This window comes from Acomys minous, assembly GCF_964271855.1.
Source record: "Acomys minous genome assembly, chromosome: 14".
Taxonomy (NCBI): Eukaryota; Metazoa; Chordata; class Mammalia; order Rodentia; family Muridae; genus Acomys; species Acomys minous.
In genome coordinates this window covers 105,858,327-105,919,274 of record NC_140496.1, presented here as the reverse complement: position 1 = coordinate 105,919,274, position 60,948 = coordinate 105,858,327, and the positions used below count along the sequence as shown (strand labels likewise).

The 60,948-nt window shown below is 46.1% G+C and overlaps 1 protein-coding gene across 2 annotated transcripts; it reads left to right on the top strand.

Annotated features, from left to right (window-relative positions):
* Window positions 1-1,211: 1,211 nt before the first annotated feature.
* Window positions 1,212-58,380, top strand: GIPC2 (GIPC PDZ domain containing family member 2). 2 transcript variants are annotated; one of them, XM_084755783.1, is made up of 6 exons: window positions 1,212-1,789; window positions 25,816-26,001; window positions 32,824-33,004; window positions 43,856-43,962; window positions 52,125-52,206; window positions 57,928-58,380. In XM_084755783.1, the coding sequence occupies exons 1-6, from the start codon at window positions 1,550-1,552 to the stop codon at window positions 58,074-58,076; spliced, it is 945 nt and encodes a 314-aa protein (XP_084611909.1). In that variant the 5' UTR covers window positions 1,212-1,549; the 3' UTR covers window positions 58,077-58,380. The 2 variants fall into 2 exon arrangements, with proteins under 2 accessions (XP_084611909.1, XP_084611910.1); XM_084755784.1 differs by lacking the exon at window positions 1,212-1,789 and adding an exon at window positions 23,563-23,604.
* The last annotated feature ends 2,568 nt before the right edge of the window (window positions 58,381-60,948 follow it).

Below are 60,948 nucleotides of genomic sequence, written 5' to 3'. Positions count from 1 at the left end.
GGTAGACTGAAAGGATGAGTTACATTAGCAGATGACACGTGGCTGACTGTGTGGGGAGCACAGGCCACTCACAGGCTGACAGCAAATGCTTCTGTGGAAAAGTGCAGCAGCTCGAGACTTGGGAATGACATGGTACTGACCATCTGTGGCCTGGGAGGCTGAGGAAGAAATCAGTAGGTAACTTAAAAGTTACTGGGGAGATGGCTCCATGAGCAAAGCACGTTGCACAAGTGATAGGGCTGAGCTGGGATTTCCCAGAACTGTTATAGAGCCTGATACAGTAGCATGCATGTCCGAAGTCACAGCACGTTTACCATGAGATGGGACGTGGAGAAAGGATACACACACAAACATACACAGACATACAGACACACAATTTTCTTTTGAAAGAGTGCCTTGTGTGGATAAATCAGATGGGGTCAGGCAGAAGAGCTTCAGATCTCAGAGAAGCGAGGTGGTGCCGGGCACTGAGGGCAGTGCTTCTCGGTGAATGGCTTCAGTCTTCTGCAGAGTAGGAGTGAGTTCCTCTGAGAAACGGACTTGGAAGTGTTGGAGACCTAGGGTAGAAGGTTACAGAGAGGCGCCACGCCCTCAGGCTTGTGTGAAGTCCTTTACAGAGAAGGCAAGGAAGGACGCCTATATCCCTATAGGTAAAGTCACAGGCTGAGGTTACCCGAATGTGGCTGAATGCCACATTTATTTATTTATTTATTTATTTATTTATTTATAGGTTACCATACAAAGTTATGAGTTTCCTTATGGCATTTTCATGCGTATAGGTCAAACTGTTCTGTTTCTATTTGTTCTCTTTCCTCCTCTGCTTTCTCCGCCCCCACCCCACCCCCAAGTTTCCCTGTCTACTTTCGTGTCATATGTTTTCCATAACCCTGTCCCTTTATTACAGTTCCCTGTCTACTTGCATGCTGTCCTGCCACATGTACATTCTACACTTGAGAGAGGAAAAATACGTAGCATTTGTCATTTTGAATCTGGCTTACTCCACTTTAATATAACAATGTCCTCTTTCCATCTTTTCATCTTCCTGCAAATATAATTTTTTTGGGGGGGGATGCTTTTCATTGTGGGTGTGTGTTTAACACAGAATCTCACTCTGTAGGGTTAGGGTTAGGGTTAGGCTAGCCTCGAACTCACAGCAATCATCCTGCCCCAGCCTTAACAGTTCTGGAATCGCTAGCCCAAACCACCACGCCCAGCTGAGCGTCCAGATTATGAAAGGCGAGGCGAGGCGAGCCCTTCGCGGAAATCAATAATTTTTCACTCAGAGGAGGCCTGGGCCTAGAAGGGAGTTGTGCACAGATTTCCTCCTGCCAGAGCCACACCGAGAGCCGGTGGCTGCTTGGCTCAGGTGCCCTGACCTCTACAGGGAGGCAGCCTGAAGCTCGTGCGGCCAGGCGGAAGCGCTGCTGCCATTGGCCCGGCAGCCGCTGTCACCTGCGCGGGAGCCCGGGCCCCCGAGTGCAAAGTCCGCTGTCCGAGCCCTGGGAACTGGCGCGCCAGCGCAGGTGGTCCACACCATCGGACCTGCAAGATGCCGCTTGGGCTGCGAGGGAAGAAGAGGGCGGCCAAGTCCAAGGAGACCGCGCGGCTGGTGGAGGGCGAGAGGTCGGGCGGCGGCGAGGGTGTCCCCGGACCCCCAGCTCCCGCACGCAGGCTGGTGTTCCACGCACAGCTGGCACACGGCAGCGCCACTGGCCGAGTGGAGGACTTCTCCAGCATCAGTGAGCTCTACGCCAAGATCGCTGGTGTGTTTGAGATCGCGCCTTCCGAGGTAAGCGCAGGGAGCGCAGCCTGTCCGCCGCCCAAGCTGATGGCGCAGCAGTTCCTGAGCCTCAAGCAGCCCGCAGGGTGGGGTCGGTCACCTGGGGGCCTCCAGGGAAGAGTGCGGTGGTGGAAAGGGCAGTCCTAGCACCGGATGGAACTATCCGCTCAGATCAGGCTTGTGGGTCCCTGGGGGTCAAGCCAAGTAGGCTTTCCTTTGTTAGGAGTTGGCTGTAGGTGTGTCCAGGTCTAGTCGTGCAGCATAGGATGTGCGCCAGCACCTTCCGGGACTCAGATCTGCCCGGAAAAATTAATGCCCTCCACCGGAACTGAACTTTACTCTTAGGCTTTCTGTCTGAGAGTTACTGGGAGACTCTAACCAGAGTTAAAGAAAAGCAGAGCGGGGTCAGGGAGTGCCTTCCTGGACACACCCAGAGTACAGGGAAAAGACGACCTGGTGGGTCCAAAGCGGAGCTCACGTTGTCCACTACTGTTATTCCTAACAGCCCAGAAAGAACCGTTTTGATGGTAATATATAAGAGATTTAAACCCTGGCTTGTTATTCTAAGGGAGGTAACTCAGAAAATCACAGCAAACTGTCCGAGGATCGAACACAGTTTTCATGGACGAGATCAGCTTCATTTTCCCAAGATATTAAAAAAAAAAGAGAGAGAGACCTAAAAATGTAAGTAGATTATAGGGTGCTATAGGTCCTGTCTTGCATACATTAGTTTATGGAGATTTTATGGGCCCTTTGTGCTTACCCAAGAGAGCTACCTGCAAATACAGGTGTGAGGTAAATGTTTTGGAGCTTTGGCAAAAGCAGGGCACTCTTGAGTTCACATTCCTGAGCTCTTCGGAAAAAAGCACCCATTGGTAACCCCAGTGCCTAGGGAGGCTCAAAAACAAAAACAAGCAAACCAACCAACAATGCTCATGGCTGTCCTCAGGCCTCTACATGGAGCTGCACACATGAAGGCATTTTACACACATACACACACACACACACACACACACACACACACACACACACCAGTCTCTTTCCAAGCCCAGACTTTTTTTCTTTTCTTTTTTTTCCTGTGGGCTTTCAGAAGTATAGAATAGAGAGCAACTTCTGGTTGTCATGGTAATCACATCTGTAATTAGTTGTGTGGAGTTTTGTTTTTCCTTTCTTTTTAAGTTAGCTGTTTATCAGGTCTGTTTAAATGAAATTGAGGTCAAGGAAAATTTTCAAAAAGAAAAGAGTTCTTCGTAGTTTGTTTTGCTTCGAGATTTAAAACAATTGTTTTGCTTGGGAGGCAGAGGCAGGCAGATTTTTATGAGTTCAAGGCCAGCCTGGTCTACAAAGTGAGTCCAAGACAGCCAGGGCTGTTACACAGAGAAACCCTGTCTCAAAACACCAAAACCAAACCAAACCAAACCAAAAACCCAACCAAACAACAAAACAAACTTTCCAAACAAACAACAAGCAAGCAACAAAACCAATTATTTTGCATGTGGTGTGGGTGTTTTGTTTGCACATCTGATCCCCTGAAACTGGAGTTCCAGAGGGTTGTGTGGTGCTGTGTACGTGCTAGGAACCGAACCAGGGCTGCCTGGAGGAGCAGTCAGTGCTCCTAACCACGGAGCCATCTCTCCAGCCCCAAGAAAAGCATTTTAAAAGTACAAGTCTTTGTTTTTTCAGGGCTTCTAGGCTCTAAGGACAAATCACAAAGTGCTTTTGTTGATTATTTATATTAGCATAGGATTGTCATCATTTTATTTTATTTTATTGTTTTTAAGATGGGGTCTCTCTGTGTAGTCTTGGCTGTCCTGGACTCATTTTGTAGACTAGTCTGGTCTCGAATTCACAGGGATCCACCTCCCGAGTACTGGGATTAAAGACGTGCGCTACCATGCCCGGCTAGGATCGCCATCATAACGCAGTGTTTGCATAGGACTGTTCCATTGGAAAAGTACTTTTTTTCTCTATGTAGCCTTGGCCATCCTGGACTCACTTTGTAGACCAGGCTGGCCTTGAACTCACAGCGATCCGCCTGCCTCTGCCTCCCGAGTGCTGGGATTAAAGGCGCGCGCCACCACGCCCGGCAGGAAAAGTACTTTCAAAGTAACACTTTGCTTTCACCTACTCTGGGTAAGGTAGGTGGCAGCTTAACCAGATACGGTTGACTGTGGAGCCAAGTTCTACCATGCTGCAGTAGCTGGGTCGCCTTGGCCAAGGTTGACTTCTATTAGTATCAAGCGTAAATAAGAATATCTACCAATGAGGCTGGCATACGATTGGAGGAGTGGGTGTGTTAGCCTAACAGATTACACTGGATATGGGCAGTCCTCTAAGAACTGTAATTAATACCACTGATACAGGCCAGTTAAACAAGTGGCTGACGTGCAAGAGGTTGGGCTTTGACCAAGGTCCTGTAGCTTGGGAGAAAGAAAACTGGGCTGCTATTTAAGCTTGTGTCCTCTGGTTTCCAAGCTGCTGAGCTTGTTAGCATAATACTGGGCAGGGGTGGGGTGGGGGGTGGGGAGGGCAAGGGTGGTGGTGGTTACTGTCTCTCCTGAGACCGGGCACTCCAGACCTAGGTTTTTCACAAGCAGCTTTCCTTATCACACATATATTCATTGCTAAAGAGACAGGATTTTACTCAATCTATGGAATTCCCCAGGAAGTGTTACTGTGTTCACGCTTCACAGAAAGGAAGCCAGGCAGGGCTCTGGGGTTCAGATTCAAAAATCATGCGTGGCACGTGCCAGAACCCGCATGTAAGCCCGTCTTTTCCCCTGACCCCAAACTCTACAGAGCTCCATTGCTAACCGGTTTTCCCAATCCTTTAGTAGTCGTTGATAGCTACGTTCAGTGTTTTCACTGACTTGCAAGATAAAATTCCAAGATAACAATGAGCAGAAGATATTTTGATGTGCAAAGTCCATAAACAGATTTTTATAGCAACAATATGTACATACCGCTGTGTTTATGTGTATAATCAACACGAGTTTTCCAGCTGGATTGTAAAAAGTTAATAGAGGGTGAGATGGCTCAGTGGATAAAGGCCTTTGCTGCCAAAGGCCGACCACCCTGAGTCCTACCCTCAGAACCTACCTGGCGGAAGGAAAACAGTCCTGGAAGCTGTTCTCTGACTCTACGCTTGTGGTGTGGCACACTCCCACCCCCACCCCCCAAAAAGGTGAAAAGAAAAAAAAACCTTAATGAGTATGAGTATATGCAAGACAGAGAGTATTGACCACCTATTGCTGCTCCCTGGAAGTTATTGGCTGCTGACAGAGAGGAAGGGGGGAGGAGGAGGGGGGAGAGCGGGAGGGGGAGGGAGAGGGAGAGGGGGAGGGAGGGAGGGAGAGAGAGGGAGAGAGAGGGAGAGGGAGAGAGAGAGAGAGAAACAAAAATACTAACAAACAAAAAACTCCTCCCTTAAGAGACTAGCATAGACAGTGAACTCAGGAGTCTCCTGACTCTGAAGAAGTGGCTGCAGGGACAAAAGTAGCAGGGTACCAACACCTACATACACTCTGTCCTGGGCGGAGGAGGGAGTCTGAGGCAGGTGAGGCAGATGCAGGCAAACTTCCAGAGGCTCCCCTGTCCCCAGCTGTGCTAGGCCTCAGTGGAGTGGGTGGCCTGGTGGCCGCTCTGTCCCCACTGGGCTATGTAGTTGGACCAAGGGTGCCTCCGAGGAGTTAAGCTGCTTCCCCAGAACCCGTAGGATCATAGGAGCCAAGGCTTAGTTTTCACTTCCTGGTTTTATCTGGTTACACAGAAGCCGAAAGGCTCTTCTTTCTTGCACTCAAATTCTAAGTACAAATCCAGAAAAACTGTTTTTGAGGCAGGCTTTCGTTATGTAGCCTTGGCTGGTCTGGAACTCACTATGTAGACTAGGCTGGCCTTGAACTCACAGACATCTCCCTGCTTCTGCCTCCTGAGTGCTGGGGCCACATGTGTGTGCCACCACTCCCTGCCAGGAAAACTTTTAAAAATGTTTATTTATTAAATGTTTATGTGTATGCATATGAGTCTAGATGTATGCATATGCATTATGTGCGTGCAGTGCCCTCGGAGGTCAGAAGAAACATCAGGTCTCCTGACACCGTACACATACATACACAACACACACTCTTCTTTTTTCTTTCTTTCTTTTTCTTTTCTTTCTTTCTTTTTTTTTTTTTTTTTTTTTTTGGTTTTTCAAGATAAGGTTTCTCTGTATAACAGCTCTGGCTGTCCTAGAATTCCCTCTGTAGTCCAGGATGGCCTCGATCTCATGGAGATCCACCTGCCTCTGCCTCCCAAGTGCTGGGATTAAAGGCGTGCGCCACCACGCCCGGCCCTCACACTCTTCTTTACATTTTTCTTTGCATTCTTCTTTATAATTGAGTGTGTGTGTGTGTGTGTGTGTGTGTGTGTGTGTGTGTGTGTGTGTATGCATATGTATGTGTTTTTGCACACATACTGATACACACACACACACATATATATATACTACATATATACACACATTCAATATGTGTATATATACATACACACACATATATACACACACATTGCATAGAGCTTTATTCAACTGTAAAGAATGCAATTATAATGTTTGAAGAAAAATGGATACAACCTATCTATGGTTGTATGATTATCTATATCACATTAAGTGAAAGAAGCCAGACTCAGACAGACACTGCACATTTTTCTCATATGTATCATATATTCTCATAAATATATCATATGTATATCCTAGACTGTATGTGATGTGCGGGGGCATATATGGTGACATAAGTATATGTCAGGAAAGTAAAAACGAGACTGGGAAAAGAAAGGGACCTTAGGGACCTTACAGGACAGGGACTGTATGAGGAGTTAACATATGTGATGTAACTGAAATATCTCTACAAAACCCAGCAGGATGCACAGCAACCAGGAAGATGCTGCTGTGAAATGACTGTTGTGGCTTCAGCTGTTTGCTGGTCCCTGGAGGGGGAAGTGAATGGAACGGGAACAAATGTTTCAGATTTGTTACTGATGTTGGCTGGGTGCAGACTATTGTGATCATTACGTGGAAACAGATGGCCAATTATGCAAAAAGCTTCTATCTGCTGCTTTTTTTCCTCAAATAACTAAATGAGCAATCCAGGAGAGAGAGAGAGAGAGAGAGAGAGAGAGAGAGAGAGAGAGAGAGAGAGAGAGAGAGAGAGACAGACAGAGAGAGAGACAGAGAGAGAGAGACAGAGAGAGAGAGACAGAGAGAGAGAGACAGAGAGACAGAGAGAGAGAGAGAGAGGGAGGGAGGGAGGGGGAGAGAGAGAGAGAGAGAGACAGAGAGAGAGAGACACAGAGAGAGAGAGTGACAGAGAGAGAGAGACAGAGAGACAAAGACAGACAGAGACAGAGACACAGAGAGAGAGAGAGAGAGAGAGAGAGAGAGAGAGAGAGAGAGAGAGACAGAGACAGACAGAGACAGACACCAAGACCGAGACAGACAGAGACAGAGACACACATACACACACACACACAGAGAGAGAGAGAGAGAGAGAGAGAGAGAGAGAGAGAGAGAGAGAGAGAATATCACTGAATCTAAAAGGCTGGTTAACTCATCACATAAATGAAGGACATTAGTTCAGAAAAGCAAACACCAATATTTCATCTTTTATTTGATGTGTGTATGCGGAAGGGGTGGGGGATGTGTCCACATGTGCACGTGTGAGTGTGTGTATATGTGGGTGGTATTTTTGTGGGGGTGATGCATGTGTGTATGTGTGTGCAGTGCATGTAAGTGTTTACAGTGTACAGGTTTGGTTCATACACATGAGTGTGTGTGTACTTGCAATGATATTTGAATACAGAGCAGACTGTGGGGTACCTGCCTCTGTTCTCGGCCTTATTTCCTTGAGACAAAGTCGTTCACTGAATCGGACCCTCCTCATTGCAGCTAGGCTGACTGGGTGAGTCTTGGCCTGTCTTTGACCCACAACATTGGGCTCACAGACATACTCAACCGTACTCAGCTTTTTACATGTGTATTGATTTGAACTCATGTCTTCACATGTGTATGGGCTCCCTTAACCACTCAGCTATTTCCCCAACCCCTAAAGCATTTTTTAAAATATTCAGGTTACATAAAGGAGTTGAGTCACTGAGGCTGTAGCTCAGAAGCTCTTGAGCATGGTTCTACATTTTGCTGAGGAGGCGTTTTGAATATTTAGTACTGTAACTGTTCAGCAAGGAGTGGGTGGCATGCTATGTTTTCTTAAGTACTCCCTGTGAGGAGCGACTGTGGAGCAGGCGGTGCGTTTGAATGAGGTTAGAAGCTTGTACACCCAGAACCCAGAGACTCGGGCTCAGCCTCTTTATGGGGTTCAGGAGCTATTCCCACGGTCTTGACTCTGCCGGTCCACTGTCTCCCTCACTGGAAGTGCTTGTGACCAGGGTGTTGCAGACTTTTAAAAATACTTTGGAATATTTGCATATGCATAATGAAATCTTTGGGGTATGGAACCTAATCCTAAACAGTAAACTAACTTCTGTTTCATATACACTTTCAAAATATTTCATTATTTACTTTGAAGTAAAAACAATCACTGTTCTTTTCACGGCATTCGTTCCCATCTCCAGAGCCTCTCCGGCTCGTTACGCTGTCTCAGTCCCATCTCACTGTAAGCCTAACCCCGAGTGCCAGGGTTACAGATAAACACCCTTGCGCCTGACTTTTGATAAAGTGGCTTCCAGAGACGGGACTCGGGCCATCAGGTTTGGGTGGCTTTTACCCACTGAGCTACGTCCCCATGCCTTGTTCCTGCCACTCCGCTTCTCCTTTATAGGCAGACTCTTTCAGAGCTGCTGTCCCTAATGGGATGCAGTTAGTGTCCCATTCGATGCTCAGAACCCTCCACGGCTTCTAGTCACTTAGAAGAAGAGCCGGAGCGCCGTGATGGACTCCAGACCCTGAGATCTCCGTGTCATTGTTCCTCCTGCCCCTGCCAGTCTGGCTGTGTAGCTCTTCCTTGACAGCCGGAGGCCCCTGAGGGCTTTTTCACTGACTGTTGGCTTTGGCAGGCTTCTTCCTGCAGCAGGCTCTTCCCCTCGGCAGATATCCTCTTGGCAAGGCTGACCCTGACCTTCGCCTCTTAGTGCACAGCACCCCCTAATCACTGCGTGCTCAATTTTCCTCCGCTGCATCCTCCCGTCCTACCTACACTGCCTTTCTTTCTGTCCTGTGCCCCTAACAGAACAAAAGCTCTGCAGGGCCTACAGCTTCTGTTGTCTTTGTTTACTGGCACAACTCCAAGGACCTAGAACTGCACCTGACCTGGAACATCCTTGGAAACTGTTTTGTCTCATGTAGTTTTTGAGTCAGGTGCTATGCTTGAGTCAGTTTGCTATCCTCAAACTCCCAGAAATCCTTTTCCCTCAGCCTCATGAGGGCTGGGTTACAGATGTGCCCCACCATGCCTACTTTATGTGGTGTTGGGGACTGAATCTAGGGTTTTGTGCCTGCTGGGCAAACACTCTACCAAGTGAACTATATCCCCAGCCTCGTGGTCTTATATTTATTGTTAAATGTTTGTTGAATAAAAGAGTCTTCACAAATTTAATATTTCTAATTCTGTATCATTGGCATTAAATCTTTATTTAATGCTTAAATGTACTGATGCTTAATGTAGACATAATTTTTTGTAATGAATGAAATAGGAGTGACTGCCCTCAGTGAGGAAAATGAGGACCATCATGTCATTAACATTTTATTCATTTTCAATTTAATTCAAGTGTGTGTGTGTGTGTGTGTGTGTGTGTGTGTGTGTGTGTGTGTGTGTGACAAGCAATGAGCACGTGGGTGCACACATAGCTTTCTGTGTACATACTGAGGCAGAGGGAGATGTTGGGTATTTTCTTTTATTGATTTCTGTCTCTTGCCTTGAGTCATGGTGTCTCACTGAACTGGAAGCTTACCTTTTTGGCTAAGCCAACTGGCCACCCAACTTCCAGGATCTGCCTATCTCTGCTTTCCAGTGCTAGTCTTACAAGCGTGCATAGCCAAGTCCAAATTAAGATTCAAAGCAAATTTGCATGCTTGCATATCTTCCTTTAACATAAAACATTTCATATGTGTTTAAGGTGTAAAACACAGACAGTATGTACACACATGCACATAAACAGTGTGATTACTGCCGTGAAGATAATTAACAAACCCATCTTATAACTGGTGACATTTGCAGCTGTTTGCAACAAAGTCAGTTCCTCCATGAGTTTCCGCATATGGGGAACTGCCTTATGAGGCTTCTCAAAAGCATCTTCCCTTTCTGACTCTTTGGCACCAGCACCGAGCTCCTGTGGAAATCAATACCGTGTGTGTCTGTGGCAACTCTGGAGAACACAAGATGGCCTTCAGTCTTTACCATATCCCAGTGACACAGATAACTGGTAGGTTGAACTGCTATTGACCAGAGTCACACATGTGAACTCTGGGAAGACTGAGGGAGCTGGGATTCACAGCCGTGTAGGGAGCTCCCACACCCCAAGAACAGAAACCAGAATGCTATAAGAATGCAGGGGACGGGTGCTGGGGATTTGGAATTAAAGTTACTATTGATTTTTGAGGACAACGCAGTAATGACAGCAGAGTGTGAGGGAGAAAGCCAGTCGGCACCCAGGAGGTTAGGCTGGCGCTTGAGGTAGCCTTGGCAGCCCGCTGTTGTGCAGAACAGGCATCCAGAGTGTGGATGTTGGGTAAAATCCCCACAAGACTGTACAGCGCTCCTCAATAAACAGCTCTTCTAAGGTGCATGGTGGTACCTTTGGCCCCATTTCCGGAGCATGCACAGGGCAGACCCAGATCACTACACAGGAAACCTAAACCCTTTCTTCCTTCATTTCTTCCATTCTTTCTTTCTTTTTTCCTCTTTCATTTCCATTTGCTTCTGATTTAAATTTTTATTTATTCTTTGACAACTTTATATGTATATATTGTGTATTTTGGTCAGATCCCCCATTACCCTGTCTTTGAACCCCTCCTTTCCTGCAAGCCCCTCCTCCTTGATATCCTTTTTCATTTTGACCCAGTGAGGTCAGTTAGGGTTGCTTGCATGGAGCGTGAGTGTGGAGTTATTACAGGAGCGTCGGAGACTTACCAGCAGCTACACTATTGAAAAATGACTCTCCTCCTCTGGCATCCGTTAATTCCCAATATCTCTTTGCTTAGCCAAATTCTGCTGTGTGTGTGTATGTGTGTGTGTGTGTGTGTGTGTGTGTGTAAGAGGGGCTGGGAATTGAACTCAGAATCTTGTACAAACTAAGCATGTTCTCTACTTATGAAATAGAGCCTCCACAGCCCCCCTTTCTTTTGAAAAAAATTTTTGTGTGCCGACACCTATGTGTGCATATATGTATGTATGACGAGAGGTCAGCCTCAGGTGATGGTCCTCAGGGACTGCCCACTTTGTTTTTTGAGATAGGCTCTGTTACTAACCTGGAGCCAGGTAGCCTGGACAGTGACTGAGCCCCAGGACCTACCTGTCTCCACTGCCCTGGAATGGTTCTCAATTTTATTTGCATTTATTTATGTGTGTCAGTGTGTTGCCTGTCTGTCTGTCTGTACACTGTGTGCGTGCAGACGCCTGTAGAGGCCAGCAGATGGTGTTAGGACCTGTAAAACTGGGCTTACAGGTGGTTCTCAGCTGCTCAAGGTGGCTGCCAGGAACCAGAGTCCTCTGCAAGAGCAGCAAGTGCCCTAACCACTGAACTGTCTCTCCAGTGCACACGGCTCCCAGAGCCCAATGGGATAGCAATCCGCTCTTCATGCTTACATGGCAAGTGCTTTCCTGTCTCTCCAGAGCCCCAAGCCCATCTTCCTGGCACCTTATCAGGACCCCAAAGCTCCTCTTGGATGCAGTCTCCAGGCAGTGTTCTCCCTTGTGGTTTCTTGGCTAGCATGTCTGAGTGTCAGGGTACAGTGTGGGTAGGCCAGGGCCCTCTCATGCCTGTGGCTCCTGGATTCAGCTCTACCCCACCTGCAGCGTCCTGTGCTGTAGGCAGGTAAAGACTGAAGTCCTTCAGAAGAGGAGCTGGCCAAGGTGAGCATTCTGAGACGTCTTGAATTAAGGGAAGATAAGGGTTAGGTCACCAGGAGCATGGTGTGTGCTGTTCTCTGGTCCCTGCATGCATTGTCATCTCCTTTATCTGGAAGGTTTCCCTCTGCTGTTTCCTATTAGCCTGTGCCTTCGCTGGAGGATGCAGACCACCCCAAGCATTCCCTCCGTCTACCTCAGGACTGAATTGCATGCCTCTGCCCAAGCGTCCATAACGATTGTCAGCCTGTTGACTGGTGATCTCTCCTCCATGACTCAAAGAGCTACTCTGGGCGGAGACCAACATTGGGATACAGTTAAAGGTTTATAATGTTAAGGTTTTTATTATGGAACCTTTCCTTTACATGCAGAACCGAGAGGGCAATATAATTTATTCCGGTGCCTAGCGCCAGCAGCTGTCGAACATCTGCCAACGTTTCTTCCTGTCATCCTCCACTAAAAGAGTTTTTGTTGTTAAAGGAGCATAAGTAGAAGGAAGCACACGAGACAAGTGCTGCGTACAATGGAGGCGTCGAGCACTCTTGGAGGCAGGAGTGAAAGGAGACGGAGCCCATCCCGAAGACCCTTCAGTGTGCTCTTTCCCACTTGCTCCCAAGACGACCACTGCCTTGGGTCTCATGGCAACGAGTCTCACAGAGCTTTATAGTTCTTTTTTTCTTTTTTTAATCTTTATAATTTTTTTTTTCAAGACAGGGTTTCTCAGCGTAGCCTTGGCTGTCCTGGAACTCACTACGTGGAGCAAGCTGGCCTCGAACTCACAGTGATCCTCCTGCCTCTGCTTCCCAAGTGCTGGGATTAAAGGTGTGTGCCACCACGCCCAGCCGATCTTTATAATTTTTAAAAATTACGTATGAGTAAGTGTATGTGTGTCACGTGTGTGCGGGTATGGAGACAGCTGGAAGAGGGCATTGGATCTCCTGGAACTGGAGTTACAGAGGATCGTTGTGAGCGGCCATGTGGGTGCTGGGAACTGCACCTGGGCTTCTGCAAGAGCAGCCAGAGCTCCAAACTGCGGAGCACTCTCTCCAGCACTGGTATTTATAACGTTGTCACTTTGGTATACCTCCCCATCCTTTGTCCCATGTGGCCCTAAACTACATCTGTAACCAAGAAAGACCCTCAACTTCTTATATCTTTATATTACCTTTATTTGTTTGTATGTAGCATGCGCTGCTATGAAATGGTTGTGGAGACCAGAGGGCAGCATACGGGAAGTGGCTCTCTTCTTCCACCTCGTAGATCCTGGAACCGAACTTACAGCATCAGGTTTGGTGACAGGCACCTTTTCCCTTTAAGCCAGCTTTTGGTTTTCTGACCTTCCTGAATTTGGGGATTGATACACGACTGTGCCGCCAAACCCAGTTTATGAACCCTAGTGTCAGGTGTCAGGGATTCATGTGTGCTGGGTAGAGGTAATGTATACAGCTATGTGGTTAGCAGCCCGCCCCCCTTACTTTAAAAGCAAGCCTGGTTAGAAACGTACTGAACATGTGCTCTATCCAGTTGCTAATGGCGGAAGAGGAGTGGATCTAAGAAAGAGACAGAGGCCGGGGAGGGGATGACACTGTGAGCATATGGTGTCCCAACAGTTTTACTGATGCTCAAAGAACTACTACTGCGTCATCAAAGAGGAGTCTGTGTGTCTCCCCAGAAGGTTTCTTGACTCTTTCTGTTGTTTTTCTGTTTCCTGAGGATAAACGCCTGAGTTAGCCAAGGGTGTTCCTTGAAATCAATTATTCAGAGAGAAGTAACTAATTAACAAATACCTTTGGGCTAGATGCTTGCTGACCCAGAGAGGAGATAGGCAGGCGAAGAGAGAGGTAGCTTCTCTGGGTTAGGATACAAATAAACAAACCTTGGCCACCACCTTAGGAACTGCACCTTGTATGTGATGTGCTCTGTGTGTGTGTGTGTGTGTGTGTGTGTGTGTGTGTGTGTGTGTGTGTGTGTGTGTAATGTGTAATTGGAAGTCAAAGCTTGGACTTGGCTGACACCAGTGAGATCTTGCAGGTATTCTGGTTATCTGAAAAATAGGAAAGGACTTTAGAATTGTGAGTGGCAGCATGTTCACTTTTCAGAAGTGTATCTGGCTGGGCATGGTGGTGCACGCCTTTAATCCCAGCACTCGGGAGGCAGAGGCAGGTGTATAGATGGGAGTTCGAGTCCAGCCTGGTCTACAAAGTGAGTCCAGGACAGCAAAGACTACACAGAGAAACCGTGTCTCAAAAACCAAACCAAACCAAACAGAAGTGTATCTGGCCGTCTGTCAGAGGCTGAGTGGGTTAAGAACTCAAGCATTGAGAAAGCATCTATGTCATGTGTATAAACATCTCCCTGGAGATAAAGCCTTGTAGAGCAACAGGTCCAACAGTTTTTATTTGCTGGCTGACATCCAGAATCCACATGCCAGTTTGTAAAAGTCACAGGTTCCTAAGTTACGGTGTTAAAGTGGCCTTGGAGGGATACACAGTATCAGAGTTAAGGCGCCAGTGATTCTGTGTCATTGTTACAATGATTCACACGTCCATGTATAGCTTTCATGTAGTGGTGGCTGTTTATTTGGTGTTAGCACCATTTCCTTCATGAGCCATGGCCAGTTCTCCCTTGTGACACGAGCTCATGTTCTGGTCGTGTGTAGGCTGTTCCCCATCCTGTTCCTTCCATCTCTTTCTGTATTCTTTGTGTTTCCCACTTCCTAGCTTGACCTTCCTGTCTCTGTAAACATGTGTGGGAGAAGGGGAATTCACAGTAAGAAAGAGGAACATAACTGCTGTTGAATGCCCAGTGTACTCGCAACATGAGCTATCTTGGCTAAAGTGATGACTCCATCAAACCCTCTAGAAATCACCACGACCCACAGCAGAGGCAACTGGAGCCCACAGTGCAGGTGGGATATGTGAGACAGCGCAGGGCAGCGTCTTTGATCCCAAGTGTCTGTCCAATTCCAGAGTGCAAGTCCTCTCTCCCCTTTCTCTCCAACTGACACAAGGTCTTGGTACGTAGTTAGGCTTGACTGGGAATCTCTGCGTAGCCCAAACTGGTCTCGAAATCACCAGCCTCCTCCTGCATGCTTTCCTTCAATGTTCTTTCCTTTACATATGATTTTGTTGTCGGTTTGTTTTGTTTGTTTTTGAGACAGGGTTTCTCTGTGTAGCCTTGGCTGTCCTAGACTCATTTTTGTAGACCAGGCTAACCTAAAACTCACAGATTTCCACCTGCCTCTGCCTCCTAAGTGCTGAGAATAAAGGTGTGTACCGCCACAGCCCGGCCCATATAATTTTTTTAAAGACAGGGTCCTTCGATGTAGTTCTGGCCATCCTATAGTCCGTGAGGTAGACCATAATGTCTACCTGTCTCTGCCTCCAAAGTGCTGGTATTAAAGGTGTGTGTCGTCATACCTGGCTCCAGACAAATGGTTCTTAGCTTTAACCTTAAACTCATCTAAACATGTGATACCATCATTACCACTCTGAAATAAAATTTTAAACATCCTCTATCTATATGTGCAATTTAAAACATGATATATTAGTTAACCATAGTATTAGAGAGAAACAAATATATTTTTAATATACAGACTAACTAGAAGACACAATGAAGGAGTCAGGTGTTTGTATCTCCATGTAGGAAAAAATGGATTTTAGCATAATAACAATAGAATGATACCCCACTGAATGTTGATATATTCCCCCCCCCCCACACCTTCCTTTTTTTTTTTTTTTTTTTTTTTAAAGATAAGGTCTCACCCTGAGCCTTATGATATGGCCCAGGCTAGCTGGGTTGAGCTTGTGGTAATTCAGTGTAAGCCTCCCAAATGCTGGGATTACAGGTATGGGCCACTTTTTTTTTTGTCTTCATGTGCACCCTTTAAAGTTTTTAAATGTCTGACTCAACTATTGGGTTGTGGGGTGTGTGTGTGTGTGTGTGTGTGTGTGTGTGTGTGTGTGTGTGTATGTGTAGTATGTGTGTAGGTATGTGTGTACATGCATGCGTGCATATTGAGGTCAGAGGGCAACTTTCAGGAGTTGGTTCTCTTTCCACTGTGGCTTCTTGGGACTGAACTCAGGTTCTCGGGGTTGTAAAGCATGTGCTTTTACCTGGTGAACCTTCTTGCTGGCTTATGACTTTTTAAACTTTCATTTTATTTTATGTGTTTTGCCTGCATGCACGCATAGGTGTTTGTCTGGTATTGGAAGGTGCCAGAAGAAGATTTTGAGTGGCAGATGTGAGCTACCATGTGGATGCTGAGACTTGAACCCAGGCTCCAGAAGAGCAGCCAGTGCTATTCACTTGTAAGCCATTACTCCAGCCGCCCATGGAAACTTAAAACAGAGAAGGGCCAAGTGGTACTTGTGAACACTCAAAATTACTGCATCAAAGCAACACCAGTTGACTGACATATTTGCTAAGAAGTCAAGTAACATGGGCAGCATTCTTGCTAGGGACTTCATTGTCTTAAAGGAAGGATTTTGGTAACATTGTGTATAAAACAAATGGGTCTTTGGTTTGCATGGCCACTGCAGTGCAGAGACTCAGAGTAGAGAATATTTACTTCACTTATAATAGAGTTATAGCCTAGGCTTAAGTAATTATTTCCCACCTTTTCAGCATGAGTATCCAGTAGGACACCTGAAAATTATTGGGGATATTTCCCAACTCCTCACCAAGCCAGGCACTTCATATGAAATCACTGAGCCCTTCCCAACCTCCTGCAAACACCAGTGTTGCTTGATCATAGCTGACCAAGACCTCACACAGGCCACACCTATTTCCTCAGAAATTGGTGCCACCCAGCCCTGCCCTAGTGTTGTATCCTGGCTGCAGATGATGCTGGAAGCAGAAAGCCAGGCAAGCACAGAGCCACGGTCCCAGCTCTTACCGTGGTATACAGAGTAGAGCATGTGGTTGCCATGTCTCAAGGTGTCACAGGCTACTGTGGCTTTGGACAGGTTTACAAGGTTCGTGACAGGTGGGGAGTCAGCATGGTGCAACAGAACCCTGTAGGCTCTGAGGTCAGATGAAAGGTGGGATTTGCAAAGGTATTTCTTTGTGTATTGTTGCTAAAAATACCACACAGTAGCCAGGTGTGGTGGCACGTGCCTGTAGTCCCAGTGCTCAGGGAGGCAGAGGCAGGAAGATCTCTGAGTTCGAGGCTAGCCTGGTCTACAAAGCGAGTCCTGGAAAGCCAGGGCTACACAGGGAAACCTGTCTCAAAAACAAACAAGCAAACAGCAAGAAGACCAAAAAGAAAATGTTCTGGTAAACATGTTCATCAGTCAGAGCGCATTTCATTCTTCTCATGTTCATTAAGTCTCCTGGATCTGGGGCATTATGTTCTCATCACAGCCCAGAAGGCCAAACGCGGGTGTCTAGGGATGGGTTTTGGTGGCAGAACATAGAATAATTCAAGTAGTCTCTCCCCCAGCACCCGAGTCAGTTTTCCTTTATTCTTAATTAAAAGTTACCAGTATTGTTGTTGCTGTTATTGTGGTGTGTGTGTGTGTGTGTGTGTGTGTGTGTGTGTGTGTGTGTGTCTGTGTCTGTCTGTCTGTCTGTCTGTCTGTCTATCTGTCTGTCAATGGCTCTGACCTCCCACTTGGTTGAGGAAGGTTTCTCCCACTGTCCCAGCTGCACTCGCTATCCCAAGCTATCTGGACCTGGGCAATTCTCCTGCCTCTGCCCCTTGTTTTGCTCTTGGAGAGCTGAGTTTCAAGTGCCCACTGCCAAACGGCTTTCTTCACAGGGCTCTAGGGACCAGGCTCAGGGTATCAGGCTCAGACTGCAAGACCCTTTTGCATTGAGCCATCTCACCAGAATTGCATTTTTTAATACATGTTTTCTCAGTTTTAATGTACTAACATAGGACCATGTCTGTTGGTTTTCTTAAGAGGAATGCGACCACACCCAAATAATTCAGAGAGCAAAAGAAGTTGTGTGATCAAGGATAACCTGGGACTACATTAACCTAAGGATAAACAAATTGTCTGAGGGCAGAGGAGAAGGTGATAGGAGGTGAAGAAATATGTTCTACATTGGCAGTGGAGAAACAGCAGGATTGCCCCCCCCATGCCAGCCTCAGGGCAGTGAGAGGGTTATTACACACCACAGGCTTCTGAGGAGGCCTGGGGGAAGGGAGTGTGAATGGTCGTAAAAATAGAAGGAGGTAGCATAGAGTCAGTACTCAGCCCGGTGCCAGGGGCCTGGTACGCTTCGTCCTGGCTCTGGTGTGGTGACACATTGTTGGGAGTTGAACACGAACCCTGTAGCAGCCTGCCAGCCTTTTGAGAAGACTTCGGATCCTGCTAGGTCCCCTCTCCTCCTCCAAATGCTCTGCCTGTCCCAGTACCAGGGATCTCACAGGCCGAATAGACATGATGGTGGCAAGCCAAGGGTGGGAAGAAACTCTGTGGTGGGAACGTGGAACAGGGAGCAAGCTTAACCAACTCCCAGCACAGAACCCTTTACTTAGGCCTGTGACCTACCCATGCAAAGTCCTGTCAACTCTCTCACCTTTCCACAATCTCTGGTCCTACAGATCCATATCTCTATAGCTAGAAGAGGGTCAAAATTGAGCAACTGCCTGGGCATGGTGGCACATGCCTTTAATCCCTGCACTCGGGAGACAGAGACAGGCAGATTGCTGTGAGTTCAAGGCCAGCCTAGTCTACTAAGTGAGCCCAAGATAGCCAACACAGACAGAGAAACCCTGTCTAGAAAAAGGAAAGCAAAGCAAAACAAAACAAAACAAGCGAAAAAACAACTGAGCAACTCCAACCCAGCAGAAACTCAAGTGTGTGTTCAGATTTGTTGGTGACTGAAAGTTTACTTCACAGATCTCATCACATACTTATTATGTTGATAAGTCATCTCACTGTATCTGGATGTGAATGAATGATCCAGTCTCTCCGAGCCTGTCTGTGCTTTCCCCCACCTTCTGCATCAAGGAGGAAGAAACTTTGTGGAAGATAATTAGTTCAGAAAGCTGGAAACTAAAGCATCGCTTGATTTATAATGTCTTAAAATTGGCAGGTACCTTACGTTACTTGGAGGGGCAAGCCCAGTCATCTCCTCTCTCTGCAGGGACATCCTGGGAGAGGGCCATGTCTTACTTGTTGGGTTAGTGTCTGGGTCATGTCCACACAGACAAGATGAAAACCCATGCCCTCTTAACCTTCTCTTGTGTTCCAAGAACTGCTTTGTGGTTTTGACTTTCTTAGATACACAGCTCCCTTGACTAGACTTCATAGCAGAAAAATGTGTTATTCTGGGAAATCATTTGGTGGTTTAAAAATATGGCTTTGGCTTTCATATTTCTGATAGAATTCTTTTGTCATACTATTTTAGCCACTAGAAACACTGGGGGATGCGGTTGTGCTGGTGAAGGCTCGCATGGTGACTCACTTTTTACTTAAGGTTTGCTGCTGCTGACCTATGGAGGCTAATTTAGAAGTGATTCATTTATAGAAAGTTCTACCCTGTTCGAGGCAGGACTTTCTACGATATCCTCATGAAGGTCTAAATAAAGCATGCAGTGTCATGTTTCTAAATGTCTGTCTCGTTGCCAGTTTTGTATCTTTTCTAAGCTGAGAAGCTGTTTGTAGTGACTACAGGTATTAAGGCACTTTATTTAAAGCAATACTAGAGTTTGTGTAAGTATGTTGTATTGTAAAAATACTGGGCTTGAGATTTTGGAATGGCTATGTTTGTAATACAATAAACAAATGTAAACAATTTAAAATGACCAGAAACATTTTTTTAAAAACCCCAATTACATAATTCAAATTGAGCAATCAAGCTTTGCTGGTGTTTGGACATTTGTTAAAATATCTAATGTGACTTTCAGAGCCAATTAGAAGAAATTCCTTTTGGAAGCTGTCCTATCCCTTTAGGAACTGGATAGTTTACTACACAATCTATTTCATTCCACACAGCATAAAATGTGCGGTCTCTGATTTATAGAACTTTCTCTTTGAAGACTCAATTCATATTAGCACCACAGATAAAGCATTATGGGTTAGAAGAAAGCCACAGAAGTCTCAGCTCGTCGTGTTACGACTTCGACAAATCACAGCTCAGAAGGATTAGCTGTTGTGGCTGTTGTTGCATTAAGGAAGTGGCAGGGACTTGGATGACCCCACACGCACAAGTTAGATCTCAGAGAAGCATCAGAGGCAAGAAACGGGAGCCGGTCAGTCATGGCAGGAGTCCTGGACAAGATCTCAGTTTTCTCTCTAGGCCGTTCTTTTCTTTCTTTTTTTTTTAAATTTTATTTTTTAAATTTTATTATTCAGATCACATCCTGCTTGTTATCCCCTCACTTGTATCTTCCCATTCCCCCCTCCCTCCCTCTTTCACCCTATTCTCCCCTAGGTCTGTGACAGAAGGGGACCTCCTCCCCCACCATATGATCACAGCCTGTCAGGTCTCATCTTGGTAGCCTGCTTCGCCTTCCTCTGAGTGCTGCCAGGTCTCCCCACGAAGGGGGAAGTGGTCAAATATGGGGCACCAGAGTTCATGTCAGAGTCAGTCCTCACTCTGCACACAACTGTGGAGAATGCGCTGTCCATTAGCTAGATCTAAATAGGGGTCAAGGTTTACTGCATACATTGTCCTTGGTTGGTACAACAGTTTGTGCAGGCCCTGCCCCCACCCCCCCAGATCCGCCAGCCTTGATGGTCTCCTTGTGGGGTTCCTGGATCCTCGGGGTCCTTCTATCTCCCCATTCTCCCATACCACTTTCACCTGGAGTCCCAATACCGAGTCCCAGCTTATTTTCTAAGAGGAAAAGCAGATGAAAAGGCGAGGGTGGAGTTCAGTGGTCGCATGTTCCTAAAGATCACCTGGGAGGCGGCATGTGACTGGTATAGCACCTGTGGGAGTCAGAGGGCGCCTTTCAGCAGCTGATGCTCTCATCTTGCCTTGAGGCAGGCCTCTCGTGCTTCTGCCCAGGTGCTGTCCATGTGAGCTTCTTCTGGAGTTCCCTGTTTGCCTCTCACCTCCTCGTAGGAGTGCTGGGATTCTAGAGGCAAGCAACTACGTCTGGCTTCCTGTGTGGGTTCTGGAGACTGAACTCATGTTGTCAGGCTTGTATGTCAAGCACCTTCCTTCCCCACCCCATCCACCACCCCACCCCCCCCACCCCCCCACCCCCTACCCCCCCCTCCTACCCTAACGGCCACCTGACTGGCCCTGGAGCATGTTCTTCTCACGCTTGGGATCCTGAACTAAAACAGACAAGCAAACGCACACACCTGTAGGTTGCACATCTCTTACTGGAAAGGCTTAGATGTGTTTTGGATTCAGTTTCATTTTGGATTTTGAAATATTTGTACATTTAACACAAAGGTGGTTTATAAATGTTTTAAATTCATATACATAGATAGAAGATAATGGTGCATATTACTTTTAAAAGTAATTTTGGGCAGAAAACAAAATTTCATGGTATAGACTATCCCACAGTATACGAGGTACAACACATTTTGGATTGTGGAACATTCTGAGTTTAGACTCTCAAATTAGTGCTGTGCAACCTGAATGACACTGCTAATTGGAGCTGTTGTAACTTCAAGCGTACAAGTAGCTGGTACCCATAATTCATCAGTGTCTCTTGTAGGTAATACTGATTTTCTTTTATCTTTTCAGACTTCTATCTCCTCAGCATGCCGTTTTCAGTGTGTTGGCTGAAGTAGCCATTGGTAGCCACTGTGCTTTAGTGGGTGGGAACCTACATTGAAACAGTGTATACCTCACCCCAGCATCAGCATAGCTAAAAAATAGTTTTGAGTTATATCAGTTTTGTGACTTAACATGTTTACGCTTTGGGGATGTGATGGTTTAATGGCCCCTGAAGGCTCATATATTTGAATACTTAGTCACCATGGAATAAAACTGAAAGGATTAGAAGAATTAGGAGGTGTGGCCGAGTTGGAGGCAGTGTGTCTGTTGGGGTAGGGCCCTGAGGTTTCGAAAGCTCACACCAAACCCAGTTTCTCTCTGCTTTTGGATCAGGATTCAGGATGTAGCTCTCCGCTGCTTCTCCAGCAGCATGCCACATGCAGCCATGGGGCCTGACGTGATGATAATGGACCAAAGTGTGAGCCAGACCCAACTAAATGCTTCCTTCCAGAAGAGTTGCTTTGGCTGTGGTGTCTCTTCACAGCAATAGAACAGTGACTAAGACATGGGGGATCATACAGCAAAAGACACCGCTTTTTTTTTTTTTTTTTTTTTTTTTTTAGATAGGGTCATCAGACAGTCTTGGCTGGCCCATAGCTCACTATATAGATCAGCCTTTGAAACTCAGGAAATACGGACAGCCCAGGGTTGGAAGGATGGCTCAGTGGTTAGTAATGCTTGCTGCTCTTTCAGAGGATCAGACTTCAGATCCCAGCCTCCATATCAGGTAGTTCACAGCCACCTGTAACTCCAACTCCAGGGAAATCAAACACCTCTAGTCACCTTGAACACTTACACTCAGATGTATATACACCCCAGACATATACACATATGCATAGATAAAAATAAAATAAAATTGAAAAAAAAATGACTAGGTCAAACCTTGTCATTAACAAAATAAGCACAACCCGAATGGTTTTCTTATGTGTAATGATGGGGTGACAATCCCCACATGAGAGTGGGGGCCATTACTTGCCTTATTTTGTATTCAATTTCCCTTTTTTATTTTCTACAATAACGTTGACTGATATTGCTGCAATTCTTACTTGAGATTAGAGGAATAAAGAAACCAAGGTTCCTGGGGAAACTGAGATAGAGGAAAGCAGTTGCATGAGGAATTTTAGCATTGCTACTGTAGATAACTGTTTCAGTTGCTCACAATTAAAGCCACGCCCACAAGAGCAGGGGTGTCTCTGACTCTTTCCTGTTCTTGGGCCTCTTTTCCTCCTGAGGAGTTGCCTTGTCCAGCCTTGATAAGAGGGTTTGTGTCTAGTGTTACTGTATCTTGTTTTTTTGTGTTTGGTTGTTGTCTCTTGGAGGCCTCCTACTTTCTGAAGAGAAACCTAGGGGTGTGGATCAGGAGGAGGGGGAAGGAGAGGGGAACCGGGAGGAGCAGAGGAGGGGAAGCTGTAGTCTGGATGTAGTGTATGACAGAAGAATCTATTTTCAATAATCCATGTCCAATAATGCGCTCCTAGGTGCACAAACCATGACTTCTTCTTCTTCTTCTTTTTTTTTTTTAATAATATTGTTGGAATACTAGAATCTTCAGCCAGCGTAGTTCCTGTTTAAGGAAACTATCACACAAAAAGAGATCTGGAAATGAATTTCCTGGAGTTTTAAAAATAATCTGGATGTGTTTGGGGTATTTGTTCATGTGTCTGTGAGCCAGAACACCTCCCGAAGCACTAGAGACAAATGTTTATTCTGTGCATCCACAAAGTATCTTAGTAGACTGTATAATGGTGCCACTTTAGCAAACGTGGCACTGGTGTATGGTGCAGGCTCTACACTGAAGCTTTTGCTGTCCCAGCCAGATGACTTTCAGGATTGATAGTAACAAGTATGTGGAAGGAATTTAAAAACCCTGGGAAGGTAGCAATTAAGGTATAAATACACAGTATGAATGCTGTCCATGAATTATCTTTGAGTTTAAAAATCTGGATAGTGGGGCTGGAGAGATGGCTTAGAGGGTAAGAGCACTGTCTGTTCTTCCAAGGTCCTGAGTTCAGTTCCCAGCAAGCACATGGTGGCTCACAGCCATCTATAATGAGATCTGGTGCTCTCTTCTGGCAGGCAGGTACACATGGGGGCAGAGTACTGTATAAATAATAAATAAATAAAATCTTTAAAAAAGAAAAAAGAGAGAAGACCCCTGAATGGTGTGATGTGTTAGTCAGCGTTGTGTAGAGGAGCAGAACTGTAAGAACTTTGGACATGAGCATAGGGGGTTTATTAGCGCGGCTCACAGGCGTGGACCAGCTAGTCCACAATGGCTGTCTCCCAGGGCAAGTCTAAGAACCCACCAATTGTTCAGCCCATGTGGCTGGATGTCTCAGCTGGTCTTCAGTGTCTGCTGGAATCCCAGAGAAGTAGGCTCTAATGCCAGTGACATGAAAGCAGGGGGTGGGGGGTGGGGGGGGGGCTAGTAGGCACCAGCAGAAGCTGTGGCCCAGATTCTGACCCCAAGTGCTATAGATTCAAGGTGGGTCTTGGACCTCAAATAATGTAGCTAACTAAGTCTCCCTCACAGGTATGCCTGGCAGCTTGTAGTCAAGCCCGTAACCAGCAGTGGCCATTACATACGATTTACGGGGGAAATTAAACTTATCTTGGTCATGAATTTTAAAAACGAGCAGAACCTAACTTCTTTTCTACCCAGATCCTGTAGTTTCAGGAGTTTTCACACGTAGCTGTAGATATTATTCAGGAAATGCCTGTCTTATGGGAACAGTTGTGCAAGACTCACCGTTAGAACTTGTTGGTTTGTACAGTTCTTTTTATGAATAGTCGCTTACTGAATTTTGTAAGAACTCTGGATGTAGCGATGCCATCCAGGCCTCAGGGTCTCACTATGTAGCTCAGGCTAGTCCAGAACTCACAGAGGTCTCCCTGCCTCTGCATCCTGGGTGTTGGGATTAAAGACATGTACCATCATACTAGGTTTCTCCATTTCTTTTTAAAAATGTGGTGATACACACCTTTAATCCCAGCACTGGAGAGGCAGAGGCAGGTGGATCGCTGCGAGTTTGAGGCCAGCCTACAAAATGAGTCTAGGATAGCCAAGGCTACACAGAGAAACCCTGTCTCAAAAAAAAAAAAAAAAAAAAAAGAAAAGAAAAAAGAAAAAAAAGTAAACAGTTGTATTTGTATTTGTTAGTTGTTGACATGCAATTTATTCCTAAAATATTTCACCCACTATTCATATTGTTACCCCTCTCCTGTGCTGGGCACTGAACCTATTAGAAACAATTGTCCTGGTATTTTATTAGGAGTACATGAGCCAAGCAGGAGTGGCTCCACAAGGCAGTTTCTCTTTGTAAAAAGCCTGTACATGAGCCAGGTCTGGTGGCGCACGCCTTTAATCCCAGCACTTGGGAGGTGGAGACAGGTGGATCACCGTGAGTTCGAGGCCAGCCTGTACACGACCCAACTAGACTAGCAAGCAATGGGGAGGGAGGTTGCTTGGCTTCTGGCTTCTATTCTGATGAAGCAGGCTGCTCCAGGCTCAAGTTCTAGAAACACAGGGAAGGTGGCTTTAGTATAAGCAAAAGTTTTAGCAGTTGGAGATTTATGGGATATTAGCCCTTGGTGGACTAGCCACCTTTGATAGAAAAAAAAGTTTTGTTTTTGTTTTTGTTTCATAAACCCACAGCTTGTTTCACTCTAGGCAAGAGGCCCTCCATGGAGCTATTCCCTTAGCTTCACCTCCATTGCTATTTTGAAGCACTATGATGTCAAAGAAAGAAAAATTTCCTTTATTTAAAATGATACGTTTACTGGCTTTTATTTGCATTTTCATCATTGTGTGTGTCACTCCCATGCATATGCATCTTGTGGACCTTCAGGAATAGAATCTTATATTTCACAGGTGTGAGCAACTGGTCACTTTGAAGTTGATGAGAATTGAAGTCAGATTCTTGGCTTTGACAAGTGATGACACTGTGACTTTAAGCAAATTAATTTATCTTGCTAAATCTCCATTTCCTGTTTGTGATAACAATGTGTTTATACAGTCATTTTGAGTGTTAAATGAGAGAGCGGATATAAAGAAGTTAGCATAGGGTCTCGTCTTCAGAAATATTCATACTTGTCTGAGGGTCACATTTCACAATGTTGCCTCAAACTCTACCTACCTGCCAACAAACTCATTCACTCTATGTCAGGGACTCTTACATCATAAATTGAGGACTTTTTTGTTCAATAAGTATTTATTGAACAAGTTCGTTAACAGTCATAGGGTTTTCTTGAAGAAGACTGAGCTAAACGGCTTCTTTCTTTTTGCAGATCTTATTTTGTACTTTAAACACACCGAAAATCGACATGGAAAAGCTCCTAGGAGGGCAGCTGGGTCTTGAAGATTTCATATTTGCCCATGTGAAAGGAATAAAAAAGGAAGTGAACGTCTATAAGTCAGAGGACTTGCTTGGCCTCACCATCACAGACAACGGCGTTGGCTATGCTTTCATTAAGGTAGGGTTTTGGAAAACAATCACATGGTGACCCAATTAAGAAACTCTACCATTACACAGAGAAGCCCTGTCTCGGGGGAAAAAAGAAAGAAAGAAAGAAAGAAAGAAAGAAAATCTACCAGGTCAAAGAGTTAGAAATTTTCTTCTGGGAGAGCTAGCTAGCTCAGCTGGGCTTCACAAATGGGTATTTCACTTTTATTTTTAAAAATGCTTGAAGATAGCATAAAAACAAACAAACAAACAAACAAAAAACCCAAAAAACCCCAAAACTTCTTGAAATTCTTCCCTTTGCTTTCCATGTCCTCTACAGTTTAGAACATCTTGACAGGAGGCCCGGCCCTAGTTCCTTCTCCTTACTCACGGAAGCTGGCCTGCTTATGCAGCTTCAGGACTTCCTGGATGGTGTCTAGTGATTTAATGCTACTTCTAACTCTGCAGATTTCAGATTTCTTTAAAACCGTTCTTCAGAACTATCTCAAGAAGGCAATTCTTCTGTTTGAGTACAAAAAGGATAGTACAGAGTTGTAAAGATAAGAAATTTAAAATAGTGTAAAACTAAGAAAAGCCAAGCAAGAATTCTGCTGCAATGAGTACAGCCATCCCCCTCGTGTGTGTGTGTGTGTGTGTGTGTGTGTGTGTGTGTGTGCGCACGCGCACACACGTGTGTGTACTCATTTATGTATGTGTGTATGTGTGTGTGTGTGTGTGTGTGTGTTGTACACAAATGGTTGATTCAGGAACCCCTGTGCATGCAAAAGTCTGTGCCTGTTCAAGTGTATAATACAAATAACATAGCATTTGTGTATGACCTGTGTACACCTTCCCGGACAGCTTAAGTCATCTCTAGATCACTTGTGACATCTATATAAATAGTTATTGTATCATGTTGCTTAGAGACCAAGGAAACATCTGTAGCCGTCCAGTCAGACACAATTGTTGGATGTTCTCTTGAGGCAGTATCTTGCTATGTAGCCCAGGCTGTCCACAAATGCCTGGGCTTGGTTGATTCTCTTGGTTGATTCAGCCTCAGGGTTGGCTGCCTTAATAGCAGCTGGCTTACTGCTTATCAAACACTAGTCAGCCTGCATACATTTTCATTTCACCATCACAATAATTCTACTTTGGTTTATTTTATCTTAATTTCATGTGCATGGTGGTGGTTGTGGCATGTCAAATGTTTGTGTCCATGTGGGTGTGCACACGTGCATGTGGCCATGTGCGTATGTGCTCATGTGTGTGGAGCCCAGAGTGATGCTGGGTGTCTTCTTCAGTCATTTATCTCATTTTTTTGAGACTGCGTCTTTCACCAAATCTAGTGCCCACTGATTAGTTAGGCTGGCTGTCACGTGAGTGTTAGGGACTGCCTGTCCCCACCTCCCCACTGCTGGAATTGGAGACGCTTGCCTGGTTCTTTATGTGGCTGCTAGAGGTCTAACCTCGGGTACTCAGGGTTGCACAGCAAGCACTTTGCCCCCTGGTCTAACCTCGGGTACTCAGGGTTGCACAGCAAGCACTTTGCCCCCTGGCCCATCTCCCTTTCTCACAGCAATCTTATTTCTATCAGCATGATGTCTTTTTTATTTTGATTTTGTGTTGCAGTATGGTACATCTTTTAACATGTACAGTTAGATGAACATGCACTTACCAATGCTGGTAGAGTGGTGTAAATCCATAGGAATCGCATTTCTGCGGCCCCCTAAGGCTCCTTTGTGCCCCCTTCCTGTTGACACCTGCCCTGAAAACGGCATCTGCTGCCATTTGCTTCTTGAAGTGTATAGAACTGTGCATCGTGCATTGTGCTACCTCTGCCTTTGTGTGTCTTTGCACTCTGTCCTTGGCGGGCAATGCTACCAACCCCCGCTTTGTCACACAAAGACAGGATGAGGATGGCTAAACAGCTTGGCCAAAATTATACAGCAGGGCAGGATCAGGATTTGAACTCGGGAGCCAGGCCTTCTATGCACTAAGAATCAGTGCTAGGCTTTGTGCAGCACAGCAGGTTATGCCTTTCTTTCCGGTTGCCCTGTCCTCAGTACAGAAACAGTCGCAGGGAGGTTATCTTAGCTGTCCGTGCTACCTAACTGCCCGCTTGATGAACGGTTATTTTTAGCTCTGTGGAAGACAGGAATGCACTGGAGGGTGAGTGGGTGACCAAATGGAAAACCCTGGAGTTGGGAAAGTCATGCGGGACAGTCCAGGGCAAGTTCAGGACACTAGGTACAAGCAGCAGAGCCGGCCTGCTGTCTGCAGAGGAGGGCTCGGTAGTTTCGCAAACGTGGGCGGATACGTTAGCCGTTAGCCTCTGACGTCCAAAGCTGCTGTCTTTTTCTTTCTTTTCTTTTTTTAAATGTCTTGTCAAACATGTGCCTGCCTCAGAGTACTAGTCACTAGCCCTTTGGGGACAGAGGGCATAGTAAGAAATGAGAAAGCCACTGGTGTACTTTAAAATACAGATGATGTAAATTTGATAAATTGGATAATTTCAAAACTGAAAATATTACAGTGATAATATAAATAGCTTTTATATACAATTTACCTAAATGTCTAGTTTTTAATCATTTGTTGATTTGCCGTGTTTTCATATACATTTATGTCTATATTTGTATCTATATTCATCTTTTTCCCTCCTAACTACTTCAGAGTGTGATTACTAAGAACAGAAGTTTTCTTTATATCGCACATAACCATAGTACAGTTATAAAATTGAGAAGAACTGAACATTGATTTGATAGTTCAGTGGGTAGAGTACTTGTCTTGCAAGCGCAAAGTTGTGGGTTCTAATCCCAGCACAGTATAAAACTTGGCATTGCGCGCACACCTGTAATCCCAGCGCTCAGATGGTAAAGGCAGAGTGATTGGAAGTTCAAGGTGATGCCAGCCTTGTTTGAGCCCTTGTCAAAGGGTTGGGACCCATAGCTTGAGAACCACTGCTGTAGGGAGATCTTCGGGGTATATTCTTGGTTAATGATTGATGGAGTGCCTAGACTGCCGTCTGCACTGCCAACCCTGACCAAGTGGTCCTGGGTTTTATAAAAAAGCAGGCTGAAGCCAGGCATGGTGGTACATGCCTTTAATCCCAGCACTTGGGAGTCAGAGGCAGGCAGATCACTGTGGGTTCGAGGCCAGCCTGGTCTACAAAGCAAGCTCAAGACAGCCAAGGTGACACAAAGAAACCCTGTCTCAACAAACAAACAAGCCAGGAGAGCAATCCAGTAAGCAAAACTCCTCCATGGTTTCTGTTTCACTTCCTGGTGCCTGGTTCTTGACTCAAGTTTCTTCCTTGGTTCCCCTTAATGGACTGTGACCCAGGAAAAGTAGGCAAAATTAGCCCCCCACCCCTTCTCTCCCTCTTTTAGAGCCAGAATATTTCCGTACAACCCTGGCTGTCCTGTCCTGAACTCACTGTGTAGACTAGGCTGCAGAGTGCCGAGGTAAAAGATGTGCTCATAATTCCCAACTTGTCATGGTGTTTTGTCACAGCAGTAGAGCCCCTAACTAAGACACCCAGGAGTCTGGGGCTCAGCTCACCTGTAATAACCAGCGTCACTTCCTGCTCGCTCTTCCGGTCCCTGCTTTCATTTCTCCTCCCTATCTCCATGTCTGTGGCTCACAGGTGCTCTCTCTCTCCTGCCACTGCCTGGGTTCTCTGCCTGCCGCTGGCCGACTTCTGGTACCTGTCTCTTCCCTTTGGTCTGGGTGCTCTGTGGTGACTTCCTAGCATCTTACAGCTTGGGTGACTGTCTCATTACTCTGACCCTTAATTCACAGGTAAGAGTCACACATCACTTCTAAGTCTTTTACCTGATAAAGCTTATGTATTTTATTTTAAATAAAATTATAACAAGTGTTTTAAAAAAAGCTAAACCTTGTACAAGGTCAATTTGTTTGATATAATTGATAAAGGAAAAAAATAGGATCCAGGTGAATTAAGACCTCAATTAGAATTTTTTTAAAAAGTCAAATTGGGGCCAGAGAGATGGCTCAGAGGTTAAGAGCACTGTCTTCTCTTCCAGAGGTCCTGAATCCAATTCCCAGCAACCATCTATAATGAGATCTGGCGCCCTTTTCTGGTGTGCAGGCACACGTGGGTAGAATACTGTATAAATAATAAATAAATCTTTTTTTTTTAAGTCAAAGTTAAAGCCAGGCATGGTGGTGGTGGTGCAAGCTTTTAATTCCAGCACTTGGGAGGCAGAGGCAGGCAGATCACTGTGAGTTTGAGGCCAGCCTGGACTACAAAGTGAGTCCAGGACAGCCAAGGCTACATAGAGAAACCATGTCTTGAAAAAACTAAACCAAACCAAATCAAACCAAACCAAAAGAAGTCAAAGTTAAATGGATATTTTTAAATCCCTTACTGGCTTAAGAATAATTATCTAACAGTGTAGTTAACCGGTTTTTCCCCCTTTATCCAATCTTTTGTGTACTCTTGCTTATTTTTCTGTGACAGTTTAGAAACTGTAGATTTTTAAGTAGTGTGTTGTTGAAATCCCTTCAGACTTCTTGGTGCCGTCTGATGGATTTTGGACCTCTTAGTGAAACTCTGCCCGGCAGGTACATTATAGAGAAGACTTAATAAATTGGGTGGTGGCACAGCCTTGAAATCCTGTCATTTAGGGGCCAGAGGCAGGAGGATTGCAGGGCCAGCCTGGGCTACCTAGAGAGACATCATGTCTCTAAAAACCAAAACAACAGACATGGGACTGGTGAGATAACTCAGCAGGTAAAGGTGTTTGCTGCCAAGCCTGAAGACATGAGTTCAGTCCTTGGACATACATGGTGGCTCCCGGAAGCTGTCCTCTGACTTCTGTATGCTTGCCATGGCACTCATGTACATGCATGCACACAGACACATCATATACCACACACATGCGTGCACACACACAAGCCCTCGCACACATGTGCACAAACACACACTCACGCACACACACTCATACACACGTGCACACACACATGCAGGCCATGGACAACCTGTGGGGCTGGGTCCTACTTCCCGGAGCCCAATGAGACATGAGAGTCCAGTCCGATGCAAACAGCAAGGGATGCTTTATTGATCCATTGTGATAGAGTCTACCAAGCTCTGTTAAGCTGGAGACCCCGAATAAGCAACGCTTGGGTCTCTTATACTCTTACAGAAGCAGAATTGGGGGGTAGGCAGTTGTTGGACCATGAGTGGCTCTTAAGAATGCCCTTTAAAATGATTGGTTACTAGCTATTTTATCTCTGAGGGGGCAAGAGCTCAGCTTGGGACATCACGTGCTGTCAGGTGTTCGGGACAGGTATGAGGGTGTGGATTTTCTTAGAAAGTATAGAACAGCCCTGAGCCCATCTCGGAAGGTACTAATTGGCCAGGGTTGAAAAACAACTTTTCTATCTTTTCACCTGCAGCTTCTCCCTGGGCCCTGAGTGCCTCACACTTACGATGCATCAGTAGAATCACTAGTGTGAGTTCACCCTCACTGCTGGGTGCTGAAGCTCAGCCCACGCCACCGCAGTACCGAGTCAAGGGCAAGGGACTGTGGATTTAACTCACACACATACACACACAATAATACAGCGGGTCCTTATGATAAAAAAGCAGCAGCGGAGGAGGCAGCAGCAGCGGCAGCAGTTTTTATTCAGTGTTCAAAGAGCCTTTTTATAGCCAGCAAAACAGGAATGCAACTCACAGGTGAAATCCCTCAAGAGGTGATTGCACACAGGAGGAAAAGTCCCGAGGAGGGGAGGGGTGCATTCTCAGAGCAGTAAACATGACTAGCTAACCAACATAAACACAGACACGGAAGCTGCTAGAAACAGGACATGAAACAGCAAGACAGGCAGGCAGCCAAGTCGGGCCTGGTTCCTACACTTACTGACTTCTGAAATGTTAGCCCTGCTTGTCACTGGGTGGATGTTGGTCTTCTTGGCTGCAGCCACAGCATTCTTTAAGCCTTTGCGTTTGTAGTGGTCTAAATACAAAGCTGCTAGGCAGAGCTTAAGCTCTGTGGGTCTCTTGTTGTCCGTATTCAAAGAAGAAAACCCACTTACTGCCTAGCAGAAGAAATGCCTCAGTAGCTAAGGGCACTTGTTGCTGTTTCAGAGGATGTGTTTGCTTACCAGTACCACAGCATCCTGTAACTTCATCTACAGAGATCTGATGCTTTCTTGTGGTCTCTGTGGGCATCTGCACAGGCGTGCGCACATGCACACACACACACACACACACACACAGAGGCAAACACACACACACATGCACACATACACAGGGGAACACACACACACATGCGCACACATGCGTGCACATACACACACAAATAAGAAGAAAAGTAAATCTCTAAACCATCATTTCTTGCCGTGCAGGAACTGTTCTAGGGGCAGTAGTTAAAGAAGTTGTGTCCATCCCCAGGGACATTTCAGTTTATCGATAGAGCAAGTGGTCAGGGCTCTGTTGGCCTGAGGAGTGTGGAACCCGGGCCACCTGCTCCTCCCAAGGCCCCATCTTCTTCAGCTGGGATGTGGAATCCCAGAGGGATTTGGAAGGATGTAAAGGGGCAGCTGTAAAAATGTTTGCTGTGCAGTGCTGTGAGTACGGGGACAGGGGATGCAGAGGGAAGAGCGGTGTCCTCCAGAGGCCATGGTGGCTGTGAGCCAGCTGAGGTCTGAGTGGAAGGAAGATGAAACCAGTGTGGGGTTGGAATGTTTGCCCTTTCCTGCTTTGCCTTCCGTCTGTGAGTGAGCATCAAGCTATATTGTGAATGTGTCAGCACGATGTACCTCAGGAGCACAAGAGCTGAGGCCACACAGCGCCACTCGACATCATCATTGATTTCCTTTCTTTCAGAGAATTAAAGATGGCAGCACCATTGACTCAGTTAAAACGATCTGCGTGGGGGATCACATTGAATCTATAAACGGAGAGAATATTGTTGGATGGCGTCACTACGAAGTTGCTAAGAAGCTAAAGGAATTGAAAAAAGAGGAGCTCTTTACCTTGCAGCTGATAGAACCCAAGAAGGCATTTGGTAAGTTGAGTTTGAGCGTGTGTGAGAAATTGGTTTCTTCCCCGTGTTTGTCTGAGAGGCAGGGTACTGCCACGTGGGGCTGTGCGTCTTCAGCACGCCATTTTATCTACCGCACTGGTGAAGAACTCAGACAACTGTAGACAGCCTCACTTAGAAGGAACGCAACCTTTCCTATAGAAGGTTCCTTATAGACAATTTCCTACAGAAGGGCCATTCTAAGCCAACAGCTGTGTCTGCAGAGTCACATGTCCCGGCAGGGAGCTGGGTGGGAGGCTGCGCCAACCTCTGCTGCCCTTTTTCGATTTGCTTAGCAGGGAGATTTCTGATGGAGCGCTTCAAACCACAGCTGTTTCCCAGGGACCGAGGCAGCAGAGGGTTACTATGCTTGGTATTTAACTCAGTCATCCACTCTGTTTCACAGACTTCTCAAACTCTTTCTCTCTCGACATTTAGAGTTTAGGCCGTCATGAAGTGACTCCCTCTTTGGTGTCTCAACTGTTGTTCAAAACTCCAGGCCATCTCACGGGTGTGAGAATGCGAGGGCTTCTCTTGCTGCCCAGCACTGTTTTAATGAGCCAGATGAAGGCCTCATGCACACCGGTCCTAAAATATCTTCAGCAGGGTCATCTGGGCCCGCCTGCCTCATCTCAGGCCCCTCCCTGCTACGGTCTTGCTGTTGCCCCCATAACACAAATATTTCTTCCAACTTGCCTCTAATGTTGTTTTCTCAGTGCAGCTAATGAAAACAGTGGGAGAGTTAGACCTGGCCGTCCTGGCTTCCAGTGAGTGACAGGTCACCCCTGTATCTGTAGCAGTAGGAAGTCCTCCCTCTTCCCACATGATGCTCAGTCAGTTAATAGAAATGCAATGGGAAGTGCGTTGCCTGTGGAAGGCCAAAAGGAGGATGCTCCTGGCCGTGCACCTTCTCAGGGGCCATGATAGGAGAAAGCAGTGGCATCTTTTCTCCCTGAAGAAGGCAGAACATGCACAAGCCTCTCTCAGCAGCCCCTTTCCACAAGGCTCTTCTGGTGCTTGGTCGGTATACTGGTGGCAGTGGGTGACCTCAGATTATCCTAAATATTAAGAAGGGCGGATTGCAAAGCCATTGAATGCAGATGTAAAATAAGACACTGCACATAATGAGGGATAATGGGTGAGGGATTTTTCTGAGATGAGGAAAGCTGGGGAACAGTTAGGAAGGAGACAGGGAAGAGATGAGAAATACAGTGAGGGACCTAACGTGTTTGGAATCCTATGAGATGGCTCAGGTGGAAATGTGTGAGGCTGGTGGGCATTGAGGACCGAAGCCTATAAGAAGGGTTTTATGAATGACTGGACTACAACGCTCTGGAAACAGACCTACTCATTCAGAGTGAAGACAAAGGGCAGAGAGCAGAGCTTCATGGGCCACACCAGCATTCCAGAGCAGGAGGAAGAGGAGCTAGCATAGCGAGGATGGCCAGACGATGGCCAGACGAGGGGACGCTGCCTTGTAGCTGGTCTTGTCACTCTTCCTAAGAGCAGACCCACTGGGCTTTCCTGAGCCAGCCCTGGGGCTGAGGGAGAAGTAAAAGCCACTGTAAAATGGATCTATTCTCATCGTGGTGGGGAGCATGGTGGTGTGCAGGCAGACATGGTTCTGGAGAACAGCTCAGAGTTCTGCACTGGGATCCATGGGCAGCAGGAAGAGACGGGGACACTGGGTCAGGTGTGGGTTCCTGAAATCTCAAAGCCCACCCTCAGAGACCAACAAGGCCACAGCTAGCCTGACAAGGACTCCTAATCCTTCTAAGTAGTGCCACTCCCCATGACTAAGCATTCAAATCTAAGAGCCCTTTCTCATCAAACCGCCACAGTGACCTTGAGTGTCTGATCCTCCTGCCTCTACCTCCCAGGTGCAGGAGTCACAACTGAGTACTACCTGCAGTGCTGGGGATTGAACCCAGGGCCTCAGGTATGCTAGGTAAGCACTCTACCTGCTTCGGGGCAGGGTGTTTCAGTTGTTACAGACATAGGTATGTTTCAGTTATGTATGTTTGTGTATATTTAAAGTATACATTACACTTTATCATGTAGCAGCTTCTCACGGTGAGTCACAGCACTTAAAGCTTCTCGGTTCGTGTGCTTCCGTGCTGGAAATGTGAGGGGGGAGCCTCCTGACGTGGTTTCTCCTCATCAGTTGCTATCTGATTCCAGTTTTTCTTTCTCTAGCCTTGAGCCGGAGCCTTCCGTGCCCTTGTCATGGCAGCCTTCCAGCCCTTATCCAGTGCTGGCTGGAATGTCTCTCAAGCTGTTTTGTAGGGCTTGGGTCACTTCCTTTCTCCTCATGCCTGTGTGAAGGGACACAGCTTCCGCCATGAGCTTAACTCCTGCTCATTGCCAACCCAGACTGTCCCGCCTGTGAAAATCCACTTGGCTGAGAGATGACTCTAGAAACCAGCCCCGACTGACTGGTCCCTGTTCCCAGGAGACCTTTGTGCCATAGGGGACAACTGTTGAGACCCTTTAGCCTTAGGGGATGACTGTTGGGTCCTTGTGGCCTTGGCTGTGTTTTATTTAAATGAGTTTTAAGTCATTCATCCTGGAGAAGCTGCCCAATGCATTGACTGTTACCCTTGAGACCTGTGGTTTGTAGGGAATTGGGAGGAGATGGTTTGCAGGTTAGAGTTGAGGTTGCAGGTCTGATGTGTCGGCTTTTTAGAAGCTTAGTTTCTGTGATGTGCACCCATCAGAATGGGATGTTAAGTATGTGAAGCCTCATTAGCCCTTTGACTCACACACAGCTGGAGACTGTTCTGAGTCATTGTGCTAAGTCCTCTTTTCAAACACTGCCCTGTAGACCTTGGGGGAAAAAAGGATTCTTCCATTGCATGACTTCTTAAACTTTTCAAACATTAAAAAAGCAACCTGTCCATCCCCCCCCCCTTTTTTTATTAGTGTCTTGCTATGTAGCCTTGGTTGGCCTGGTGCTTGATATGTAGACCAGGCTAGCCTCCATTTTGCAGAGGCCATTGTCTGGTTTCTGCTTCCCAAGTTCTCACATTTACAGGTGTGAGACACACATGCCTTAAGAAAATGTTTTCTAGCTGGGTGGTGGTGGTGCACGCCTTTAATCCCAGCACTTGGGAGGCAGAAACAGGTGGATCACTGTGAGTCTGAGGCCAACCTGGTTTACAAAGTGAGTCCAGGACAGCCAAGGATACACAGAGAAACCCTGTCTCAAAAAACAAAACAAAACAACACAAAACCCAAGAAAATGTTTTTTACTATTCATGCTATTCTTTAGTATAAAAAAATTAAACAACAAATGCTGTGGAGTTGTTTCTTGTACATCCTGGACTCTACAAAGTACCCTGGAGAATATGAAATAAAAGGCAAGAGATGAAATGGAACACTTAGTGTGTCCCTCTGCCAGGTACTAAGTGTGTCACTCTGCCAGGTACTTAGTGTGTCCCTCTGCCAGGTACTTAGTGTGTCACTCTGCCAGGTACTTAGTATGTGATAAAGAGGACATTTCTTACCCTTTCTGTGCCTTGGCTTCTCCATACAAATGAAAGATGTCAATAGAGTTTACCATACTAAATACATTTTGAAAACTCATACAGTAGTCCTTGATACATCGAGTCTTCAGTAAAGCTGTTAACACGGGTTTATCTTACCTTACCTAAAAAATATAAAATTAGACCCATTCTCTAACTGAAAGTTTCTGAGCACCAGGACAGACTAGAAATGGAAAATTCCATACTGACCCAATGTGACGGGCCACAGTAAAAGCACAGGTGCACAGAAAATAATGTCTACAGGACCTTCAGGCCATGAGTTAGAGGTGTAAGAATTGAAAGAGATGTTCATGCTCATGGCAAAGGTATAGCCTTTTGCAGAGGGAGTCATTTCAGCAACAGAGACACGGGGCAGAGGAACAGGCGAGTGGGTTGAAAGCTGGGACTGTGTCACCTCAGATCAAATAGTGGAAGGTTGCAATGGATCATGGTAGTAGCTGCCATTCACTTGCGTAAGGAATTTCTGCAAGTAGAAATTTTCTTTTCTCTCTCTCTCCCCCCCCCCTCTCTCTGTCTCTCTCTCTCTGTGTGTGTATGTATGTGTATGTGTAAAACAAATGGGTGGGAGGGCCATGCGTGTGAGCGTGGTTTACACGTGGAGACCAGAAGACAGTGAACGACTTATTCTCCTGGAGCGGTGTCTCTCACTGAACCCAAAGCTCACAGTTTCAGCTAGGCTAGCTGGTCAGTGAGCCCCTGGGACCTGCCTATCTTTGCTCCCCCAAACCTGGTGTGTGTAGCCATGCCTGGCTGCCTTATGTAGGTACTGGGGATTTGAACTGAGCTAGCCATAGAGCAAGAGGCTGATAGAGGGCTGTCACACACTGGAGTTAAGAATGATACAAAATGAAGCCACAGGAGTTAAGCCAGAAGGACCGATGTCGCTGTGTCTGACTAGAGAAGAAGCTATGGATAATGCTTTCCTGGCAGTTTAGTAGAGAGGAAACGGTAAGTGCTTAAGACCATGAGCTGCCGTAGGAATTCTAAGGAAACACTAAAGCTGTAAGGGCAGAAAGAGGTGGGAGCTGGGCTGCTGGCACCTCGGCCAATGGGACGGAAGCCCACAAGTCAACCTCACTTTCAAGATTTTTGTCCATGGAGGCTGAAAGGAAGAACAGATTTAAGATTAGAAAGAGGCCTTTGGGGTGTGGAAGTGGCTCTGGAGAAAGTCTGGGAGATGTCAGCTTTAGATGTATATTGCATTTTATCTATCATTGACAAACATTGTTTTGGTCAAATTTTAAAGTCCTTACAAGGGGGTGTCACTAAGTATGTTTATATAGTATGACTCACTCTGGCCTTCTAGTGTCTAGCTGGACATGGGTGTGACATTTGCCCCACTGATTCTATGGAAGAAGATAAATAAAGGGCCAGGTTGGCTTTTATGGGGGTGTGGCAGATGTTTGAGATGAATTTTAAGTAAAACTGGTCTAACTATTTTCAATGTAAGACCCAACTATTTACCAACATAGGGACTTTTTCTCAGCAAGCTGTAAACCCTTATAAAAAAACAAAAATTTGCCAGATATAGTGATACATGCCTTTGCTCCCAGTACTCAGGAGGTAGAGGCAGGCAGATCTCTGTGAGTCTGAGACCAGCCTGGTCCATGTAGTGAGTATAACTCCCTCCCAACACCCCTTCCCCCAAAAGAATTAGAAAGAAAGAGGGAAATAAAGAAAAGAAAAATAAAGAAAAGAAAGGAAAGGAAAAACGGCACTGGGATGTAGCTCAGTTGTAGTGTTTGCCTAGAATGGCAAAGCCTGGGTTTGGTACCACATAAACCAGGACTTTCAAAGTCTTCACCCTGTGATCTCATCATGTGGGAGCTGAATGCAGGATGACCAGGGATTGAAGATCACCTTTGACTACATATTAAATTCAACGCCAGTCTGGGCTACATGAGACCATGTCTCTAAACAAACAAAAATAACTAAAAAGTTGTCATAAAAACATGCTATGTCTATAATACATATACATACACCAGATGTAGTTGCTAACTCGCTGTTTAGAGCCTTGGCCAAAGGGAACGCCCTCCATGCCCAGCCCTTTGATCTGTGCCCAAGTAGCCTAAGCCTGGGACGGAATTTCAGATGAGTCACTCCCAGGAATGCTGCAGAGTGAAAGTGCAGAGTCACCCAGTGGGGCGGGACCCTGGAACTCTCCTCTCCTTGCTTTTGGAGTCTTTGACTTTGCAGGACCCATGGCCTGGAACACTCCTCTGCTCTATTCTGCGGAGCATTGAAGACAAGATAGTAGTTTTACAACCAAGTTTAGTTGGTTAGGGTACAAGATAGTTTTAGATCAAGATAAAGAAGTTAAGCTATTAGAGTTGAAATAGGATAGATATTGAATCTCATTCAGAAATTTAGACCCAACAAGACAGGAAAGACACTTACTTCAAACGGGTTGAGTGCAGATGGCCAAGTCACTATGACTGTAACATGTATAGAATTCATTATTCTCATGATTGTCATATGGTTCTCCCTGCTGTATGTAGTTTGTTTATACATGTGTAATAAAATAAAAGTATTAAAAAAAACTGTGGTGGGGTCTGTTCCTAGTGAACTTAGTATTTATCCTCTCCTGAAACTAGGTCAGTTCTGAGAACCCCGAGATTCCAACCACCCTGGCCTTGTAGCACTGTGACCATTCAAACATTCTGTCTGTAAGATAAGGAAGTTGCTCATTCTCTCTGTGTGTTGTGCAGCTCAAGATGGATGGTGCAGGAATGCTTGATAGGTTAGGGGAGAGACACCCCTCCCCTGCCCCCTCCCCCCCACCTCATTTCCCTTGCTGGAATGGAGGGGACAGAGACCAGAGTCCTGGTATTACCTTCATCATCAACCCGCATGGTCTCAATACTCTTCAAGGCCTCCCACCAACAGAGAGACCCTGGAGGCTCTCCAGTGGAGTACCTGTGAGGGGCTTTGCTTAAATCTGCCCACTGTGGGGGGTGGGGTGGGGGAGTGGAACCCTGGGAGGTTTATCTGCTGTACCTCTGAATTGAAGGGCGACATTATATGGCTTTGTTTAAGAGAGGGTAAAAATATATGTTAATTAAGACAAAGAGACAGAGGCAGAGAGAGGAGAGAGGCCTGTGCTCCTGGTGTTTGAAGTGACAACCTTTTGCGTGTTTCTCATTTTCAGTGAGAATGTAAATAGTTCTGTTCTGGAGGGAGTGAAGAGCAGACCCCTCCCTCCTTACCCCCTCTCCCCTCCCTCCTTCCCTCCTTCCTTCCTCCCTCCTTCCCCCCTCCCCTAGCCCCCTCTCTCAAGTTGGCAGCAGTTTGCTAATAGGAGTAGCAGTGTCAGGCCCAGTGTCCTCCCTGCATTAGTTCTCTGGGTGCCTGCTCAGCCCTGTGGAAATCATTCTGCTTACAGAGAAGGACTTCAGCCCTCAAGCTGTCGATGGAGGCCCTGAGGATGCTGACTTGGGCATTGAGAGTCTAAAGTCCTGTGGATCACAGTACAGGTTTTACAAAAGGGAGCTTGTTCCATGGCCTTTAGAACACCACTGTGAGCCATATTGGAAACCAAGCATGAAGGTGTAGGCCAGTGGATCTCAGAACAAAGTCCCCACAAGATGTCCTGAAAGGCCAGAGCACTTGGCCATGGTGGCTCAAGTTCAGAGGCAGAAGGAACACTGGAATTTGAAGCAGGCTTGTCCTATATAATGAGTTCCAGGCCACCCTGAGCTGCTAAGTGAGATTTTTCTTTTCTTTTTTCTTTTTTCTTTTTTCTTTCTTTCTTTCTTTCTTTCTTTCTTTCTTTCTTTTAAGGCAGATCATATAATTTTGAGAAGTTAGAAAAATGAAATGAGCCTGTACTTTCAGCTGAAATCCAATGAGAAATATATTTATATTTATACAAGTAGTCTCTGCAACCTGCTTAAATCTTAGGAAAGCCTGGGTGATGCCAGTCTGGAGGCTGTCTAAACCAGAGCTTAACTTCTGCTTTGGTGCCACCAAGTGGTTGGCTTGGAGGTGACAGTCTCCAAGATAAAGACACCGGTCAAAGAAAAGATAAAAAATAATTCTGTGATAGGGGATATTTTGGGGGCAGTGGCAACATTCCTCATGGCACTTACTGATGGGTGCAATAGGAGGTTGCACAGACAAATAGAATACCAAGAGTGAGCCCAGTGTCAGCCGTGGGCTCTGGGTGATGGCGTCAGTCAGTGCATGTTCCCTGCCTGGGTGGGGGTGCTGCATGGGTGATGGTCTGTGGGGGGTGGAGTATATGGGGAAACTTCTGTAGTTTTTGTTCACTTTGTACAGCTCTAAGAGCCACTTATTACTAATAAATACTCTTCTACTCTGCATAATTTCCCCTTCTAGATTCTGATGTTGTGGGAGCAGAGTAAAACAGAGGCAGAGGCAGGCACATTGCTGTGAGTTCGAGGCCAGCCTGTCTACAAAGAGATTTCCAGGACAGCCAAGGCTACACAGAGAAACCCTGGCTTGAAAAACCAAAATGAAGGAGGAGGAAGAGGAGGAGGAAGAGGAGGAGGAGGAGGAGGAGGAGGAGGAGGAGTGTAGACTTGTCCTAGCTTCATTTCTGCCGATGTGATAAAGTACCCTGACAGAAAGTGGAGAGAATATTTGTTTTAGCTCAGTTCAAGGCTGTTGCCCATCATAGCAGGATGGCCTGGGTGACAGGAGCTGAAAACAGTCATTCCTGGTCTACAGTGGAGAGCAGAGAGAATGAATGCACTCATGCTTACCACGCAGCTCAGTTTCTCTACACGCACACAATCCAGGACTTGAGCTCAGGGAGTGGAGCTACACACTCTGAGGCTGGGTCTGCTCACATCTATTCTTGTGCTCAAGACAGTGCCCCAGTCCCGGGTGTGGTGGTGCACGCCTTTAATCCCAGCAGAGGCAGGCGGATCTCTGTGAGTTCGTGGCTAGCCTGGTCCAGGGCAGCCAAGGCTATACAGAGAAATCCTGTCTCGAAAAACAAAACAAAACAAAACACAGTGCTCCATAGACACGTTGGGCCAATCTGCTCTACGCAGTCTCTCACTGAGATTGTGTCAAGTTATCAACTAAAGCCACTGATCACAGACGTCATCTGTAGAGGCTGCTGAATTCACAGCGCTGATCATGTCCTTCTGAAGCTGCCGAGTCCAGCATCTGCGCCCTTAGCTTTGTAAACACCAGAATCCTACTATTTGTCCAGTGAGTAGGGAGCTGGGTCATCTTCCAGGAGTCGATTGTGTTCAGCAACCTTTGAGCTAACGGACACTCAATTAGACACATGTATGTAACACTAGAATAAACACACACACGAGTGTTAAGTGAGCAGTTTACTGTCTATTCTGTAGGAAATATATATTTTTTTTGAAGACAAAGTATGCTGGGTAGGTGCCATGGTGACGCTGCGGTGGTGGTTCTGTGTGCTGCTTAGTCTGTAGTGGAACGAAGTGGAGTGGTGTCGGCACATGCACACTGCATGTTTTTGAGCTCTGTTAGTACGTGGCAAAACTTGGTGTGTGCACTCACGTGTGTTGTTCACTTGTTGGTACCATTCAGCTAAAACTGCCTTCCCTGCTCTAAGGGTTTGACCCTGGGAACGCTCCCATCACTGGCCAGTGCTGGCGACAGAATGACCTATTCTTTCTCATTGGACACTCGTTGGATCTCTGCTCTGAGCAGCTGAGGATCCTGTCTTCCCTGGGGACGCGTAGTGGCTGGCTAGGTCAGTGCAGTGAGCTCTCAGGCGCAGCTTTACTGTCCTGGGAAGCTGCTCAGGCCCCACTAACATTTGGACCCCATCTCAGCACCATTTATCGTTTTTCTTCTTGTGTGGAGTCTGCCTATTCATCCCGTGGTAACTTTCCGAGGGAAACTCGTGTTTTGGAGTTTCTGACCCTAAATTCAGGTTAAAATAAATGTGTAAGAGTCTGAATCACATCGCTGTAGATTCTTAGCAAGAAAACAGAACTTGGCAGAGGATGCTAGCCAGTCTAGGGTTCTTATCAAGAATGAATCTACACGTCCCTGCAATGTCTGCACCTCTACCTGCAGCCTGCACAGACCTCGCTTCCTGCTCGCACTTGGCAGCACGTTCTGCAAGTGCTCACTGCCTCCCTGCTCAGCCATCTGCTTGGTGGTCGAGTCCCTAAGCCGCAGCTGCAGGAAGAACACAGCCAAGGGGGCTTGTCCACATTTGTAGAGCTTATGGGTCTGTAGCTTGTACTTATTTAGACTCTGATTTATTTTTTATTTTTGTCAGAATTTTTTTTTTTAAACCAGAGTGTTATTTTTAAAGGGCTGGGCTTAATGACTTAAATTGGCAAACAAATCAGGAAATTCATACAAACCTCTGAGTATCCAGTTTCTTTGCCAAACAGGGAATCTGGCTAAGCAGGCTTCATTCCCACGGGGCATGCGAGGTGTGTGTTACTTGAGAGATCTGGATGGGACACACCCCTTCCAATTACCTCCCTCCCCTTTCCCTCGGTTTGTTGATGCCTAGGATTGGTGGCTTGCAATAGAGAGGCAAAGCATCCCAGGGACAGGGTGGCCTCTCTTGGATGGCCCCTGGTGACTGTGGGGAGTTCCTCCTTTGGAACGGCCCCAGCTTTTCTTTCTTCCTCACCTCACTCTGTAGTATGTATCCTTTGAATCCATTCTTTAAGCTTCTGGTCAGCCTGGGGCTGCCGCGCGGTGTGTAAAGAGTGAAGAGTTTGGGGTTATAGGATATGGTTTTAGCTGACTCCCTTCCTCAGCCTTGCTGGGATTCACCATGCCTGGCATGACTTGGTGCTGAATCCCAGCCGCACTGACTTTAACTCCCTTATTTGTAAAACGGGGTTGATAACACCAGGCTGCACAGGGCAGTCTGTGTGGTAGGTGGTATTTTTTTTTTTTTTTTTGCCTACAAAGCATCAAGTCACAGCGCTCCTGTCTCTTCTATCAGACTTCTCTCTCTTTCCCATCTTTATGACCAAGATGAAGTCCAGGCGAGAGATTTCCTCGTTGCTATCCGGACCTTCCACCTCTTTGCTCTGAGAATAAAGCCAGCTCCTGTTGTTTCTTTGCCAAAGCTTTCAGCCTTTCTTACCTATACGCTTTTTTCTTGTAGACCCACGTGTCCCATAGACACTCCTATACAGGAACAGTGGAGGCCAGGTGGGCTTGTGGTGTTTCTGGAAGAAGCTGCATCCTTATCCTTTATCAAGTCTGCCATAGTTGAGTTGTTTCCTGGAGGGAAGCACTCTGCTTTCACGTAGCATGTTCAGATTCTTTCTGAGCTCATGGCTTTCCTACTCACATGTTTTTACAGAAATCGGACCAAGGTCGAAAGGTGGAAAGACGTCAACAGAAAAAATTGGTACATCAAGAGGGACTCTTCGCTTGAGACCCAAGGGCCCCGCGACAGTAGAAGAACTGGTACGCTAACATCATTTAATCCCCGGTCTGTTTGGAAGTGAACAGGTGTGCACGTTTATTAGAGTTAGAAATAAAGCGAAAATAATCCCAGTGAGTAAAATGCACTTGGGGGGCCAGAGTGTGTGCTTTGAATTCTTTTCCTCTTTGTGCAACATGAAAGCCACTGAGGCACTAAGAGGAAAAGACACCAGTGAGTAGGAAGAGCCACTGTGGTCCTCGGGAGCCCCCCTCTCCTGCACATCACCAGTCTAGACTTGTCTGTGCGCACGCGGACTATCTAGACCTTATGGAGACTGTTGCAACGAGAGACTGCATTTGTGACATTCCATCTCCTAAGACAAATATCCCCTAGTCCTCTCCAGCGCATCCTTCCCTGCTGTACATTCCTCCTGCCAGCGAAACCTCGTAGATCCAGCTCTGCATATAACGGACTGTGCCCCACCCCCTCCACTGAGAGAGACTCCAGGCACCTCTGCTCGGTCTGTGCACTGCAGGCTGCTGGGTCAGTCATTCCCTGCTCTCCTCCCTCTTTCCTTCTGTGCTGGGCACAGCAGCCAGGATTGTCCTTTTGGAGATGCATGTGTGTGTGTTTCCTGTGTTGTTGAGAGTAAACGTTAGGACTCACTGACCCCCCCCATTTCTACTCTGCTCTCATCCATCATCCCCCACTCCCTCTGCCTCAGGCCGGTTTCTCCTGCTCCTCCCAGTGTTTCCTGTGCTCAGGGTACTGGTGCTGCTGTCATCACTGTTACCATCCCAGTGTACTCTCACTTTCTTCATGTTCTTTTTTTTGTGCCTGTTCCTCACCTGAATATCTGGCACAAGTTGCAATTCTCTCTGCCTTTCTTACTTTGTTTTTTGTTTTTGTTTTTTCCAGACAGGGTTTCTCTGTGCTAGCCTTGGCTGTCTGGGACTCGCTTTGTAGACCAGGCCAGCCTCGAACTCACAGGAATTCCCTCTGCCTCTGCCTCCCAAGTGTTGGGATTACCATGCCTGACCTGCCTTTTCTACTTTGTAACTTTTATTTTTTAACAAAGCACCAAATACTGCTGGACTTGCATCTTTATTTTGACTAATTTCATGCATTTTAGTTCATATCCTTGGTCACCTAGAATAGGAACGCACATTTTTTTCAGGACTAATGAATTAATTATGGGTTTAATTTAGGTTGAGAAAAGCAAGGGCTTCACTTATTGACTGTGCCAATGCGAAGATCAATATTTGAGTGGAAAATACCAGGAAGTGAAGAGACAAAGAGGGGAAACGGGAAAAAGGAAAAGGGAAAGAAGAGAGTCTACCTGTTGCAGTGAGGACAGTGGAAGATGAACTAGAGGCCAAGGCACCTGAGACTTATAGCTCCTGAGGGCAGAGCCCAGGCACTGGGCCCTTCCAGTGTGTGTGTGTGTGTGTGTGTGTGTGTGTGTGTGTGTGTGTGTGTGTGTGTGTGTGTATGTGTGTGTGTGTGAACGCTGCCCTCTGAGCCCCAGGCACTGGGGTCTTCCAGCCTATGTGTGAACTCTGCCCTCTGACTCCCAAGCACTGGGCCTTTCCAGCCTGTGTATGAACTGTTTAGTGCAGCCAAGTAAGACTTTATATAGCAAGGTCAATAGGATCTGTTCTTATCCCACTCTCCCTAGCCCCCAGGCAAGAATACAATCACCTGAATAGCTCCATATAAGAACTTCCTTAATCCTCAGGGCAGTTCCCTGTAAGGATTTCCCTATTTCTCTGGGTAGTCAATCCAAAGATAGCCTAGATCGCAAGACCTCCTTCAGCAAGGGTCAACAACTCAAAGGTCACAGCTTGCAGCCTAAGCATGGCATTTCTAACATGGCTGAATTTAGCATGGCTCCACACAACTGGGCCTTTCCAGCCTGTGTGTGAACTCTGCCCTCTGACCCTCAGGCTTGCAGAACAGAGGGTGAGTCGAGTGACTAGTTAGGGTGCTGCTTACAGAGTGGTCCCCAGAGCTTGTTGGATGACAGGTGTCCAGGGTCAGCGAAGGGCTGGTTTGATGGAGCAGACACTTAACGAACCAGTAAGTCAAGGCTGCCTCTGGGACTGTGTGAGTCTCTGAGGATGCTGTGTGCTTTGAGGATCCCAGAGGAGGATGGTGAGTTATTGACTCATGCTGAGAATGCAGCGCAGCAAGCTCAGGAAGGCGAGAGCCGAATGCTGGTGCTCAGCTCTCAAGGTTAGAGGGGGCTTCCTGAGACAGATAACCTAATCTAGAGCCTCCCATACAGAGATAGGTTTCTCCCCTGATCCCACATCTCCTCACGGTGAAAGTGAAAAGTAGCCAGCACAGAGGCAGACAGCTGTGAGACACAGGGGAGCCATAGCATTCTGAAAATGCAATGAGTTCTGTGCAGAGCAACAGGCAGGCAAGAGGCGAGCCATTTCCTTTGCTCACTACACTGCCGGGTGTGGATCTGAAGATTGTCATTGTGCCTCGAGTCACTGAACAAGCCCCAGTAGAAGACAAGAGATCTGAGAGAGAATTGTGAAATGAGTGGGCAGGAGCTTGCGGTGGGCACTGGGAGAACGCTCTCCTCATTCTGTGAGGAAAAATGAGCAGGCTTGCCTCAGTGTGCAGAGGGTGGGTTGGGCACCTTCTTGTCTCATGGGATGAGCATAATAGTTAACACAACTAATGACTATCTGTTGAGCATCATGCTATAAAGGAGGTGCTGCAATGAAAAGGTGTGTGTGTGTGTGTATGTGTGTGTGTGTGTGTGTGTGGTCTATTTGGGGAGCTAGGAAAAAGTTATTCAAATGTAAACATTAAAAATCCACAGATTTGCCTAGTCTGCTTAATTAAACAGGCCAATTAAAATTAGCTCATAATGAAAAGAAGGAAAAAAAAAAGAAGAAAAAGAAAAGAAGCTGGTTTGATGCTAATCCTAAATTGGTGCAAATAGCCTGCAATCAAGTATCTGAAGGATTTGAGGAACCCACAGTATTTGAAACAGTCTCCTTTCTAACCTGACAGAAACACAGGAAGCTGTGTGCTGTTCCAAGCCCCAGACCTTGTTCTTTCTTCATTGTGTTTGCTGAGCCTGGCACAGTCTGGGCACTGGTGCTACAAGAATGAATAAAGGCCCTTTTCTCCAAGAGAGAGAGAGAGAGAGAGAGAGAGAGAGGCATTAAGAGACCAGAGGACAGGGCTGTCAGGGACAAGGGAGCACGAGAAATCAGCAAGCAGTTCCCTCTAGTGACAAGAGTTGGTGCAATTGGGAGATGCATTATGAAACCATCATGCATTTGGGGAGAGTGCAAGCTGCCTGTGAGATGGGAGAGTGGGTGCTGGAAGTACCTGGTGGGTGGTGATGCTGCTGGAGGAAGAGATGGGGTGAGGGTGTGAAAGGCCGAGTGGTTAATTGGGGATCTGTTTAAAAACTGTGGAGGCAGCAGCACTATCAGTTGTGTGTTTTAGAAACTTCCCTTGTTCAAGGGGATGTGCTGTTGAACAGGATGGATTTGAGAGGGAATGGCAGGGAAGAAAATTAGGAAACCTCTGCCTGAAAGAAAGGATGAGGACCTAAACCAACACTATGTAGCTGGGAAGAGGTGATGAATCAAAAGTTTCTCCAGAAGCCAATGGCCAGATACTAGTGGCATTAGTGTGTGAGGAGCACTGCCACCTGTCACCACAGCTCACATTGTGGCCAGGTAGAAACAGGTTAATATCTGATTACTGGATGCTTTAGTTACTGTTCTATTGCTGTGAAGAGATGCCATGGCCAAGGCAACTTATAGAAGGAAGAGTTTATTTGGCTTATGGTTCCAGAGGGAGAGTCTATGACCTTCATAGTGGGGAGCATGGCAGCAGGCAGGTGTGCACAGCGTTGTAGAAGTAGCTGACAGCTCACATCTGGTCCACCAGCAGGGGGCAGGGGAAGGGGCAGCACACACACTAACTGGGCATGGTGTGGGCTTCTGGAATTTCAAAGCTTATCTCCAGAGACACACCTCTTCCAACGAGGCCACACCTCCTAATCCTTCCCACATAGTTCCACCAAGTGCAGACCAAACATTCAAGTGTATGAGCCTCTGAGGACCATTTTCACTCAAACCACCACACTTAGTGTAGCCTACAGTCTACAGACAACTAAAAACCACTGTAGCGAAACAAGAGCACTCTGTTTTACCATTTACTTTTCTGAAGTTTAGTTCTTAATAAAGAACTTGTGAGGTAGCCTGGGCACTACTCGGTGGCAGGGTGCCTGCCTCCAATGTATAAGACTTGGGTTTGAGTCCCACAAGGCAGTGCATTCACACTAGCACTTTTTTTACAGATTGACACACACATACACTTTAGATACCCACATACATAACCACATGCAAACATATGCAGTCATACATGCACACACATGCAATCAATCACATATGCACATAGAAACACTAACAAATGACACACACACACACATACGCTGGCATACATACACACACACCAATGTTGTGGTTAATTTATAAGTAGGGCCTCGCGTTTAATATTAACCCTATAATTATTTTACGGTGGTATTTTCTTTTTTCTTTCTTTCTTTCTTTCTTTTTTTTTTTTTAGTTTTTTGAGACAGGGTTTCTTTGTGTAACCTTGGCTGTCCTGGACTTGTTTCATAGACTAGGCTGGTTTCAAACTCAAGAGATCACCTGCCTCTGCCTCCTGAGTGCTGGGATTAAAGATGTATGCCACCACACTTGGCTGTATTTTCTAACCCACTAACAACCAATGAAGACAGAGACACCTGTTATATTTTAAAATAGCCTTAGTTAACCTGGGGCAGGGCAGATATTAATCCTCTAAACTACCTCCCGTATCGGGGCAGGTATCCCATACCCTGCCCTAACCCCATGCCATCTGCTTCTGATAATTTCTATTGAGCTGCCTCCCACCCATAATCCCAGATACTTGTCAATTATTGTCATGGGAGGGCAAATCTCCACCCATGATGGCCATGTGCTTCTTCCTCCACCTAACCCATGTGCTGGCCTTTTTTCTTTCTCTCTTCTTCTCCAGTCTCTCCTCCCTTCTCTTCCAGTCTCCCTCTCAAAAGCCCTTGAGCCTTAGCCACGCCTACCCCATTTGCTCTGCCTAGATGTGATGGCCTTTTATTGGTCAAACAGGAACAAGGTTTTGGGCAATGTTACAAACATCTTGGTGTGAGTCTGCTCATTTGGGCAGCAGCCAGACCAACCTCCAACGCACCAACGCATGTACTCTATACACACACTCTCACATATTCACCTACAACATACACACACACACATATATACACACACACTTACACTCAAACACACATTCACACAATAGCACCACACACACATTCAAACACACATTCACAATACTTATACACATGTACCCATACATATACACACAGCCCACGCACTTGACATACATAAACACATGTAAATGAGCTCTTGTGTGCATGTGTGTAATATTTGACTGTGAATTGCATGAGAGGATGTGTATGTTATGTGTACATGTAGAGGGAAATTGGGGTATATACATGTATGTGTGAATGTATGGGCAGAGAGAGAGAGAGAGAGAGAGAGAGAGAGAGATCCTTTAGTGGCACAGGCCCCTTAATAGTCATGTGACTATTCTCCAGGCCCGGTGGGAATTCTCCTCCTCCTCGTCCTCGTCCTCCTCCTCCTCCTTAATTAATTAATTTATTTGGTTTTTCAAGATAGAGTTTCTCTGTTTTCAGTCCTGGAACTCACTCTGCAGACCAGGCTGGCCTTGAACTCACAGAGATCTGCCTGCTTCTGCCTCCTGCTGGGATTAAAGGCGTGCGCCACCACTGCCTGGCCAGCCCATGGGACTTCTTACAGTAAACGTGCTTCTATCAGACTTTACACATTCACACGGGCTTTCCACTTGAAGTGTCTCCTTCCTGTGTGTCTAACATCTCTCCATTCTTGGGAACACGATTCTTACACCACTTTCTTCTGAAGACTTCTGGCTTGTGTACCTATTATGACCTTTATAACTATTGTCTAATCACTTATGTTATCACTAATCACATCTCTCCCTTGTAGGTGTAGTAGTTCCCAAGTAGCTCAGTACTTGGGAGCTGTGTTCCTTCCTTCCTTCCTTCCTTCCTTCCTTCCTTCCTTCCTTCCTTTCTTTCTTTCTTCCTTTCTTTCTCTTTCTCTCTCTCTCTTCTCCTCCTTTTCCTTCATTTTAAATCCATAATATATTTTTTTCAAAGTAGGTGAATTAAAAAAAATTATTTAAGTAATTACATCTCAATTGTTATCCCTCACTTTTTTTTTCCAAGACAGGTTCTCTCTGTGTATCCTTGGCTGTCCTGGACTCTCTTTGTAGACCAGGCTGGCCTTGAACTCACAAAGATCCGCCTGTCTCTGCCTCCCAAGTGCTGGGATTAAAGGCGTGTGCCACCACGCCCGGCCTGTCCTCTCACTTTTATCTTCCTGTTTCCCCTCCTTCCCTCTTTCATCCTATTTCCCCCTCCTCCAGGTCTGTGACAGAAGGGGACCTTGTCCCCCACTATAAGATCACAGCCTATCAGGTCTCTTCCTGGTAGCCTGCTTACTCTTCCTCTGGGTGTCACCAGGTCTCCCCACCCAGGGGAAGTGGTCAAATAGAGGGCACCAGAGTTCATGTCAGAGTCAGTCCCCGCTCTCCACTCAATTGTGGAGAATGTGGTGTCCATTGGCTAGATCTGTGCAGGGGTTCTAGGTTTACTGCATGCATTGTCCTTGGTTGGTACAGTAGTTTGAGCTGACCCTCCTGGGTCCAAATCCACCAGCCTTAATAATCTTCTTGTAGGTTTCTAGGACCCGTTAGATGCTTCTATTTCCCCATTCTTCCTTACCTCTCTCACCTAGAGTCCCAATAGGAAGTCCCAGTATCTATCCCAATCTCCAGCTAAGTGAAGACTTTCAGGGGACATCCCTTTCGGCCTAGTGTCCAATTATAAGTGACTATGTGCCATGAGTATCTTTCTGGGTCTGGGTTAACTCACTCAGGATGATCATTTCTAGTTCCATCCATTTGCCTGCAAATTTCAGGATTTCCTTGTTTTTAATAGCTGAATAGTATTCCATAGTGTAAATGGACCAAAGTTTCTTTATCCATTCTTCTACTGAGGGACATCTAGGTTGTTTCCAGATTCTGGCTATTATGAATAAGGCTGCTATGAACATGGTTGAGAATATGTCTTTGTTGTGTGGTGGAGCATCTTCTGGGTATATTCCAAGGAGTGGAATACCTGGGTCTTGAGGTAGCCCTATTCCCAGTTTTCTGAGACAGCACCAGATTGATTTCCAAAGTGGTTGTACAAGTTTGCACTCCCACCAGCAATGAAGCAGTGTGCCCCTTTCTCCACATCCTCACCAGCATGAGCTGTCACTTGCGTTTTTAATCTTAGCTATTCTGATGGGTGTAAGATGGAATCTCAGAGTCATTTTGATTTGCATTTCTCTGATGACTAAGGACATTGACCATTTCTTTAAGTGTTTGTCAGCCATTCAATATTCCTCTGTTGAGAATTCTCTGTTTAGTTCTGAGTCCCATTTCTTAATTGGGTTATTTGGTTTGTTTGTTTGTTTTTGTTTTTGTTTTCCGAGACAGGGTCTCTCTGTGTTATCTTGGCTAGCTTGGATTCACTTTGTAGACCAGGCTGGCCTCGAACTCACAGTGATCCGCCAGCCTCTGCCTCCTGAATGCTGGGATTAAAGGCGTGCGCCACCACAGCCGGTGGGTTATTTGGTTTGGTGGTGTTTAATTTCTTGAGTTCTTTATGTATTTTAGATATTAGCCCTTTGTCAGATGTAGGGCTTTTCCCAGTCTGTAGGCAGTCGCTTTGTTCTGTTGACAGTGTCTTCTGCCTTATAGAAGCTTCTCAGCCTCATGAGTTGCTGACCTTAAGGCCTAGGCTGTTGGTGTTCTGTTCAGGAAGTTGTCTCCTGTGCCAATGAGTTCCAGATTCTTTAAATCCATAATATTTAATGCTGACACTGTAGCTAAGTATTTACTGTATTGATTTATATTTAGCTGTAAGGTTATAATGTGTATTCCAGATATATCCACCGAAGTCAGCTAATGGACCAGCTATTTCCTGCTGTGTGTGCCCTGACCATCAAGAAATTTAATTATGTAAATGCAATATCTTGTCTTTCTTTTTTTTTCACAGCCCTCTGAAGCCAAAGCAAAGGCAATTGAAAAGGTTGATGATCTCCTTGAGCTGTACATGGGAATTCGAGATGTTGACTTAGGTGAGACTAGACTGCCATGACAACTGTGCTGTTCACAAATGACACCCAATTCTGCTCTTCAAGATGAAGAGGATTTGCGGAGTACAAAGAACATAAAAAACAAGAAAGAATAATGATTTACCCAGTTACTTGTTGTGAGGCATTTGTGCTAAGTCAACTTTTATCATTTTAGCTAGACTGAGTGTGGTGGTCTGTGCCTTCAATTCCAACACTCGGGAGACAGTGGCAGGTGGAGCTCTGTGAGTTCAAGGCCAGCCTGGCCTACACTATGTGTTCCAGAACAGTCAGAGCTACATAACAGAGAGACCCTATCTCAAAAACAAACCAAAAAATTTTAGTTCATTTTTAACCTAGACACTGAGTAGTAATACCATCATCACCATGTTGTGTTTATTAAAATATACATGAAAATATATAGATATGTGATGCACATGAGTCGCTTTCTTATCTGGTATGCCGACTTTGCATTATTGGCTAAGTTGTGCGCTATGATATTAAAATTGTGCATCATTTAATAGGATTCCTGGAATAGGAAGAAAAAGATACAGAACTGAACAAGTTGGCTTGACACTGGGATTTCTGGATGTTTCCTAGGTTATTTCTTATTCTATTATCAATGTGTCAAGGTCTTGACTTGTCAGCTAAAACTCTGCTAGTTACAAGTACTGCAAAACAAAAACCAAAGCAAAGAACCCTAATTCCAACTGTATTTAAGGAGGAAATAATAAGAGAAATGTATGGTTTTCATAGCTTAAAAAAAAAAAACCAGAGATGGATCTTGTGTTCAAAAATGGATTGATCGCTCTGGGTCCTGTAGAGGTGCGCTGCTCCTGAGGATATCTGCGTTCCCCCCCAGCACTCATGCAGCAATGCACAACCACTGTAGCTCCAGCTCCAGGGCCTCCGATGCCCTCTTCTGGCCTCCATGGGCACTGCACACACATGGTATACCCACAAATGTGCAGTGAAAACACTCATACATACAACAAAAGAACTCCGGATGGGTAACACCAGGATAATTATGGTGCCTGACAGCCGTCTCTGTGTGATGGAAGGAGTTGGGATAGCAAAGAACAAACTGTTATGAGGAGAGAAAGAAATGGGAAAAGACTGGAAATCCGGAGCGATAGGACAGCTGAACAGAAGAGGGACACAGAAAGGTGACTCAGGAAAAAAAAAAAAAGCCACCAGCTCGAGGCTCAGGCTGTGCGGTTCCTGGCAGTGGAGTTAAGGGAGCAGAAGCCTCATAGCGAAGGTAAGGCAGGAACTACAGGAAAAGCCTACGGCCTCCCAAGCCCAGGTGTGCATGGGGCTTTTGGTGAGACAGTGATTCCTCCAGCATGTCACTTGAAGAGGCGGCCCATTGTGCCACTCAAAGGGCTGTGGCTGGGAGCCGTTGCTCTAAGAGATTATTGTTCAGAATTGAGCTCCGTAGGCTCTGAGAATAAAGAACAATGCCAAGTCCGTGTTAGAAATTATAAACAATAAGCTCGGCTGTGGTGGCACACGCCTTTAATCCCAGCAGAGTGAGAGGCAGGTGGATTTCTGAGTGTTCAAGGCCAGCCTGGTCTACAAAGCAAGTCCAGGACAGCCAAGGCTAAAACAGGGAAACCCTGTCTAGAAAAGAAAATTATAAAAAATAAACATGAAAACGGCAGGTTCAGCAGAAAGGAGAGGACACAGAATTACCCGTCAGTAAATGTTTTATTAGGAGATAAGGGAGAACAGGAGGCCTTCAGGCCCAGAGAGGAGCTGTCGGGAGAGATGGCCACTTGTTAGTGCATTTCCTGGGACTGCGGGCTATTCTCAGAGTAAAGGGTGTGTGTATGTGTGTGTGTGTGTGTGTGTGTGTGTGTGTGTGTGTGTGTATGTATGTATGTGTGTATGTGTGTGTGTAGTGAAAAAGAGAAACACACACAAGGACAGAGACAGAAACAGAGACAGAGACAGACAGAGAGAGACTCATGGCTTCTCGGCTGTGATGGGGAGTCCCACACCATATGACTTAACCTGGCCTAGCTTGCATAATTCCTGTCATGGAGACAGGCGCTAGTGGGGACCATAGACTTCTCTTGCAGTTGCAGTGGGTGGGTGGGCTTGTTACTCCTTCCTCCATACTGGAGGACTCTATCGGTGTCAGCAGGCGCCTGGTCTTGGTTCTAAGGGGCTGGTTGCAGCAAGGCATGGCCTGATTTCTCCCAGGCTTCCGCATCAGGCCACTGAAAGCAACAGTAGGGAGCCTGAAGTCATCCCGCTACACCCACAGTATGGCACACAGCAGAGGAGATAGTCAGACACACAGACTGGGAGGACGGCAGTGGAGTGTAGGGTCTCGCCCTCTGTGTCTGCGAGCTGGCCTCATTATCTTAGAATGATTTCTCAGGCTCACAGCCCTGAACCCAATACCAGAACGCTGATCAACCCTGAGCCACCTGCTGTTGCCCCCAGGGACTGAGACACTTGGCACCTGCTGCCTCGGCTCCCATCAGGGTGTTTGAGGCTTTAGAGGTGTTTTAGAAGTTCAGAGACAGGTCTGCCTACACAGATGTCAGAGTTGTGTTCCCTCCTCTCGCTCCTGACACACTTGGGAGACACTCCCTCAGGTGGAGCATTAGTCACCCCGTGGTGACTGAGAGGTTTGGGGAGCACAGGAGACCCTGCCTAACCCCACAGAATGCAAAGATAAGTGTAGGTAGCAGAAGCGTGCCATATGCAGAGAAGGCACGGAAGGGAAGGCAGTTAGAGGAACAGCTGATACGTGACCCACATAGGCACAGAAGTGGCGTAGGCTGTAAGAAAGACAAGGGTCTACCAGTTCAGCTGCAGGGTCCCACACACACCTGACTATCCCGGTCTTAAAGGACCTAGAAGCCACTCTAACACGCTGTCTGTTTTCTACCCTAGTTTCCTACTTTTCCTATTATTATGATTTCAGCATATTGTTACTTTATTTTATTTCTGAAAGCTTTTAAGTTCACCTTATTTCTATGATCTTGTTTACGTATTTTTCACCCTTGGGTGGTCTCCTCTTGACTTTTTCTTTCTGTTATAAAAGTTTTTCTTTCAACCTTTCCCTTCACATCCTCATTCGTTCTTCGTTTCCTGAACCCCGGACCTCTTCTGGCTTCTCCCTCCCCTCCTCCCTTTTATTTCCTAACTCTTGTCTCTCTACTAACCTTGAGTAATTTAAACCGCACCTCACAGTCTGCTCTGTCCTTTTCGCTTCTATGGTACTTGGCATTTTACTGCTAGGTTTTAGTCTAGTGCAGTGCTGTGTCTTGTTCGGTTTGTGCTGTCGATGTTTCAGTAGTTTGTTTTCTCGTCTGAGAGGCTCTTGGGACGGGACCTTGGGATCAGGCTGCTCACTAAGCCAGCTGAAACAGATGCGCTATCCACCCAACAGACGCGCACCTCTCAACACGGAAACACAAGAAACAGGGAGGCAACAGGACTCCACAGAGTCAAAAGACCGTAAACCCTCAATAACTGAATTCAAAGATACTAACTAAAACGGGTACAATGTCAGATAAAGGATCTAGGAGCCTTATAAAGATGATCAGAGACTTCACACAGGACACATAGAAGCAGATGCATGAAGAAGTCAGTCTTTCCCAGCACTCGGGAGGCTGAGGCAGGTGGCTCTCTGTGAGTTCGAGGCCATCCTGGTCTACAAAGTGAGTCTAGGACAGCCAAGGCTACACAGAGAAACCTTGTCTTGAAAAACCAAAACCAAAAAAAAAAAAAATTTCTCACATTTATTCTATTAAAAAGCCTAGAAACATGTAGGACAGCAATTCAAATGATAGTTTCTAAGTCACTCTCACCTCCCTCACCCTGCCCCGCCCCACAATTCCTTTTATAGACATTGGTTAGAAAAGTATATGCTAATGGTGTTTCATAGTGAGGCATGCATTTCTCCTTGCATTCCTTGCATTGCTCGGTGAAACAGGCCGCACTTGAAGAGCTCCATCTAAGTTGAGATCAGTGGAATCTGGAGTACAGTTTTATTGAAAAGTACAGTGCAGGGGCTGGAGAGATGGCTCATCAGTTAAGAGCACTGGCTGCTCTTTCAGAGAACCTGGCCTATATGGCATCACAAAAATATCTGTAACATCCAGTCCCAGGGGATGCCCTCTTCCGGCCTCCACAGCACTGCATATACAGGGCACACAGACACACATGCAGGCAAGACACTCCCACACATGAAAATAATAGATAAAATATTTTTAAAACATGTGTTGTAGCTGGGTGTGGTGGCCCACGCCTTTAATCCCACCACTCAGGAGGCAGAGGCAAGAAGATTTATGTGAGTTTGATGTCTGACTGTCCTACAAAGTGAGTCCAGGACAGCCAGAGTTGTTACACAGAGAAACCCTGTCTCCAATGCCCCGCCCCCCAAATGTTGTAGGGCTGAGGGTGAAGCTCATAGGTAGAGCATCTATGTGGCATACATAGATGGAATCCCAGTGACACCCCCCCCCACGTAACCACATGTACACAGACACACACACACACACACACACACACACACACACACACACACACACACACCCCACATAAGCCCATGCTCACACACATATGCCTTCATATTCATATACACATGTAATAAATATTTAAATAATAGGTTAAATTTTATACTTAAAACTTGTTTAAATATTTACAAATACAGTGGAAACTGTATGTTGTTCAAATTTTTGTGGTGGTAGGAGTGTAAAAATATTCTTACAGTGGCCACAAGAGGTCAGCACTTAGCTGCACTTTTTTTTTTTTTTTTTTTTTTTAAATTCTCTTTCTGGCTGTTTGTGCTAATAATGGGCTGGAACAAAAATGTAGGTGGACTCCGTGGGCTTCTAGCTCCCGGAGAAAGCCCTGTGGGAATCTGTACTTCTGGACACAACACCGAGCTTAAGTACCTTCCCATGGAAGACAGACTGTATGGTGGTAATTTTCTACCATATGCCAGAAGGTGCTCAAGAAAGATGCTACAGAGCCCAAACTGCCGTGTGGCAAGCTGTAAACTATCCCTTGGGTGAGGAAAGAGTGTACGCCACCTATCTGTGAGTGGGGCTGTGGATGGGAGGGCCAGAGCGTGTTAGAGGCCGTGGGAGATGAGGAGCTGGTGCCTGCACTAACTTTCCTGGTCAGGTTAGCCCCATCGGAATGCCAGCAGGCTGCAGAGAGGACTCGTAATGTACTTCTTGGGGAAGCACAAGTTGGACCCACAGAGCCCATGTAAAAGTCCTAGATGTGGTGTGTATGCTTTAAAACTTAGTGCTGGGGAGGTGGAGACAGGAGGATTCCTGGAGCTGGCCAGACAGCCAGTATAGCCTAACTGGCCAGCTCCCGGCCAGTGAAAGTGGGTGACATTTCAGGGATGACATTTGAGGTTGTGTCCTGGCCTCTATATGCACATGCCTACAGTCCACACCACACACGAAAACCAAAACAACCCAAAGCGAACGCCAGACTCTGCAGTGATGGGCTCTCAGGTTAGGACAAGGCAGTGCTGATGTACTCATACCTGGTACATCGGGCAGCACTGAAACCTGCCACACACACACACACACACACACACACACACACACACACAGGCACACAGACACACACACCCTAAGTGAAAGTGTGCGTCACTTTGGGGCGAGGCATTGCCCTGGTACCATTTTTATCAGTCCTCTAATGCTAACTCATGGATAATTAATTTTTAATACTTGTCATTGACAGCTACAACCATGTTTGAAGCTGGAAAAGACAAGAGCAACCCAGATGAATTTGCTATGACTCTCGACGAGACTCTGGGAGACTTTGCCTTCCCTGACGAGTTCATGTTTGACGTGTGGGGTGCCATTAACGATGTGAAGCAAGGACGATGATGGTGGGGATGAGCTTCCTGCGGAAATGACCAGAACTTCTCAAAGGCAGCCTTCCCAAGACTCTTACACACCTTATGAGCTCTGCTGTACCTTCATGTGTGCAAGATGCAGTCTTTGAAATGTAATTTTGATTTATGGATAATGCTTAATATAGTTTCTTATGTAGTATGCTTAAGATAAATTAGTTAAAGTATGATCCATTTTAATAGTTGTTCAAAAGCTTTTAGATTTTTAAAGGAGTAGTTTTATATAGGCGGTTTTATTCCCTGTTGATTCACTTTCCATATAAAATACTTGACTATAACAGCTTTGTGGGTATTTTTCTTCAATATCTTTTAAACATTGTTTACTCATTATATGTGCTTGTCTGTATCCGTACGTTGTGTGTGCAGTGCTTGAAGACGCAGAAGAGGGTGTCTTTAACTGTAACTTTCCAGCTGGAGGTACAGACTGTGGTGCGCTCCCATGTGGGTGCTGGGAACTAAACCTGGGTCGTCTGCTAGAGCAGCCAGTGTTCTCAAGTGCTGAGCCATCATCTCTCCAGATGACTTCAGATCAGAGTCTGGTTTACCTCAGGACATCTTCCTTATCTTATACTAACTTGAACAGGATACGTTTAGAAATGAAATGTAGATGCGGTGTGCTGCAGCTCCAGAAGCTTGGTGTTCATTTTTAAAAGAGCAAGAGGAGGGAAGGAGGGGGGGAGGGAGGGAGGCCTTAGCCTATTGTCTCCCAGGGCATTTGCTGTAAAACAAAGGCTGTTTTTTTTTTTTTGTTGTTGTTTTTTAAGATAATTGCTCTTAAGAGCAATTGGTTAAAATTCTGTATGGACAAATATGTCTTTGTGTGTGTGCCTGTGTGTGTGTGTGTATACAAGAGATGTATGTGTGTGTGCACATATGTATGTAAGGTAAAAATGTGACAGGTAGAAGCATTTGTGTCTGATTTTTTTTTTTGCATCAGAAAGTATTATTTATTTATTTATTTTCACCTATAACCTCTTTCCTGCTAATTCTTCTAAGGCCTCAGGCCCGGGTTTATTTTGTATCATTTTCATTTTGAAACATGTGTGCTCAGAAAGTAACTACGTTTGAGACGTTGTCTTTGGTATGTGATGTGTGGTTTAAGCAGCAATCGTTTTCAGCCTCTTAAACCTTGGAGGAAGCATTGTTAGAAACCTGTTCCCCAGTGGAGAGAAAGGAGGAGGGTGGAGGGAATACAGCTCGCATCTGTTAGTGTAGAGCCCTCGCCCCGCCCTTAGCCCTCGCCCCGCCCTCAGCCCTCGCCCCGCCCTTAGCCCCGACTTGATGGGGAAGATTGAGGGGAAATGACAGTCTCACTCTTCTTGGACGTTTCACTGATGTAAGAGAAATGGCTCAAGAACAGATCGTTTAATAAGGCGGAAGGCAGCGTGGCCAAGCAATCTAGCGCATTTGAAGAAGGACGCAGGACGCTGTGGCAGTAATCACAAATAATAACCGGGAGGGCCTGTTCTGGGAAACCAGAAGCAATGTCCTTTTCATGCTGGGTTAATGCCTAGATGACTCTGTCCTTCCTGGCAAAACATTACTTTCACTGTCGCCTCCTCAGTCTCAGCAGAATCATGCTCTGGCTGACCTTGTTTGTCAGCCTGCACCCTGCACAGGCGCTATTGAGGCTTTTGATAATTGTTCAGTGAGTTTCCTGTGAAGTGTTAGACACCAAAAGAGAGCTGCTATGTTAGGAATGGGAAAGTGCCTAGATGAAGTGGGAGGCCCGTAGAAACATTGTAGTTTAAACAGTAAGAAAGATGTAATTCTTCTGGTCACCAGATGTTACATCTGAAATTTTTATTATATATATATATATATATATATATATATATATATAATCATTATGAATTTTTTGGTGTGTGTATTTATATGAATGTGAGAGTGTGTGTATGAGAGAGAGAGAGAGAGTGTGTGTGTGTGTGTGTGTGTGTGTGTGTAAGGGTGAGAGAATTCCTTTGGGGCAGGGTCTCTCTCTGAACTGGAGTTCATGTTTTTCTCACTAGGTTGGTAGCTAGCAAGCCCCAGTAGTCTTGGACTTGACTGTGTTCCCTTCCTTAGTGTTTCCTTTTCTGATGGTCTCTACGCCCCTTCACGCTGTGGTTGCAGGCGTGTGCAGAGCCACACCCAACGTGTTGCATGTGTGTTGTGATCCTGTGGTCCTCATGCTTGCGAAGTAAGTGCTCTTAACTGCTCAGCCATCCTGTCCACCTCATCCTTGTTAGTTTGTTTTATTTCCGACAGGGCCTCTCTGTGTTGTCTTCTCTGGTCCTAGCTCAAACTACTCTTCTATGTTAGTCCTAAGTGGCTGGAACTGCTGGTGCCTGGCTAATGATTTTCAGGTGTCAGTCTCTCCTTTGGAGGCCTGCAGGAGGACCAGAACTTGGTGCTGCATCCCTGTGTCTTCCAGGGCATCACTCTCATGGTGATCTTTGTGGAACTCGGGTGTGCAAGGCACCAGTATCCATGATCAACCTCGATCTGTTAGAATTTGAAGGCCACTGTTGTTACCACGTGCGCTATACACTAAGGATTCTCTTTGAAATATTCTCGGGGCTGGAGAGACGGCTCAGCAGTATGAGCACTGACTGCTCTTCCAAAAGACCTGGGTTCAATTCCCAGCACCCACATGACAGTTTATGCTGTCTGTAACTCTAAGATCTGACACTCTCACAGAGACATACATGCAGGCAAAGACATTAATGCACATAAAATAAAAATAAAAATAAATAAATTATTAGAAAAAGAAATGTTCTCATCTCTCACCTCCACTGGGAGACTGATAATAAGATCAGCTCCTCGTGCCATTTTGTCTCCACACCTGCAGATAAATGTTTGTGCCC

Bases quoted from the DNA above. Each gene is read 5' to 3' on its own strand.
- GIPC2 (XM_084755783.1), top strand. From the start codon at position 1,550: ATGCCGCTTGGGCTGCGAGGGAAGAAGAGGGCGGCCAAGTCCAAGGAG. The intron at 33,005-43,855 runs GTAAGTTGAGTT...ATGTTTTTACAG, and splicing joins AGAACCCAAGAAGGCATTTG to AAATCGGACCAAGGTCGAAA. The intron at 43,963-52,124 runs GTACGCTAACAT...TTTTTTTCACAG, and splicing joins CCGCGACAGTAGAAGAACTG to CCCTCTGAAGCCAAAGCAAA.